The 72089-nt window shown below is 46.1% G+C and overlaps 1 protein-coding gene across 1 annotated transcript; it reads right to left on the minus strand.

The window, feature by feature from the left end:
• Positions 1-5466: 5466 nt before the first annotated feature.
• OVOL2 (ovo like zinc finger 2) lies at positions 5467-35218 on the minus strand. Its single transcript, XM_042930169.1, is given in 5 exon segments — positions 5467-6310; positions 20565-20754; positions 33918-34111; positions 34114-34143; positions 34811-35218. Coding segments are annotated over 5 exon segments (828 nt in total). The 5' UTR covers positions 34911-35218; the 3' UTR covers positions 5467-5996.
• Positions 35219-72089: the final 36871 nt, after the last annotated feature.

Genomic DNA, 72089 nt, shown 5'->3' on the forward strand with positions numbered 1-72089 from the left:
CTGGGAGGAAAGCCAGCAACTTCCATCACAAAGAGCTAAACCTCCTGATATAAACAAACAAGCAAACGCCTAGAAATTAGACAGAAAAGGGGGACAACAGCTCAGTAGAAACATGGCCATTCAAGGCAGTTCACAGAAAAAGGAACCACAAACGGCCCTTAACCATGTGCAAAAACGTTCAACCTCTTTCTCTCACGCATCACTTTACTCATGTAAAGTAAGACCCATCACATTGGCCCAAATCCTGAACCATGGTGACCTAGGACTGGCAGGCCGATGAGGAGAGGGCTGCTCTCACATGTCACCAGTGGGACTGCAGATTTTTTCGTGTCAATCAGTGTTACAGTGGATATGACTTAGCCCCGACAAGTACCTTTGTGGGAATTTATCCCATGGATAGGTTGGCACACATGTGAAATAACATACATATGAAATCACTCTCTGTAGCACCCTTCAAAGTAGCAAACCACTGGAAACAACAAAAATGCCCATCAGTAGGAGACAGGATGACCTACATTATGATATGTGCATACAACACAAGACTGGATGGCCGTAACAGAGAATGAGAACTTTGTTATAGGAGGAGCTACCAGATGCATTATTAAAAGGAAAATGCAAGGTTCTGAACAGGATGCATGATGCTATCTACTAATTCTAAAACATCTAGAGAATAATACTTGTATTCTTGTTTGCTTATATGTGAGTGAAGAAACTCAAGACATTTACAGAAGGGGAGCCTGGCTGGTTTAGTCAGAAGAGTGTGCAATTCTTGATCTTAGGGCTGTGAGTTTGGGCCCCATGTTGGGTGTAGGGAGTATTTAAATCAATAAAAACATTTTTAAAAAGTTACACAAGAAGCTAACAGTGGTTGATGATGACAGTAGAGAGGTGGGGTGCCTGGGTGGCTCAGCTGGTTAAGCATCTGACTTCGGCTCAGGTCACGGTCTCACAGTTTGTGAGTTCGAGCCCCGTGTTGAGCTCTGTGCTGACAGCTCAGAGCCTGGAGCCTGCTTCGGATTCTGTGTCTCCCTCTCCCTCTGCCCCTCCTCTGCTGCTCTCTCTCTCAAAAATAAATAAACATTACAAAAACGTGTTTTAAAAAATGATGGTAGAGAGCCTTGGCAGATGAAGCAGAGGTCTGGAGGGAAGACTGTATGCATTTTTTTCAAGTTTATTTATTTTTGAGAGAGACAGATACAGCGTGAGCAGGGAAGGGGCAGAAGAGAGAGAGAGAGAAAATCCCAAGCAGGCTCTGCACTGCCTGATGCCCACAGAGCCCAATGTGGGGCTCGAGCTTACAAAACCATGAGATCATGACCTGAGCCGAAACCAAAGCTGGACGCTTAACCGACTGAGCCACTAAGTGCCCCTCTGTGTGCGTTTTTTTTTTTTTTTTTCAACGTTTTTTTTTTGTTTTTTGTTTTTTTATTTATTTTTGGGACAGAGAGAGACAGAGCATGAACGGGGGAGGGGCAGAGAGAGAGAGGGAGACACAGAATCGGAAACAGGCTCCAGGCTCCGAGCCATCAGCCCAGAGCCTGACGCGGGGCTCGAACTCACGGACCGCGAGATCGTGACCTGGCTGAAGTCGGACGCTTAACCGACTGCGCCACCCAGGCGCCCCCTGTGTGCGTTTTAATATGTTTTTTATTTCTCCCCAAAACATGACATAATTTGCAATGAGTGATTCGCTCCTTTAGCTCCAGAAGAGTTCCCTTATCAAAAAGTAAATAGGGATGCCTGGGTGACTCAGTTAAGCATCCAACTTCGGCTTGGGTCATGATCTCACGGTTCATGATTTTGGGCCCTGCATCAGACTCTGTGCTGACAGCTCAGAGCCTGAAGCCTGCTTCGGATCCTGTGTCTCCTCTCTAACCTTCCCCCACTTGCACTCTCTCTCTCTCTCTCAAAACTAGATAATAAACATCAAAAAAACAATTTTTGCAGGGGGCACCTGGGTGGCTCAGTTGGTTGGGTGACCGACTTCAGCTCAGGTCATGATCTCACAGTTCATGAGTTCGAGCCCCAAGTCGGGCTCTGTGCTGACAGCTCAGAGCCTGGAGCCTGCTTCAGGTTCTGTGTCTCCCTCTCTCTCTGCCCCTCCCCTGCTCATGCTCTGTCTCAAAAATAAATAAAAACATTTAAAAAAATTTTTAAAAACCAATTTTTTTAAAAGTAATCCATGGAGAAATAGCCAGAACCTACGGACCGCAAAGTTTTTCACCGCTAATAATCCATTCCTGTGATTAAGCCCCCAGCTGCTGAGAGCATTGGCAGCTACACAGCCCAGTGGTCATGTCCTTTTCCCCCTCCCCACCAGAGATAACCCAAAACCAATGACTGGCGCCCCGCCTCAAGGTGGGATGGTGTCTATGGTGGCATTCACCCTCCAGAGTTCCCCTGGGATCAGGTTGAGGCTAGACTCTAGCCGAGCCCACATCTTCGCCTGGTTTCTTCTGTTGTAACTTGCTTCCATCTCCTCCTTACTGGTTTCTCCTGAGAGCCTCCTCCAGGGAAATCATTTAGCCCAGAATCCCTGTCTCAGGCTCTACTTCTAGAAACTTATCCAAACCACCCCCATTAATTGATAACAGATGCCTTTCTCCAAAAGGAACCACCAATAGGCACTTCTGACCAGCAGATGCATGAGTTTCCACACTGTACTGACCTAGTACCAACCCAAAGCAAGGACTGTTGGGGAGACTTTGTACAAGTGCATATGAGGTTTCCAGTGAGGGATATAAAATATGGACCATAACGCATGTAACTGCTATCCCACTATCCATGGGCCTAAGGTCCCGAGGCCCCCAGCCTGAGAACTAGTGCCCCCTAAATCGTGATCCTGGACACATTAGCTGGATTCCCCGACAACTGGCTGAGAGCGGGACACGCAGACAGGACTGGAAGGGGAAGGGGGCCAAAGGCCAAGGTGGATGTCAGCTGGCTTTGCCTGCCATAGCAGAGACTGTGAGACGTCCACCTCGTTCCATTCCCCAGTCCCAGCATATGAGGGCATATGGCCAAGAAGGTAATATGGCAAAATCCTCACCCCGGAACAGGAGTGGAAGGGCTCTGTGCCGTGTCCGGGCCAGCAGCTTCACATAGTAGGTGTGACCCTTCCATGCCTGTTCCAGACCCGGCACCACCCACCTCAGGTCTCCTCAGCATTCAGCTCTATGTGCTAGAGACTGCTTACGGCCAACCCCTGTAACCTGAGGGCTCTTCCTGATGTGGGAAACACACTTGGCCAGTGCACAGGGCAAATTGGAAGGGCCCAGAAATGAATGCCCCCGATGCCAGCACCCTCAACTAAATCCAGAGGGATGGGGAGTTCGTGGACAAACAGTTTCCTATGTTCTCGAGGGAGGCAGCACGGAGACGCATCTGTCCTGTTCGTTTCCTAGAGATCCCCACTAGGATTAAGCTCCAGGCGCCACCGCAGTAACTCCCTTTATTGGCTGTCTGCTCTTTCCTGTCACACTTCCCCACTCCCACTACAGATGCTTCCTGGGATCGCCTCCTAACCCATTGACTTGAATCTGAACCCTTGCCTAAGAATCTGCGGAGAAAGCAAACCAAGACAACCCTCCTAACAGCCCAAACCCACAGACACCCAGTTTCACCCAGGCATTATGTTAAAAACGTCCTAGGGCACAGCAGAGCAACAAAGGAAAGAAGTCGGGTCTCTGAGTGACGGCAAGAGGAAAACCATCTGCCAATCCAGGGCTGCTAAGTGAGAAATGATCTGCCTTCTTCCCTAAGCCCCAGAGTTTGTAGGGAATCTTTGTTACAGCAGCTGTGCCTGTCTTAGCTAGGACAACAACCTGCCCAACATCCATTTCCTCTCTGGTCATGGCACCCGCTCTGCTGCTGGGGAACCACTTTCCTATTCCCAGACCAGAGATATAGCTGACCTGCTCAGGGTGGACCCGAAAGCCAAATCGCACCAATCACAGACAAGAAGCACCAGCCCAAGATCTTTGGCTGAAAGACAAACCCTTCTTCTGGGCTGCTGCACTATGGGACAGAAATCCAGAGCACAGGGTGGCCATGGGGCCCCCACTTGAAGCTGCCTGAGAAAAAAGTCACCTGTGGGAAAACCAAATAAAAGAGAAAAAGATGAGTGAAGATAACATGATTTAAGCACCTGGATCCAGCCACCCCTGAAGCTGGACAACCCTAGACTTATCAGCCAATACACTCTCTTTTCTGTTCAAGTCATTAAGAAAAATTCTTTTATATTTTATTTATTTTTGACAGAGAGAGACAGAGCACAAGTGGGGGAGGGGCAGAGAGAGAAGGAGACACAGAATCTGAAGCAGGCTGCAGGCTCCCAGCTGTCAGCACAGAGCCCGACACGGGGCTCTCACTCACAAACTGAGAGATCTTGACCTGAGCCGAAGTCGGACGCTTAACCGACTGAGCCACCCAGGCGCCCCTGTTCAAGTCATTTTAAACTGAGTTTCTGTCACTTGCAACCCAGAGAATTCTGTTTAATAAAAATCTGCCCCAGGCGCCTGGCTGACTCAATCAGTAGAGCCTGCAGATCTTGATCTCGGGGTCATGAGTTTAAGCCCCATGTTGGCTTATTTGAAAATTTTAAAAATTTTTTTAAAAGTTTAAAAATAAATAAAAATCTATCCCTAAAAGAGAATGTCGTGTCAGCTAGTTCACAATTCTCCGTGCCACAGGCCAGCTGCCCCTAAATAACTAGTCATTTAGAGATTCCCTTATAGGAATACTCATTTTTGTTGTCAAAATTACCCAGATAAAAGCAAATCAAAAGCTCTCTAGACTCTCTCCTCTGTGTCAAGCATTAGGAAACACAACGTGATGTCAGCAATTGGTCCTGGAGCTCCCAGTGCTGGCAGCTCCAGGACTGGGGAGAATCTCTCTCTTGGCCGCCATGGTGCCCTGAGGGTTCGGGCCCTTCCTGCTAGCCCTCCAGTCACAGAAGGACCCTGGAAACCACCTTGCCAGCCCCCTCACCCCCATGGGCTGTTGCCTCTCTTCTGCCCTACCTAGGTCTCAGGTCGGCTTTATTGTTAACCTCCTGGGCCTCTGGGGCCAGGCCTCCCAGGTGAGGAGGTGCAGGTAGCCAAAGGTCACAGCACTCAGCAGTCACATGCCTCGAAAGAGACTGCTATGCCTCCCAAATGAGCAGGACGTGGGCCAGGCCAGCGAGCATTCCTCACAGTCCAGCGTTTTCCACTTCTCCCCCAGTGCCAGACTCAAGGGAGGGACAAGTGCCTACAGCCAGCAAGTCCCAGCCCCAGAAAGCCAGAGGCATCTCCACAGTAACACCACGGCCACAAAGAGTGACCAAAGCATCCGTTAAGTGCCCTGCCCCGACAACCCCAGGAGTCTCTGCCCATCAGCCCTGAGGCCCCCGTTCATCTGCTCTCCTACCCAGCACTCAAGATATGCTTCTTCAAGCCCACCCACCAATACAAAATCACCCACCCAAAGTAACCTGAAGTCAAATGTCCCACAATAAGCCCTAAACAGGGAGCTAGAACTCCATGCTCTCCTGCCTTGTTTTTATAAAGGAAGTGTCACAAGAACGTTTCATTCATTAAAATAATTCCTGTAAACTCTTTCAGAATAATAAAATTCCTTTTCCTTGCTTGAGTAGCATTTCAGGTGGAAGGACTTTTATTTCAAGGCACCATAAAATGATAGTCTAAGAACACCTCTGCCTCCACATGTGAAAATCGTTTAAAAAAAAAAAAAAAAACAGGAAAAAAGAAAAATACCGCACGGCGATCGTGGCCATCCACGAACTTTTGTTAATGTGACTGTTCAACAGGACGTGGGTTACAGGGGGCTGGACACCACTATCATCATTGACAACCTTGGAACAGATCCCCTGCCATGGCCCCGGGAGGGCAGAGGGATGAACTGAGCCCTGTGGGGCGGGGGACCCCCTCCAAAACCAAAAATCCCCTAAGCGTGGCAGCTCGAGCGTCTCTCCCCGCTCCTCCTCCTGCACCTCCTCACTTCTCCTCTTCTTCGCTCAGGGTGACATTCCCCTGGAGTGTGGACGTCAGCTTGGCTTGCAAAAGAGCCGCTAATTTTTTGGATGTCTTTTTGAGAAAGGCGCTGCCCGGGTGGGCACTGTTCACGTGCAGGTACAGGTCCTCCTGGGTGGGGCCCGTGTAGCCACAATCCTCACAGACGTAGAGCTTGTCCCGGCGTTGCTTGTAGGCGTACTGTTGCTGCACCCCGTGGATTTTCTTCAGGTGGGACTCCAAGGAGCAGCGCTGGGTGAAGGCTTTGTTGCAGATGTCACATTTGTAGGGGCGAATGCCTGCAAGGTCGATGGGCAGACACATCACCAGTTGGTCACGGCCAAGCCACAGCCTCCCAACCGCGAAGCCATTTAAAATCGTGATACACAACCCGACAGCAGAAAACCAAACCACCTGATTCAAAAACGGGCAGAGAAATTGAATAGACCTTTGCTAAAGAAGGCGTGCAAAGTACCAACAGGGACATGACAAGGTGCTCGATGCCATTGATCGGCGGGAAAATGTGAATCACGACTGCACTGAAATGATCACCTCACGCCTGTTAGAATGATTATCATCAAAGACAAGAGATAACAAGTGTCCTTGAGGATGTGGAGAAAAGGGAACATTCGTGCACTTTTGATGGAAATGTAAACGGGTACAGCCACTATGGAAACCAGTATGGAGGTTTCTCAAAAATTAAAAATAGCACTACCCTATGACCCAACAATCCCACTTCTAGGATATATATCCAAAGGAAATGAAAACAGGATCTCAAAGAGACACCTGCACACCTGTGGTCACTGCAGCATTATTCACAATGGCCAAGATATGCAAACAACCTAGGTGTCCATTAACGAATGAACGAATAAAAAAAGATGTGGTATATTTATACAATGGAATATTACACAGCCACGAGAAAGGAGATAGATGTTTGCAACATCGTGGATGAACCATGAGGGCATTATGTGAAATAAACCACATAGAGAAAGACAAATACTGCATGGTATCACTTTTATATGGAAAAGTCAAACACATAGGAACAGAGTCGAAAAATGGTTGCCAGGAGCTGAAGGGTAGGAGAAGTAGGAGAAAAAGGAAATCAGCATAGGGAGGGATTCAACATGAGGAAAACGATTCAGGCAAGACACAAAGTGTGTCCACAAAGGTTCACAACATCCACATGAGCAAACATAAAAAGGGATGCAAACTTGGCAAAGAAACACCACGTGGCTTTGGGAGGAAGAGCTTTAGTCTTCCCACTTGTATGCTTCAATGTTTTGATTTTATAGTGGGCAAAGTAAACCTTGTTTTTATTCTAGTTGCAGTTTTCCTGGAAACAGACCCTGTGACAAAGATTCCAGTAGCACCTGTAGGTGAGTGAAGAAGCGAGGGACAGGAAGGAGCCCTACAAGGTGGGGATAGCAAGGCAGTCACTGCTGTAGGCAGCCGGAGTCCAAGTGCACCAGGCAAGCTCAGGGAACAATGCAGAACCCTCACCTCTGAGTCACCCCCCCACCCCCCGCCCTCCTCCAGCAGCACTGTCTAGGGCCGCCTCTGGGTGGCACTGATTGTCCCTCCCTGTCCTGTGCCAGCAGGAACACCCTCAGGCAGAGTTGCAGGTGTGGGCAGTTGCTACGTGGATAGGTGTGCCCAGAAAAGGCAGGAGCCAGGGGCGTGGGCTGGACATGGGTGGCATCTGCTATAGGTATGAAAGCATTTCCAAATTGGATCTCACGCTGGCCTTAGAATCGGGCTAATCTTAGCGGGGCTCGCCTTCTAGATGGAGAGCTAACAGGTGCCATATACACCAGGGAGCTCAGCCTCATCAAAGCACAGGCCTTCCTATTTCCACCAAGAGCACTCATCCTGAATGTGAGGTTGGAATGTCACACAAGCAGCGGTAAGGGCGGGCCCCACTTAGGCTCTAAAGGAGGAGATCCTGGTTGTAAAGGAAGCACAGTGTAACATAACCTGGAAGCCCGGGAGAGGGCGCGCATCGTGCTAGGGGTACGTGGAACAAAGAGGGCGGCCACTACAGTCAGACAATCTTAGAGCCCAGAGGTTAGCAGAGCTATCTCCTACAGGAACCCCCAAAGCCTCAGATGCCAAATTTAAGGGTATGCCAAAAACTCATCAGTCAAGATAAAATAATATTTCGGGGCACCTGGGTGGCTCAGTCCATTAAGCGTCTGACTCTTGATTTCAGCTCAGGTCACGATCTCTCATTTGTGAGACTGAGCCTTGTGTGGGGCTCACGCTGAGCAAGAGCCTGCTTGGGATTCTCTCCCCCCCCGCTGCCCCCCCAGCCCCTCCGCCCTTCTCCTGCTCACACAGGTGCTTGCATGCGCTCTCTCTCTCAAAACAAATAAACATTTAAAAAAGGTAATATTTCAAAAACCAAAACACATTAAAAAAAAATCCATATGAACAAGTTATCAAAATCCTAAACAGGGACAAGACCCAACAATGCTGTACAGGACCCGGAGGCAAAAGGAAGATGTGAGCCCTATGTAGGTGTTTTTGTGTATTTTTTAACTGGTTATTCTTTTCCCCATAATGTTCTAATTGTTGAAGAAAAATACTAAAAAATTGAAAAGTAGCTGTAATTAAAACTCACGTTTTAAAATGTTTAACTATTTTTTTTAGACAAAAATGAAATTTATGATGATTTTACTATCCTGGCTTCAATGGAAGCAAACTTACCCAGAGATATTTTCAAAATCCACTTTTTTAGCTTCCCAATCATCGTGAGGATTTTCCCATGCTGGTGCTTACTGTTCAGCTTCACTCCTTTTCAACAGCACCATGGTGTGCTGTTGGACAGCTATACCCAAATGCTAGCTTTCCCAAGCCAGAGACAGACTGCCTTGTACAACAGGGTTCCAACGTGCGCTTCCCGGACCGACAGTCAAATCACATTACCTGAGAGCTTGCTGGAAATGCAGAGTCCCAGGACCTACCCCAGACTGAATTGAATGTGGAGCAGTGGTCCTCAAACCTAGGGGGCTTGTCACAACACAGATTCCTGGCCCCACCGCTGGTGTTTCTGGTTCTGGGGTAGGAACGCACTTCTAACGAGTTCCCAAGTGATGCTGAAGCTGCCTGTACTGGGATCTCTCAGGGAGTCACAGCTCCCAAGCCATGCCAAATTAGGCATGACCAAAACAGAAGCAGGAAGAAACAGAAAATTGCAAGCAGACTGAACACATAATCCAAAAACCCCCAACAAACCGAAGTCCAAGACCAGACAGCTTCCTAGGCAAATTCTACCAAATTAGGCGTCAGGACTGCACTTTGGGTGTCTGAAAGCTGCCCTCCCCCCAGTATTTTCTCTTCAAGGCTAAATGTCCCCACTTCTTTAATGGTGGCTTGTGGAGGGGGCTGAGAGAGCCCCTTCCTGTTCATGAAGTGCACAGATGATAAAGGAAGTTGAAATGGAAGTTGAAGGAAATTAAAGTAAGTTGAAATGGAAAAAAAAGTCTCCCCCACCCCCATCCAAGCACTTGAATGAACCAAATCCCTTTCATGAAGCATATCCTAGAACACTCCTGTGAAAAAACTGTGGGGTCAATGCAATGGTGAGCTGTTACTCCAGTCTCCTCAAGCAGAGTGCAGGCCTATGTTATATTCCACACATTCTAGAAAAACTGCCAGAAGTTAAGAAATTCCTTCATAATCCTTGGCATTTGGAACATAATAGGTGCTCAGTAAATAATTTTTCAACAAATGAAAGAACGAACCCCTACCATCATGGTGAAGGAGGAGTCACAGAGGTTACTTCCTCGGAGCTAGTCTTCTACAAATTTAAGGAATAGGGCTGTTTGGGGTTTCATGCTTGCGCCATAGAGGGCTTTGTGTTTCATCAGGCCTTCTGGGCCGGGACAGCAGCTGGCAGATCAAGCAGCCAACCTGATTTCAAACCTACAGCTCATCACAACAGAAATTCACCCAGAGACCAGTTACTCAACCCACTACTGTGTTAAAACATCCAAACTAAATATGTGGAAAGGGGAGCACACTTACCCCAGGCAAGCTCCTGGACCCCGGGGAAAGGACAGATTCTTCCAGTCCTGCTCTAGGAGGCCTGGCCCCAGCGGTGACCCAAAAAGGTGATCTGAAGCGGCTGCCGACCAGGGTTTCACCTGATCCCTGCCCCCTGGCAGAGGTGAGAGTGCCAGGAACCGGTCTCCTTGCCCTGCATCCAACAGGTCACCGAGCACCTTCCACGGGCAGAACACCCAGCAAGGTCTACACAGCAAAGGCTACAGACTGCAGAGTCCTACATCACCCAGATGACAGAGAAAACAGGGATGGCCGCTGTGGTGGAATTTTCCCAGGGAGGGTGGGACGTGAGCCTAGATCGGAGGACCGGTGACTCACAGACACGGAGATGGATGGAAGACAGCAGGTGCCGAAAGCTCTAGTTAGGGCAATTGTGACTTTTGCACACCTGCTCCTCCTCCCCTCTCTGCAAACACCACACTCATCCCTCACTCACTGACATTGTCATGCAGCAGCCCCTGGGTGACCCTTTTAAGGCTTGGGAACAAACCCCTTCCTCCTGGAGCCCCCCCGCCCCCCGTGAACTTGGTGCGGTGGGGGTGGCTGAGAGAGGAAGGTGGCCAGAGAGGACCCCTGGGCAAGGGGGACCGATGCTAAGTCCCCCCTGACTTTGGGGCCTCACCCACCTTAGTGCTCTGGAGCAAAGGCCAACCTTGTTCATGTCTGGAGTGAGATATCAGAACTAGAAAACACCATGCCTGCTCCAGACATCAGTAACTCACTAACACCCACACAGCAAGAGTCCAAGGCCACACATCTCCTACTCATTATGTGAGCCCATGAGAGATGGCCGAATCCCACCGAGCCTCAGTTTCTCCACCTATAAAATGGGGATAACATTCATACCCCCTTGTTAGGCTGCTCTGAGGATTAATCAAGACATCACATGCAAAGGGCCTGGTGCGTATTAACATATTAACATTAAGTACTCGGTAGGATACAGCTTCAAGAGTTTACAATACAGCTCAAGAGAACACAAATATGCTCTACTCATTAACTGGCTGGTGGGCACATATGTAGTATTTGTCTATACGCTGTACATATACACACACACACACGCTGTCTATATATATATATATATATATATATATATATATATATACATATACATATAGGTATATACACTTTTTCTATTTGCAAGCACTTGGGAATGTATTGTTATCTTACAGTCGTTTGAAAAAAAGGGGATGGGGTGGGGGGAGAGGGGAAAGTGGGTGATGGGCATTGAGGAGGGCACTTGTTGGGATGAGCACTGGGTGTTGCATGGAACCCAATTTGTCAATAAATTATACTTAAAAATAAAAAGAAAAGAAAAGAAAGAAAAATTTTTAAAAAGGGACAATTTTTTTTAAATGTGGGCATTAGGTGTCTGGTGCAGAAGAAGCGTGCAGAGAGACCTCCTTCACTGTCACTTTTTGAAGGTTGTGCTGTAAGGCTTCTACTACCTCATCCAAAAACTACTTCATTGGGTTATCCAAAATGGTTTCCTGTCTTCAAATTTCCTATTTATTTATTTGTTTGTTTTTGAGAGAGAAAGCAAGAGTAAGGGGCAGAGAAAGAGGAAGAGAAAGAGAAGGTCAAGCAGGTGCCATACTGTCAGCGCAGAGCTCGACACAGGGCTCGAACCCACAAATCATAAGATCATGACCTGAGCTGAAATCAAGAGTCAGATGCTTAACCAACTGAGCCATCCAGGTGCCCCAAATTTTCTATTCCTATTACTAAAATAAAGGTTCGCATCACACATCTCCAAAGAAAATTCTTTGCTACTGGTGCTTTCTGCTTGCTCTCCTTGCTGTAGCTAAGTGCTCCGTTATTGAACTTTATATAAACATGAACTTGTGGGAGTGGATATCTAGGGCAACCTCCTCTGGAGGCAGTGTGGTAATGACCACAAAATATTGTAACGTCGTCTACCCTTTGGCCCACATTAGGGAAACTATCTACAGAAAGACTCACACAGGTAGACAAAGGATGTACAAGAATATCGATGGCAGTCTGACATTTAAAAAAGAAAGGAAGAGAAAGAAAGAAAGAAAGAAATGAAGGAAGAGAGAAAAGAAACAAAGGAAGAAAAGGAAGGCAGGGAGGGAGGAAAGAAAAGAAAAGAAAAAAGAAGAAAGGAAAGGAAAGGAAAGGAAAGGAAAGGAAAGGAAAGGAAAGGGAGAAAGAGAAAAAGGGAAGGAAGAAAGGAAAGGAAAGAAACTTTGAGATGGTGTTTGTTGATGGTGCCTCCGTTTTTGAAATTATGTCAAAATCTCATATTTATTTTTTAACTTTATTTATTTATTTATTTTGAAAGAGACAGAGACAGCACGAGTGGGGGAGGGGGAGGGACAGAGAATCCCAAGCAGGCTCTGCACTGTCAGTGCAGGGCCCGACATGGGGCTCAAACACACAAACTATGAGCTCATGACCTGAGCTGAAATGAAGAATCAGACGCTTAACTGACTGAGCCACTTGGGCGCCCCTTCATCTTGTATTTAAAAATGCTCTGATAACTATTAAAGACAGTTAAGGTATGTCTACCTGTGCAGATATATGAAACAGTGTCCAAGATATATAGGGCATGAAAAAAGTTATGTGTGTTAAAAACTTGGAAGTGAAATGGTGGTTTGCTTTCAGGTGTGGAACTGGGGCTTGGAAGGGGGAGGAAGGCTGACTTTTTTCCTTTCATTTTTTGTTCCCTTTCGTATTACTTTTTTTTAGCTAAAATGTAAGTCAAAATAAAATAAAGCAGACATTCTGATGAACGAAAGAGGTGATCCCACAGGACAGCATTCAACTCCCTAGGGGTGGAGTTGACTTTATTCTTTTGCAGCCATCGGCCCCACTCCAAACTTCTCCCAATCTGCATTTTTCCCAACTAGTCAATCCTTCCCTGTAGGCTCCAAACAAAGACACCATTGTTTCCTCTTCTTCAATCAAGATGGGATTTGTTTGCCTTCCAGTCCCTCTCAATGTGGTCTGATTGGAAGATAAGGCCAGAGGGCGTCCCAAGGGGTGGGGCAGATACTGCAGCTTTGGCCAGTGCCCCCCTCCCCACTTCCCTGACCTCGAGAATCTAAATTCCTTTGCTCCTCTCCCTGGAACTCAGAAGCTTCCACAGGAACAACAGGTGCCTTGAACGGACTCCTTCATTCGAGTCATAAAGTTATAATCAACATGGGTTATACGCCATGGCACCCCCCCCCCCCCCCCACAAAGGCTGCACTGGAGACCCCACGGATGCCTGTGTCCTTTTCAAGCTGCTTATAGTGGCTCATACTTTCTGGTCTACATTGGCTGGAGACTTTTACAGAATGAGTAGCCATTTTCCAAACAAGAAAAATAGAATACTTTCAATAAAGGCTGTACTTGTCGGAAGAGCCTGGTGCACCTGTTGGGAGCAGTAAACAATGCCCAGACCGCACCTGACACGCCGTAGCCCTCAGTGTGGTTCTGCGTTCCCAGCAGGCTCCCAGGTGGTGCTGGTGCTGCCGGTTCAGGAGTAGTGAGGGTGGGCACTTGGTGCGGAGTCTGGCACATGCAAATACCGGCTATTATGTTTTATTCTAGAATACAGATCTCCCCCACCAAAAGCAAACCATTTCCTTCCATGGATGGCCATTCTTAGGAGGCATCCCAGCTGGCTCAACCTAAACACTTAAACAAATCCAAAAGAATCTTCTCTAAAAACAGGCCCATGATGTTTTTCACAGGCTGTGAACTAGATGTGCGTTCGTTTCTTTAAAGCTCATGGCTCCCTCTCTCCATTCTGACCATAATCTCCCATGCTGGCCTCAGTGGTCCTGTCAACCCCACTTAAATACCATGGTTTCCTCCACTATGTGCGTAGCGGATGCTGCTGGTCCCCTACGCTGACCCCCTTTTCTGAGCTAGTGCTTCATTCTCTATCTATCATGTGTGTGGATAGCTAACAGCTCCCGGCTGTCCCCTTCTCCAAGGAATGGGCACTGGGCAATTGACATCTGAGCCAAGGGGAAAGGCAGCCCTCAGCCAATGTCTGACATAAAAGTGCCCGCCACTGGCCTATAGTGCCATTCACACCCAGAACCCCCGTGGGACCGGGCTGAGGCCAGACTCCCCGTGAGACCACCTCTCTGCTTCCCCCTCCCTTCCAGGTTTCGTCTGACAGCCCTCCCTCAATAAATCATTTCATAAGAATCACCATCTCAGAATCTGCTTCTAGGGAACCCGACCCAGGACAATTTGGATTGAAAAACAGCCCCTTGTTTGCTGATCTACTTCCATGAAATGTTACACAGGTTTTTTGCACCAGTTTCTGTCTCCCAACCTTGAATCAGATGTCATTTGACTAACATCCCCCCTCCCCATCACACACACACACACACACACACACACACACACACACACACTCTGAGTTACTTTTTTCTTGGTGAAGTCATCCAAAAAAGACATCTTAATCTTTTCTTTCATCCACTTGGATATTAAGTAAGACATTTACAGGCTCTGGTTTCCCTGGGTCTCTTCCGAAATGTCTCCTGTTCTGAGTCTTTCCTTGGATGCCCTGTCCCTCTTAGCATGTGACAGGAGATGTGGGGGAGGATGGATTAATCCTGGTTCTCTATGCCACTCTCTTTGCCCGCCTCATCGATACTGTAGCTACAATTCTCAAAAGAAGGGTCCTGAGATCCCAGATACATCTTTAGTCATGACTGGGGGTGCAGGGGTGGCTCAGCCGGTTGAGTTGTCTGACTTTGGCTCAGATTATGATCTCGAGGTGAGTTCAAGCCCCACATCGGGCTGCTGTCAGCGGGGAGCCCACTTTGGATCCTATGTCCACCCCCACCCCCCCACCCCCGCCCCTCTCTGGCCTTGTGCTCTCTCAAAAATAAACGTTAAAAAAAAAGTTTAAAAAAATTAGTCATGACTGGTCTAATCAGCCTGTAAGCAAACATACCCTTCACTCAACTGCTGTCTGCTATACCTGTGTTAACACTGTCCACATCTTTGCTTCTGGTCTAAATACATTTACTTGTAACAGTCAATAGCAAAAATCCAACCTTCATCTCTCAAACAAGACCCGAAACTGCAGACTTCTGTTAAGATCTTTTGGAACCAGAGAGGTTGTTCACATGAACCTTAAAAATGTTTGAGGGGTGCCCGGGTGGCCCAGTCAGTCAAGCGCCAGACTTTGGCTCAGGGCATGATCTTGTGGTTCATGGGTTCAAGCCCCACGTCATTTAAAAAAAAAAAAATTTTTTTAATGTTTGAGAATCCCAAATTTTTGCTCTTTTTACTGATTCATGGATTAACCCTTTTGTAAAGAGCTCAAGAGATGGCAGGGTGGCCCCTCACACCAGGACCTTGGTCTGCTCCTCCAGGTCCTGGCATGGGGATGTCCCCACAGCCAAGACTCCTTTTTCAGTTTGCTACCACCTAATTTGTCAGTAAGCCCTTTCCTCCCTCCTCATTCTGGTCCATTATTACCTGGAGGCACATCTCCAGCAGCAAATAAACCAGGGCAGGAAAAACAGGTTCAAGACATTTTCATAATTCTATCTGTTGATCACTTTAAGACTCAAAATTAGGGGCGCCAGGGTGGCTCAGTCAGTTTGGTGTTTGCCTTCAGCTCAGGTCATGATCTCGCGGTTCACGAGTGCGAGCCCCGCGTTGGGCTGTGCTGATAGCTCAGAGCCTGAAGTCTGCTTCCGATTCTGTGTCTCCCTCGCTCTCTGCCCCTCCCCCATTCACACTCTGTCTCTCTCCCTCTCAAAAATAAATAAACATTAAAATTTAAAAAAAGGAAAAAAAAGAGTCAAAATTAGGATTTAAAAATTTTTAAGTCATTACCTGTAGATTCGACCTTATAGTCAGGGCTGTCCAACAGAAATTAAAATGCAAGCCACTTTGTAGCCTTAAAATGTCCAGTAGCCTCATTAAAAGCGGTAAAAAGAGAACAGGTGAAATTAATTCCAACGATATATTTCGCTTAACCCAACGTATTCAAGATATTCCCATTCCAACAGGGAATCAACATTAAAAACCGAGATGTTTTGCATTCTTATTTTGCATCAAGTCTTCAAAATCTGGTATCGGTTTTCCACTTATCGACACGTCTCAATCAGACCAGCCACATGTGGGGGGGGGTCTCACCCATTACATGTGGCCTGGGGCTGCTGTGCTTTTTACCTTCTAGATGCCCCCCTCCCAGAGGAGAAACCGTGAAGCTCTTTGGGAAGGCCCTGGGTGGAAGGCATTATTATTCACCAATGTCAGCAATTTTCAGCCCCTCCCGGGGTCACTAGAAATTTCACGTTTGAGGATCAAGAGACAGAGGAGCTCAAGAGTCGGAGACACAGGCCATCTTCTTTCTTGCTCACCGTGGGAATCTTGGCACCATTGAACACACACACACAGACTCCTCTGCGACCTGCTAAACCCCAGGCTGCAGTGTGCAGTTTCTGCCAGGCCCAGGTGTCCCTTTATCTCACCTTCCTGCAGAGCAAGCAGGCTTCCAGAAACCGAAACGGGGCAAGGCCGGTGAGGCCCCGGTCTTGGGGAGAAAATTGGGGACGGCAGCGGGAGGCAAAGGGGACAGACAAGGGGACTTACGGGAAATAGAGGACCATGAACTTCGGCACCAGCCGGTCTGGTTCCCAATTCCACCATCCATGGTTATCTGACCTCCCTGAACCTGGTCTCCTCATCTATTAAGTGGGCCTAATTGACTCCTTGGGGTTGTATGAAGTAATAGATAAATGCTGAGGGCCCAGCATGAAGGAAAGTGGCTACTTGTAGCTCGCTGCCATCTGAGGAAGCTGAGTCACCCTCTGTGGGGACTCCCAGTCTCTGCCGAGTCACCCTCCTTACTTGCGAGCCCTTTTTCTCCCTTAGAGGACATCGTCAACACCCCACCCCAAGCCCCCAGCCTACCACCAGGTCATCTCAGTTCCAGTAATGTCAGTGGCTTCCAGCATCTCTCTGTTGGAGGAGATTCCCCAGGAGACACCGGAGACCTTCAAGGGGCTGGGGGGGAGGAGCTGCCTAGGACCTGAGGGTCCCAGGATGGACCCCCATCAAGGAGGGATGGGAGTGACAGGATAAATCCCCCAGCTTTCTTGCCCCTGGAACAATTCTGTGGTACATTCTACGTGGTTCTTCAGAGGACCCCCAGTGGGGTTGAGCCCCAGGTGCGCACGGTGACACCCTGCTCAATAGCTTGCTCTTATTGGCTGTCTTCCCCTCCCCACCTCCCCTCCGTAACCCCTCACTATGCCCCCTGAGATCACCCCCAAAATAAACCGCTTACACCCAAATCCTTAGGTCAGGGTCTGCAACCCAAATTAAGACACTCGGCACCTGCAAGGCCCTTCCTCCCCGTCCAGCTGTGGAAATCTGGCTCATCCTTCAAGGTCAGCCAAAAGACACCTCCTCTGAGAAGCCTCCCTGATGCCCTGTCAATGCACGTTCCAGGCCTCCCCACTGGCATACCTATGCTACTTTTTCTTTTGTTTGACACCTCTTGTTTTTCTCATGTGACAGTCAGATGTCTGATTTCTCCCCAGGTTGGCTGAGCTCTCCATGAGCACAGAGGGGAGTCTAGGGCCTGTCCCACAGCAAGGTCTCAGGAAACCTCTGCCAATTATTTGAACTTTTGCTACTAATAATATTTAATATTTACTATGTGCTTACAATTATTGCCCTGAGACCTCACAATTATTATTTTAGGTTACAGGTCCCAAAATTATGCCCATTTTAGAGATGGACAAACTAAGGCCAAAAAAAAAAAAAAGATAAGTAATTTAGATACGGTTGCATAGTCAGCTAACTCAGATCTGTAGCTTTTAATCAGTACGTGACTGGGTGAATTTGCAAACTCTTCTCGGAGAAGCAGTCCCTGATATTTCCATTAATGGAGAGTCAACTCGGTCACAGATGAGGCAACCCCACTGGCTCACTGCTTACTCCAGCTGAAGGTACTCACAGCCAGCAACGCTCCCTGAGACTCTTCACTCTGTCTTAAAGGCCAGGGTCAGGGAGTGACCACAGCGCCCACCAGGCAAGTTTCAGAAGAACAAGACCGTGTCCTCAAGGACATCCTCAGACAGAGATGGAAAGCCGAGAAACAGTCCAGAGCAACCAGGGACAGAGGACTGAGTGAGTGGCCCCCAATCTCCTCCAGCCCCTCGGGTCGGCTGTCTACGAAGTCAGATTGGTAGCTACCCGATGAGTCCACCTATAGCCTTGGGTCCTCCACCCCCTGCAGGACTCCCCACATCCTACAGAATGCTCTGCCACCCCAGAGAACCCTCCGCCCACCCCAACCTAAGGTGCCAACCTGACCACACAGAGATCAAACTTGAACTGATTCACTGGTGCTAGGGACTAAAAAAAGAAGCCTTGTATCCAGCCCGGAAGAGTACACACCATCGGATTCCATTTCTATCATGCCCAAAACCAGGCCCGGTAATCAATGCTGCTACAAGTCACACTAGTGGTGCCTCGTGGAGGGAAGGCGATAGTGACAGAGGGAGGAGCAGGAATTCTGGGCACAGGGCGTATGGTAGCCCTCCTTACCCGGGGGTTCACTTTCAGTGATTTCAGGTACCCGTGGTCCACTGTGGTCCGGAAGTAGACGGTCCTCCTTCTGACATAACATCAGAAGGTCAGTAGTATCCTAACGCTACATCACAATGCCTAGGTCATTCACCTCACTTCATCTCATCACGTAGGCATCTTATCATCTCCCACATCACAAGAAGGGGGAGTACAGCACAATAAGAAACTTTGAGAAAGAGAGACGACATTCACTGAACTTTTATTACAGTATATGGCTATAACTGTTCTATTTTATTACCAGTTATTGTTGTTAATCTCTTATTGTGCCTACTATATAAATTAAATATTATCGTAGGTATGTATATATAGGAAAAAGCATAGAATATGTAGGGTTTGGTACCACGTGTGGTTTCAGGCATCCACTGAGGTCTTGGAACGTGTCCCCACGGATAAGGGGGTACTGCTGTATTCTGTTTCTTGGTCTGGGTGCTAGTTATATGGGTGTGTGTTCACTCTGTAAAAATTCCTGAACTCATCAAACTATATGCTTCTGATTTGTGTGCTTTCCTGGATGCAAAAATCCACTTCACTAAAGGTTTTTTAAAAGGAAAAGAGAAACTTTTGAGTATTCCAGCCCACTCTCTAAGGTGGGGGACACTCTTCCCAGGCCGGGCAAACAGCTCACAGCCAGCAATCTAAGAACAAAACAGTGTCATAGGAGCTATAAAAGAAATCTGAATACACAGGATCGGAGAAGGGTCCTGTGTGAGGACTGAGGAGGGAGGAGTAGACATTTTCCCATCCCACCAAGATGCCAGAGGAAACCCCAAACTCTGAAAGGGCTTGAGGATCAGGAGACTATATATAGTAAATTCTATGAGGCTATAGGGAGAATGGGTCATGACCAGGTTGGGGTTGAATGGTTAGGATGGGATGGGTTGAAATGAGATGAAATTAAAGAGGATGGAGATGGGATGGGGAGGGGTTGGGGGGTAAGGGGTGGGGCAGGGAGGGGGTGGGATGGGATGGGGATGGAATGGGGATGGAGACAGGACAGGTTGGGATGGGGAGGGGTGGGGTGGGCTGGGGTGGGCTGGGGTGGGCCAGGATGGGATGGGACCAGACCGGAATTTGAAAATGGAACCCGGATTGTAAAGAGCTTTATATGAAGCCCATCAAGATGAGGAGTTGGGATTTCATCTTGCCCAGAGTTGGAGAATTTTTAGCAGGGCAGGGGCACCCTTAGTATTGTCCTCAAGGGATCCTTCTGGCCGGTGTGGAACTATGGGCCTCAAGGAGAAGCCTAGAGGCCAGATGTTTCTAAATTAAACTAACAAGATTTTACCCAGTCAGATGGGCCAGAGGAGAGCCGAATGGGCACTCCCAGGATTCTCTGTGAATTGAGCTGGTGAGGACCTAGATCCATGCTCAAGTCGGGGAACTCCAGAAGGTCCAAGGGAAGGAAAACACTTGCCCGCTTCACAGAGGAGCTGAGCGTTTCCTCCTCTTTCTGAGCTCTCAGGACCTGATTCTGAGACAGCTCACACCCCAACAAAGGAGGAAAAGACACCACCAGTGGGACCACAAGAACCCATTCTAGCAGGCAGCCGGACGAGGGCTGAATGAACTATGCCCCCCGCGTTGCACCAGACGTCACAGCCCAGAACGCTTCCAGCCAGGGATCTGTCTTAAATGGCCCCAGAACTTGGACCATCATCACATCTCTTACAGAGGCAAACAGCCTCAGAAAAGGGGCTTGCCTGGCCCACCACAACTCAGCCGGCTGGTGGCACAACCAGGAGCTGGACCGAGATGCACTGGCCCCAGATGCCCCATCCTGCAGTCTTTCCAGAAATATGACACTGCTCCAAGCTCCCGATTTAGTTCTTTGGTGGAGAGGGAGCAGGAGCTCTGTCGGCCAGAATAGCGAAAGCAACCGCGAAGCACACGCCCCTTCCTCACCTGTATGCGTGCGGACGTGCCTCTTCAGGTCAAAGGTGTCGTTGAAGCCCTTGCCACAGAAGGTGCACAGGTGTCTCTTCACCTGGTTGTGGCACTTGAGGTGGCGGTTGAGCATGCGCTGCAGGCGGAAGCCCTTGCCACACAGCTCACAGCTGTGAACCGCCGGGTCGCTGCATGTGCCTGTGGTGAACTGGGACAGAGAGAGGGGGGGTGAGGGCCCCGGCGCAGGCGGGCACCCCCAGTGGGCTCAGCCCGGAGCCCACCTCCCCGTGTGGCCAGGCTGCGGCTCCTGACCCCTAAGAACTTCCAAGCGGGTTTTGGGGAAGGTGAAAGAGATCACTGGCTGCTCCTCCCAGCATTCATTCTCCCCTTCTTCCTGAGAACAGACTTCTTCTTTTTTTAAAAATTTTATTTTGAGAGACAAAGCACGAGCAGGGGAGGGGGTAGAGAAAGAGGGAGAGAGAGAACCCCAAGCAGGCTCCCCACTGTCAGCACAGAGCCCGATGTAGGGCTCAACCTCACAAAAGAGAGATCATGACCTGAGCCAAAATCAAGAGCCGGACACTTCACCGACTGAGCCATCCAGGTGCCCCCCACACACACACACTTCCCTTCACCTTAGAACAGACTTGTGTTCCCTGCCCCCAGCTAAGTGTCTATACTTGCCAGCCTGATAGCAAGTCATGGCCGCAGGATGGGCAGGCCAATGAAAAATACACTCCTCTCTGGGGGAAGATGGGGCCCTCTTCCTCCTTTTCTCCTTCCTGCTGGCTACACCTCCAACTGCCCCTTTGGACCATGACAGGGAAGCCAGTGCTGAGGATGGAAGAGCAGAAAGAAGGGAGTCCAGGTCCTGATGATGTCATGGAGCCCGCCGTAGAGTCCCCAAAGACAGCCACAATCCACTCCTTCCTCCCCACGCCTGCATGCTGCTCTATTCATCAAGAGACGGAAACCATTTCCTCTCCCCTGGGATGGAGGCAAGTTCTAGGTCTTAAGAGACTTTGCAGCTTCTATATGTTCCCTCGTGGAAGCCAGCTGCCATGTAAGATGTCCAAAGCCACCGTGCTGTGAGGAAGCCCAAGCAACCGGTGGCCAGTGGCCAGTGGTCCGGTGGCGTTGGACAGCAAGGCCACTCGGAGAGGCACTGATGTGCCAGATATGAATAAAGCCTCCCTGGACCTCCTGGCCCAGCCCATGGCAGCCACCGGCTAAGTGACTCTGGCCAGTGCTACCCACAGAACTGCCTGGCCATGCCCCAGCTCCTGATCCACCAAAGTATCAACAACTAAAATGATCATTTGGGGAAGGGACTTGGTCAGGATCCCACAGCTGCATTATCAGCAAAACAATAACCAAACCCCAGGCCCTGGGCTCCCAGTCTTGTGGTCCATCAACCATGCTGGCCGCCTCTAAGGAAGAAAATTGAATCTATAATTAAGTGGTGAAAAACACCAGATCTAATATATTCATCAAAGGTTTCTTAGTTACCAAACCAGATCATTTAGAAGCTTGATCCAATTGCTCTACTACTTATAAAAGGGCCTAATAACCTTATTTTCATACAAACATCATTAGCAGGAAGACTTGGTCCTTGCCTGGCTCCACACACCTCCCTAGCCTCCAACACCAACCACCCCTCCACCCAGGGTATTGCCCTCCACTAAGACCCAGCTCAACTGTTGGGTTGATGTAGCTAGCTTCTCTGCAGCTTCTGCCCAAAACTGGTTTCCTGTACCCCTAAGACCAAGGCCCTTAAACCCCAGCGTGCACACGGATCCCCTGGGGGGCTTGTTAAAACACAGGTTCTGATTCAGGAGGTGTGGTGGAGTCTAGACGCGGCATTTCTAACCAGCTCCCAGAAGATGCCACTGTGGCACAGACCATCCTTGAGACATGAGGCAGTTCAGTACTTGATTCCACTACTTCCAGAAGGTTCCATCATGCACAGATGTTTCATCATAGTTCATCTGGTTTCCTCGACTAAATGCCTTTGCAGAAGCCAGGAAGTGTTTGTGCACATTTCTGCCCCCCACACCCCAAGCTCAGACTCAGGCCTGTGCACAGCGTGTTGATGGGCAATGGCTCACAGGTGGCAAAATACAAAGAGACTTGTAGAAGGCACAAGACCCCAGAACAGGGTTTTTCGGTCAGCCTCCTTGTCTGCTTGGAGCTTAATTTGTCTCAGCTGACACTGGAGTGCCCTCTCTGCAACAGGCCCTGTGCTCAGAGCTGGAAGCAATACAGTCACCAGGATGACATCCCAAGAAGCTGCCAGTCTAGTAGGGAAGGAGATCAGTCAAAAGGCCCCTGATATCTGGGAAGCCCAAGGGCACAATGGACACCTCAGAGAGGCACCTACCCCAGACATAAACTGTGAGGGAAGGCACTTCCAGAGGAAATGAGCTCCTCAGCCAAAGATGAGGAGGAAGAGGAGGGCAATGGCAAAGAATATTCCAGAAGAGGGCAGTGGGAAAGAGAGAGACTGTGTGTGGTTCCACATGGCTAGCCTGAGCCATAGAGCTGTGGTAGCAGAGCAGGGCAGTGTCCTCCTTGGGGCTCTACCTCAAAAGGCAGAGGGGCCCCTGGAAGCTACAGTGGAGGACAGCCTCGGGGGTTGGGTTGTTGACCCAGTGGGTAACCATCCTGGGCCTCCAACTCCCACGTCCCACCTCTGCCCTGAATCCCCCAAAGAGGGTTGGGCCTGGCATTTGTCCTGAGGGAGACCCAGCTGAGCCCAAGACTTTCCTATTTCTGTCGCCAGGACAGGTCAGGTCTTCTCCTTGCCCAGAAGTCCCCATTTTGGTAATTTCAACCCTTGCAGGGATGTGAAAAGACTAAATATGGCCCAAGTCTTCGCAAACTGAATACCTGGAGCTCCTTGAGGCCATGTCTACACAGGAAAAAGGCCATTGAGAGCTAGCAAGTGCCTAATAAAGCAGAACATAGACAACTGACCCAGGTAATTTGATTAAGAATGTGCAGAAAGCTAGAACTGTCTTCCTGCAGAATGTTCTTAAGGACTTGCCAACTTATAGTCCAAACCCAAACTCCTGTTTACTTTCTATTACAGTCCCAGATGAAAACTTCAAATCACTGGCATTATTTTGCTTGAAAAGAATAAAATCTTGAAAGATAGAAAGGAGATTAGTGACATTTTGAGGGAGTGCAGGGCCAATGGATCATCTGAGCAAGCTACAGAATGCCTTTTAACACAGGAGAAAACATGATAATGGGGGAGGAGACTGAGGACTAACCGCCCTCCCCCAGTCCAAGGGGGAGTTTCCTTCTGGTTTTCTTGGAACAAAATAGAAATTCTCCAAATGTGCCTCAACAAAGGCAATTTTTTCACTTCTCCACCATCATATACATCCCCATTCCACATGATGGAAAACTGAGCCAGCACCCAGGGGTTCATTTGAGGGAATTTCCCTAAGGTGCACCCTCCAATCCCTGAAGCACTGTCTGCCACCTCTCTATACCTATGACCAATCCAGCACCCAGACATTAACAAATTCTATTTGAAGCCTTAAGAGAGCCTTGTTGAAAGATCTAAGATGAACTAATGGCAAAAGATCATGGCTGAAGAAGCCAGCTTCTGCCAGACTGTTTCACTTCTCAGAAAGGAAGGAATATTTGTAGGATAAATTCCTAAATGTGAAATTTATCCCACAGAGTGTATTTCACACATCAGGTACCCTGAAATTCCATCTGTAACGGCAAAAGGCCAGGAAATACCTATATGTCCGTCAAGAGGGACTTTTATTTTTTTTTTTTTTTTTTTTTTTTAATTTTTTTTTTCAACGTTTTTTATTTATTTTTGGGACAGAGAGAGACAGAGCATGAACGGGGGAGGGGCAGAGAGAGAGGGAGACACAGAATCGGAAACAGGCTCCAGGCTCCGAGCCATCAGCCCAGAGCCTGACGCGGGGCTCGAACTCACGGACCGCGAGATCGTGACCTGGCTGAAGTCGGACGCTTAACCGACTGCGCCACCCAGGCGCCCCAAGAGGGACTTTTAAAAGATGCTAGAACCATATAATCAAAACAGCTAGAAAAAGGAAAGAGTATCAGCTGCCAGACACATGAGTGAGCCCTCTGATGTCCAGCCCAGTCAAGCCCCCAGAAGACTCCAGGCGGCTGCCATCTGACCGCAACCGCAAGAGAAACCCCGGGCAAGAATGGCCCAGCTAAGCCCAGTCAATCCTCAGAACTCGAATTCAGAATAAATTAAACTACTAAATTTGGGGTAATTTGTGAAAGAGCAATGCGTAACTGGAACAGTAAGAGATGTAGCACATTCTCTCCAGAACATCAGATCTGCCACATTTCCTAATGTTCTCTCCCAGGATGGGCTGCAGGGTACAGACAACACATCTGATTCCTGGAATGACATCTCATGGGTTAGAGGGCCAGCAATCCCTCCCCAGGTCACACGTCAGCTCACTGGGCCATCTTTACAATGTTTACGCACGTTTTTTGTTTTTGTTTTTTTTAATGTTTATTCATTTTTGAAAGAGAGAGACAGAGAGAGCAGGGGAGGGGCAGAGAGGTATACACAGAATCCAAAGCAGGCTCCAGGTTCTGAGATGTCAGCACAGAGCCCGACGCAGGTCTTGAGCTCATGAACCTCGAGATCATGACCCGAGCTGAAGTCGGATGCTTAACCCAATGAGCCACCCAGGTGCCCCGTACACAGGTTTATACCTAACACTGAACCTCCTAAAAGTTCAAAATAAGGTTAACCAGTCTTACCTTGTTACTCTGCAAGTAGACCCAAACTAGTTACATCTTGGCTATCTTAGTTACAAAATGAGAGTGCAGTGAACAGACAAGAAATGCTGAGTATCAAATAAAAACCTAGACCGGCTGTCATCTATTTGCGAGATGTCATTTAATACCCCTGAGCCACAATTTCCCACGTGTAAAAATGATAAAATGGCAAGGCACCTGGCTGGCTCAGGTGGTAGAGTGTGCAAGTCTTGATCTCGGGGCTGTGAGTTTAAGCCCCGCATTCGTGTAGAGAGTTTTAAAAATGATAAAATGGTATTAGATGAGCCATCTTCAGAAGTATGAGGATCTGAGAGCACAGTTCTTTTCCTTTTTCTTAAGTTCAAGCCCTGATCCACCACTTACAGTCTGTGGGACGTAGGCAGGTAACTCCCCCTCTCTAAGCCTTAATTTCATAACCCGTAAAATGTGGACAATAACTATATTTGCCTCTCAGGATTATTAAGGAATCAAATAAGAAAAGCTACTTAAAAAGGACCTGATGGTCAATAACTTGTCACTCTTATAGACCAGTTCCAAAGTTCTGGGATCCTAAGTAAAAGGTAATTGGTCAAAATCCCTTGACTCTCCATTGGCCTTGTGAATTTTCTCTCTGATTGGGAAAAAGAAGAGAAGTGACCTTCAATGTGAGCTGCCAACTCCCAGTCCTTCCTCCACGACTCTGAAATCCAAAAATGCTCTGAAAACCAACATTCTCACATATCTCGTGTTAGCAGTAAAACCGGACCTGAGCAGACATGAAGCTGTGCAGACTTGATCCCATTGGGGGTCAATATTCATGTGTTTTGATATGGAAATTACTAACATGTTTAATTATAGGCTACTGCTCCAGACCTGCCAGGGTGGCATATGCACCATGCCACCTTCTGGAAAAGCTTGACAGTCTCACCCTTAATCCAAAAGCAACACTTTGCAAAAGGCTTACTAATGAAATGGGGAAGCTACCGTGGACAGTGGGAGAGGACATCAATCTGGACATTAATTCAGGGCAAGAAAGAGGAAGAGAGACTGAGTGGTTCTCCAACCCCATGGCTGGGCGCTTTCTTGCTTGCTGTCCTGTTTTCTGCAGGACCTTGGCTTTCATTTTAAAAAACACACAAGGTTCCCCTCTAGTTCTTCTTTAAAAAAAAAAAAAAAAAAAAAAAAAAAGTCTTTGCAGTAAAAACAAACTGATCATTGTATCAGGGCTGTGGAAAACTTCAGGAGTGTCGGGGGAGGTAAGGACTTAGGCTGGCCCCCAACCAACTTGAAAGCTGGCTAAGGTCACTTACCTGTCAAACTTCTAAACCAAAAAAAAAAAAAAAAGAAATGAAAATCCTTTATTGTCTGTTGATGCTTCCACCAGACAAGTCTATTAAAGTATTAATGGTCCTATTTCCTGTGGGAGAGTACTGCGTCCAGGCCACCTTGTGGGGGCCGTTTGGACAAGATTTCCAACTGACACATTTGCTATGCTTCAGCATTAACACATGCTAAGCACAGAGCGCCTGGCTGCCTCAGTTGGTAGAGCACGGGACTCCTCATTTTGGGGTGGTGAGTTCAAGCCCCATGTTGGGCATACAGATTACTCAAGAAACAAAACAAAACATGCTAAGCATATTGCCCAATTCCTTTGGGACAAAAAACTCCCTCCTGGTCCCTGTACCATTTCTTTAGACTTCACCGCTCTGCTATATGGTAGAATGGAGAACCTTCTCGAATGCGGAGATAATGAAGAGTATCCTTAGAATCCAGAAAAAACTGAGGTTCCAAGAGATCTAACCTGCTCTTGGTCACCTGACTTATCGGTGCGCACACTGAGATTCTGGATGTGGCCTGCTGTCTGCAAAACTTGTGCCTACACTTCCCCTGGACAGGCCCACGGGTCTGGGCATGATGTGGGGGAAAGGGAGGGGATGAATCCTATTGTTTGTCTCCTATCACAGCTTCCTGTCAGACCATCAATGCTAATGGCTATGGTGTCAAGGATACCTCCTACAATGCAATACAGCAACCCTAAAAAAATAAGGATCCTTGGGTTGAGCTTTGCTACTAAAAACTGTGATAAATTCAATGAACACACCTCCCGCCCCCCTCCCCCCAGGGCTTTACCTTTCTTTCCTTGCAAATGAGGGGACTGGACCACACAAGCTTTAAAGTTCCCTGTAGTGGATCCTTTGGATGGACACTCTTCTCAGCAACTATTTCTACTTTTTCTGGTGCGCCTTCCAGTACTGCAGAGGCTAAAAAGCTACAAACTGCATTTCCCAGACCCCTTTACAGCTACAGGTTCTAGATGTCACTGGGGTTCCACCAATGACCCACACTATCAAGAGGTTTGAATTTGGGCCTGAGTTAACTGGACAGAGGCAGGCACATGGCAATCACTCTATACTCTGCATCAGTCGGTAGCCATAGAGGCAGAAGGTGGACCTCCCTTGGTGGCCCAGTTCTGCAGTGTGGCTCTGGGAGTTCAATCCTGGTTCTTTGTCCATTTACTACCCTATCATTAACCATTCTCAGCTGAAGCTAACTACAGTGGTTTCTGTTGTCTGCAGCTAAACCCACTTCACCTATGTTCAAATTAAAAGCTGGTGCAATTAACACTTACATGGGTTCCCCCATTCCTTTTCCCCCTTTTAATTAATCTGGCCTTTTTTGAGCATCTAGTCCAGATATTTCCCCAGATTTACATTTTCTTCTCACCTATTTTCCTCCAAATGCTGTCATTTACATCTAGGGACTGTTGATTCCTTCTTCCCCGCCTATACTTCTGTCCTATGTTGACCTATGTCCTGCTATGAGTCAGGCATTACTGTACCAGGTGCTGGGTATACAAAAAGCCCAGGAGGAATGTTCCTTGCCTTTGGTGGGTCTAGAGTCAAGAAGAGGAGCCTGGTCAGCCAAATGTAAGGGACATGGTTAGTGAGTTACAATGGGGGTGGGGTGAGGGGCATCCAATTCTGTCTTATGAGATAACAGACAATAGGTAAGGAGTTAGGGACAGAGCTATGTTCTCTTCCAAAAGCAAATGGATGGGTTTTTTAAAACTACTGAAATCCGTGATTCACAACATATTTAAAAATAAACAAGTTGGCCATAGCTATAGAATTCTGGTGACCCAACCGGTTATCTTGAAAACTGGTAAATAAAGGGAATCTTATCTGGCCTTTCCTGAATGAACTGTCTCACTGGGAACCAAACAGCAGATGAGGCAAAGTGTATCTCTGTACAAGAATATCAACTAATAAACAAAGGACAGAATATCACATCCCCTAATAACCTACAATATTTAGACCCTGAATATCAACAACTGCTGACATCACAGAGAGACAACCAAATATTATGTGCTTTCCGGATGTTAATAGGTGCCCCCCACTGTGACAGACTATTTAGCTAAAACAAATACACCTGATCAGACACCTAAAGCAGTGTTGATAGAACTTTCTGCAATGAAAGAAATGTTCTAATTTGTACTGTCCGATACAGTAGCCACTGCTCACACATGGTTACTAAGCACCTGAAATGTGGCTTGTGCAACTGAGGAACTTAATATTTAATTTTACTTAGTTTAAATTTAAATTGTCACACGTGACTTTCGCTACTACACTGGACAGTGCAGCTGCAGAACCAACTACCCACATTTAAAAAAAAAAATTTGGGGGTGCCTGAGTGGCTTAGTCGGTTAAGCGGTCGACTTTCGGCTCAGGTCATGATCTCACAGTCCGTGAGTTCGAGCTCGGCGTCGGGCTCTGTGCTGACAGCTCAGAGCCTGGAGCCTGCTTCAGATTCTGTGTTTCCCTCTCTGCCCTTCCCCTGCTCTCTCTCTCTCAAAAATAAAGAAACATTAAAAATAATTTTTTTAATTAAAAAAATAAAATAATTTTTTAATTAAAAAAATAAAATAATTTTTTTAACGTTTATTCATTTCGGAGAGACAGAACACGAGTGGGAGAGTGGCAGAGTGAGGAAGACACAGAATCTGAAGCAGCTCCAGGATCTGTCAGCACAGAGCCCGACATGGGGCTCAAACCCACTAACAGTGGGATCATGACCTGAGCTGAAGTTGGATGCTTAACCAACTGAGCCACCCAGGCACTCCACCCAATTACCTATTTAGAGAAAATCTAGGAGACCGAGGAGCATTAGCCTCTGTGGTGATGCATTCCTCAAAATCCAGATTGTTAGAAACTCTCCAAGCAAATTACTCATCTCTTCAATAATTAACTTGTAAGGAAATGGACAAGAGATGGGGGGTGGGGGGGAATGTGTAAATTAAAAGAGACCTGAAAGACATGTCAGTCAATTACAATGTATAGACATTGTGTGGACGGGACTCAGCAAACTGGGAAAAAAAAAAAAAAAAAAAGTATGAATTTATGAGACAATTAGCAATGTGAACACCATTGTTAACATGGGTGTGATCGTGTACCTTGATCTTTATCTATCACAGGCACATTCTGAGTTATTTATGGTTGAAATAATAGGATAACTGAGATTTGCTTCAAAATCACGTGTCGGGCGTTAGGTGTGGGCTGGATGGGCAGGACCAGCCATAGAAGAACGGTTGTTGGGGTGGGGTAACGGGCCCTATGCCTCTGAAAGTCTCCACAAATGAAAAATGATGAGAAAAAAAAAAGGAAAAAGACTACTGCACCTTCACATATCTGGCACTACTTGAAGACTCAGACTACAGAGCCAGGTAAAAGACCAAAAATACTTTAGAAGGAATTCTACACTCAGTTCCTTTTGAAGTATCCTTGGAAGAGGCCAAAGGAAGGGAACAGAAGGGGAAAAGGAGGAGATTCATTTGCTATTCTATACTTGCACCTGGGTCCCACCACCCACTGAGACAGGAAGGAAAAACATCAGTCAATTGACTGATTTCACTTCAGAGTTACTTAGTTTCTGATAAACCTTCAAAGGAAGGGCAATGGTGATCAGGGTGTCTGGGGGTCTCTGCTCCACAGCTAGATTCCTGCAAATGGGCCCAGGACAAAAGAGACTTAAAGCCACCTAGACCTGTCACAACCGCCTTCTCAGATGCACATGATCTACCCCCCACCCCCCCCCACCCCCAAATCTGTTTGGAAAATTACTGAATCCTCAGCAGTAAAGAGACGATTTTGCAAACCGCACTGAGGCACACAGTCAGAAGGCAGACAGGCTGGGAAGAGCCATTTTCCTAACCAGCACCTAGGACTCCTTTCCAGATCCACTCACAAGCACAACCAGATTGGCAAATCCCTAGTACCCACTGGAGGCAACAAAATACTGGAAGTTAACGAAATCTGCCATCCATCACTATTAAACTAACTTCCTACTGGCAATTTATACATGCACAGAAGTGCTAGACATTCTGCAGCCCTTATTTCATCTAACCGTCACTTCTGAGAGGCTGATTCCATTGCTTTTCCATTTTACAGATGAGGGAAGTAAGACTCAGGACAGAGGGGCCCCTGAGTGGTTCAGTCAGTTGAGCATCTGACTTCAGCTCAGGTCATGATCTCATGGCTCATGAGTTAGAGCCTTGCTTCGGGGAGCCCTCCTTCTTTCTCTCTCCCTCTCTCCCTTGCTCACTTGCACCCTCTCTCTCTAATACAAAAGAAAAAAAAAAAAAAAGACTCGGGACAGATAATATATCTCTAAGACAGTTGGTAAGATGGACCCAACTGAGGTCTTCCTTCTCAAAACCCTTCCAGAGCCCTCCTCCGCCTGCCCAAGCGCACCCCCACCTCTTGGCTTGGCCCCTTCACCACCTCATCCTGTCCCAGTTTCTCACCTCCCACTTGATCTCTGACCCAGCAGGTCCATTCTCTATCTTCGGGCACCATAGCTTTGAGTCCTTTACTGACTCAAGTTTTGGGCTCAGCCATATGCCCCTAAAGCCTGACTCTCCCCCCCTTCCCCACCCTCAAATCCACACCAAGAAACCTTCCCTGCTCAGAATTACATCTTTGCACATGCTTTAGCATTCCCTTTGCTGTAACAGAGTTAATAATTAGTATTTGTGTCTCCCCACCAACCCAGACAATCCCAGCTAGAGTTAAAGGGCACCTACCACATTCCCCTCTTTACTCATTTATTTTCACCACTCTATGAGGTAGGTTTCATTATTATTCCCATTTCACAGACAAGGAAACAGAGGCCCAGAAAGATTAGCAACTTGCCTAAAGTCACACAGCTAAGAAGTGACAAAACCAGAGGCTGGGGGCTTAACTGTTTCGGTCAAATGATTCTAGAACACCAGGCTGGGAACATTTTTATCTCCTGGCTGCCTAGCACACAGAAGGCACTCCAAAAAATTAGATGGGATGTTGCCTCTCTCTGCAGGGCACTGGCTCAAACCTGCCCCTCCTCTACTCCTCTGAGCCAGCTGCTTAGTGAGTGTCTTGAAGTTACTCAAACTCAATCATTATGCTTCATGCATGGGCCTCATTCTTGAGTGGTATTTCTTTTCTTCTAGTTAAGAAACTAATTTTTTTTTTAATTTATTTTAGAGAGAGAGAGCCCACCAGCAGGGGAGAGGGGCAGAGAAAGAGAGAGAGAGAGAGAGAGAGAGAGAGAGAGAGAGAGAGAGAGTCTTAAGCAGGTTCCATGCTCAGCGTGGAGCCCGAGGAGGGGCTTAATCCCATGACCCTGGGATCATGACCTGAGCCAAAATCAAGAGGATGCTCAACCAACTGAGCCACCAGGCGCTTGGAGAACCTAATTCTTAAGAGTCCAGCATATTTTTCACAGAACAAGAGAATTACCCAATATGCTAAGTCACGGGCAATTTGGACAGTCATTTGAAAACGGCCAATACCACAGATGATAATTCTGGAGGCTTGGAGCATCTTAACACCAAGATATCTATTTTCCGATGGAAGCTGAAAGGGAAAAGGAATCTAAGCATCCTCAGTAAACAAATAAAACTTCTCCGGAAGCTATGCTAAGGTGGAGGAGCAAACTCACCACCCCGCAGCCCTTGGGGCGGTTTGTAGGCAAGATCACAGAAATAAGATTGTGGTTTATTTATTCCTTTAATCCAGGGCTACGATGGCGCTGTTTACCTGAGACAAGAGAGAGCTCCTAAAATGCTGGTTAAGGGACTAGACCTTTCTCCCCTGCCACTTTCTTCCCAGGGTAATCTGGGAAATTGGGGGACAGAGGGGCAAACGGACCACAGTCAATCCCAAAACAACGTTGCAATTGTCCTTCCAGCCCGGTGATAAATATGCAAGTGGGACACTTAGAATTTCCTGGAGGGCAGAGCTACCAGCCTCAGGCAAACTGTCCCCTCCCACTTAACCCCATCTGGCCCAGAAAAGCCTCAGGCCAGCTGACTTTGAACCTCAGCAGCACCACTTACCACCGAGCAGCACGCGGCACCGCAGTAACCTTTAAAGAGGTCTTTTCCCGAGGATTCCAGCTCCAGCCTCTAGCCTCAATTCATAACCAAATGCACCCTAGCCCGCCCCCAAGCTAAACCCCAGGAACCAGGAATATGCATAGGGAGGGATGGCCTCGCCCAGGAAAAGTAACCTAGTGTCACCCAATCCACAGCGAACACTGGAGTTCCTCCTCCCCATACCCCCATCCCGCCCCCCCCCCCCCCCCCCCGCCCTGGGAAGCTGGGCTGCAGGACCGCCTTGGAGCGCTCCAGAATTCTCGCCCACTAAGAGGGCCTGGAGCCCGCAGAGTCCCACCAAGCTCGGAAATGGGGTCATGTGATTCCTAAAACACCACTCCCTGGCTCCAGCTGACTGAGTCAGTGGAATGGGATTCCTTAATCTTGGGGGTAGCGGATACATTTGAGCAGGCGATCATGGAAGTTCTACCCAGAAAAGCCAGATGGGTGTCCTGATAAGATGTCGCCTACAATTCTAGAAGACTAGGGGGAGGGGGTTGCTGAAGGATGGTAAGGGAGGGTAACAAACACTCCAACCCACTGGGGGCGGGGCACTGAGGCAATTTTCAGGTGAACCCTTTTATCCATCAGTTTAATTAAAGAAGATTGGAGAGGTATGACAAATTTAAAGTGCCCAGCACAGGCCTCGAGTCTAACGGGCACTCCATAATTGTCACTGGGAATAGCTGTTATTGCGAGAGGGCCACTGTGTGCCAAACTGCCGCCTCGGTCTCCAGAACGCAAGCAAGTGTGTGGAACTCAGAATTCACATAGCGCTAGGAAATGCGCCCCAGAGAACGGAATTGCTGAGAGCCTGGGTCCCTCCTTTCTGAACCCGGGAACCCCGACGGCCTGGTGATTCTTCAGGCCCTGCACACACACTGGGCTGCTGGAGGGAGGAAGCTGGGCCTGGGTCTTTTAAGCAGTTCCAGAGGCCACCCCGGCAGACTGTGCCGGCTCCAAGGCTCAGCGGCGCAGGCCGCTGGCTACCCAGCAGGCGGGAGGACGCGCTGAGCCGCCCTGGCCGAGACCCAGAGGCAGGTGCAGGAACGGCGCGGCGGGCGCGCTCGGTGCCGGGGTGCACCGGTGCCCGGGTGCGCGGGCGGGAGCTGCAGGGAGGGGCGCGGGTTCCCGGAGCCCGACGCCAGGGCGTGGTGCAGGTGGCGGCGGGGGCAGAGTCGACACCATACCTTGATTTTCGACCTAGCGACTGGGCGCTGCATCGCCGCCAGGTGTCCACCCGGGCCCTCTGCGTCGCCAGGCTCGGGGATTTCGCGCTCGGGGGCGCGCGGGGACGAGCTGCTCTCGGCGCCTCCAGGCTCCCCCGCGCTGCTGCTGCTGCCGCCGCTGCTGCTGCTACTGCCGCCGTCGCTGCGGCAGTCCTCGGGGGGTCGTGGAGCAGACGGCCCAGGCCCACTGCGGAGGGAGGGGCGGCGCCCCGACACAGACACGCGGCGTCAGGCCCGGGAGTCCGCGGCAGTTTGACCTGCGGGCGGTGCCGCCGCCCCGCCCTGGACCTGGGCACCAGGCCAAGTGGGCAACACGCGGGGGTGGACGAGAGAGTCCCCGGCTCGGCCTCCCGAGCGAGCACGGGGTTGGGGGGGGGGGGGGGGCGGCTCCTCGGTCCCATTCCCGCGCCCACAAGGAACCGAGGGCCTCGGGCGGCTGGGGACACTACGCGCCAAGTTGCCTCTCCCTGGGATGAGGGGATAGGGGTCCGACTTCAACCTACCTAGCCCGAGGGGCTGACGGATCCTGGGGCGACTCTATGAAGGCATGGGACCGAGAGGAGCCCCTACTGGCCTTCAGTCTCCCCTCCTGGGCCACCTCGTCCCGCGCTGCAGCCAACGGTCCCGCCGCCGGGCAATTACAGGCGCCCATTAGGAGAAAGGGGGCGCAGGGCGTCGCGGGTTCCCCAGCCTCTCCCTCTCCGTCTTCACGCGCCTCAAGGACCTCCCCCCGCCCCGAAAGAGGGGGCATGGGGTGGGCAGTTCGGCCCCCGCCGTGAGCTGAGGGATCCCGGACACCCCTGCCCCCACCCCGGGAGTCCCGCGCCCAGGCCCGGCCCCCGCGCGGCGCTCACCTGGGATGTAGGTGTCTGCCCTTTCCTCATCCGGGAGCTCATCCCAGCTGCGGACAGAGACCCCCGGGCTCCTCCTCTTCACCAGGAAGACTTTGGGCATGGTGTGGCCCCCTCCCCGGCCGGCGGCCCCCTTCCTGCCGGCTGCTCCCCGATAGGGGCTGCGGCAGTGACTCGGTCCCCGGCTCCCGGCGGCCAGAGCCCACCTTCCCGCCTAGCCTGCCCTCTCCCTCCGCCCCCCGCCGCGCCGCGGCCCAGGCCTCTCCCCCGCACGCCCGGCGACTCCCAGCCTCCGGGCTCGGCGACACCTATGCCTTAAATCGCGGGTGAGACCACGCCGGGAAAAAAGTTTCATAAGGTGGAATAGAAGAGACACCAGGAAACTTGGGAGTGAGCATGCGCCCTGCAACATAACGGTGTCAACAAGCTCGCTACCTGTCCGACCGGTTCCGGCGGCCGGGGCTGCCTGTTCCAGCCCTTCCTTAGGCATGAATGTTTGCAAAAGAATTTAACGTCTGATTCTTTCCCCCCCTCCCCTTTTTAAAAAGGGAAGAACGTTTTTTGATCAGCCTCTCGCCCCATTCCCCATCACGAGCACCTCAGGGCAAACTCTTAGAGGTTAGCCCCCAGGTCCGCTTCCCGGGGCGTCCATCCTAAGAGCTGGAGCTTCCTGCGAGTTGCACACACCACCACCATCCCCCGCCCCCGGGTGGATTTGTCTCCGACAAGCAAGCAAGAAAATGGCTCAGTTCCTCCGGACTTTGTGGATGGTTTCCGCGGCTAGTTGAAATCCCGGCGGGCGGAAGGGGGAGGCGGCAGGGAGATTATCCAGGGCTCTGTTCTGGTAAAGAGGGCGACTTGGGGACTCAAGATCCCCATCATTTACAACAGTCCCCCCAAATAAGCACAGTAATAATATGACTTAAAGCTCGGCAGCTTTAGAACACGTCGTTATTACTGATCTGTGCCACACAATCTGGGGAAAACAAGTCAGCTTGCTCTGCTAAAGCAGCTTCCATCCCAAGACCTACCACCCCAAGAGCCTCATCAACCCAAATAAACACACAATGGAAACAAAAGCCGAGCGCCTGTTATGCAAACGCAGCTCCGAAACAAATCTCTTATCTTTGCCCACTCCCATTACAGTCTTCACCTAACTGCCCGCTCCCCGAAATCACAGGCTGGGAAATACCTTTCCCAGTAAATGAAGACGGGCTGCTACTGGGGAGGTGGCTGGAGAGCTTTGTATTTATTTTTGGTTTTGGTTTTTCCTCTAGGGCTTTATTCGCGGAGGGGGAGTTGGGAGAGAAGGAAGAGGAGTTGGTAAGAGAAAGATGCCAAGTTTCTAAGACCAGCAGTGCCGGCGTTTGGGGCGCGCGCTGTCCCTCTCACGGCCCCTGCTCGGGTGCGCCCGGGGACGCGCAGCACTGCCTCCACCGCTGCGGTGGGCGCACCCCTCCTGTGGGTGAGCAGACTCGTGCGGACTCGGGGGCTGCCGGGGCGCGTCTCGCCAGGAGCTCCCAGGCGCCCGCAGCTCGCCCATCCGCCAGACTCACCTGTCTGTAACCCGACCCGCTGCGCGCCCGGCCCACAGGGCCGAGGAATCGACACAGCGGTTTTCCCCGTCCTCTTCCGCCCTGGAATGGCCCTTGGGGACACAGCAGCCTGGTAACGGATTTCTCGGCTCGGCTGGAGTACTCTTTCCGCGCACGGAGAGGGGGCGCAGCTCTCCTGGGTCTGCGAAGGGAAGAGAAGCGCCATGCCTCGGGGTCTGCCCTTAAGAGGTCACCCTGTCTTGGCTCAAGCCTGTCTGGACTCCAGATTTTCTGAGAACAATCAACGAAGAATGAAAAAGACTTTGATCCGGTTAAGCCGGGTGTGGAGAAGGAAGACATTTCTATAGCGGCACAAGGAAACGAGGCTTCTTTTTAGTCTTTAAGGCTGATGGCGCAGCTTCTGGGAGACTCTGAGGATGTATTTTACCTACCAACAAACTGAAGATTTTTCGGAAAGAAGGAGCTTGGTGGAATGAAAGTAAAATAAAGTAAAACTGTGAAATCACAGAATCACCTCCCATCTCAATAAAAATCTTTAGAACTTCCCTTCGTTCAAAATTCCTGATTTCATGAAAAAGTCAGCCAGCCCCATTAACATTTTTTTTTCTCTTATTGGATTTCAAATCAATGAGTGCCTGAACCACTTTGTCCTTTATCTGAAAAGGCTGTAGAATGACAGACTAATAAGGCTAGGAACCTGGAGAAGCAGTGCAAGGTTTGGGGGATTCGGAATAAAAAATAAGAATAAGTACACTTGTGTTCGAAGATTGTTGGAGGCGCACTTGCTGGCTGGTTTGGGGGGATTCTAATGTGTTACCTTTCTCTTTTTCTTGATCGGACTCAGGGGTTTATCAATATGACTAACATTTTCGAGCAGTCCGTTTTGCTTTTGTTGACTCTTCTTTATTTTAAGGTTAGTTTTCTAAGTAGCTTTCTACGGAGCTGATAAAGCAAGCATCCCCCCAACATAGGATAAGAAATAAACTCAATTCTTTAAAAATCTCAAAGCTAGGCGTTGAAAGAGACAGAAGCAGTGATCCGGCCCACTCCCCGCCCCCACCGCTCCACTGGCTGGGGGAGGGGGGTGGCTGTGCGTAGTGTCCTTAGTAGGTTTGTATCCAGCCCTGCTTGAATACTTAGCAGTGCTGGGAGCTCACTTTTTCAAAAAGCAGGCTATTCTCTGGTTAGACGACGATGCTGTTGGAAAGCTTTCCTTCTGCTTTATGGAAAGTCTGTTTCCTTGTACTTTCACCTCCCCTCTGCACTCTGCACTCTGCCCTCTAAAGCTGCTGAGACTAGTTCTGTGCCCCCTCCCCCTGGTAGTTCTTCAAATGCAAGAAAACAAGCATGAGTGTTCTCACTTAAGACTTCCTTTCTACAGTAATATGTAGTCAGGTTGAAAATAGACAGGTACAGACCTGTTCAGTGGCATCCTGAGAGCATGAGGAGAGGTTAGGATGTTGGGGAAATATTCCTAAAAAAAAAAAAAAAAATTTTTTTTTAAACTTTTTGTTGAGGAATAACATAGTGTTAGAAAAAAATGCACAAATCATAAGTACACAGCTTGATACATTTTTACAAACTGAATTCACCTGTGGAGCCAGCACCCCAGGACAAGACCAAGCTGCCTGCTCTGATCACTCCATTTCACACTAGACCAGCTTTTTTGTGGGCACAAGACAGAAAAAAAGAAATATAAGATAGGAAATCTATAATTCCTTTATAGAATTATAAAGGAAAAAGCAAAACAATCACCATTTATAGTCAGTATGATTATCTATGTGGAGAACGGAAGAAACTACAGATAAATGATTGGAATTAATAAAAGTTTAGGAAGGTTGTTTTATAGGAAATCTTTGTGTGTCAATTGCATTTCTAAATGTCAATAGCATTTAGAAAAATTAAAAATCTGATGAAAAAAATGACCTACAACCGAAACACAAAGTGCCTTGAAATAAAATTTTTTTAATATTGTGGAAGATCTTTGTGGGTAATATTAGAAAAATTTTGATTGGAAGACATTAATCAATGGAAAGATTTTTCATAGTAATAGACTAGGAGACTCCGAATGAAAAAGAGGTTAAAAATCCCTAAATTCATCTGTAGACTGAATACAGTTCTTATGTACCTGAAAAAAAATATCCTTTTGTGAGATCTGACAAATTTATTCTAAAGTTTATATGAAAGAATAACTAAAACATTATTGTGAAGGCAAGGTGTGTAGATTCACTCTATCAGATATCATTAGTAATCGTGTGGCGCTGGTACACGGAGACCACTAGTACAGAGGGGAGAGCCCTGAAACAGACCCACACGCATGTGGACTTTGATTTATGACAGAGGGCATCACAGCTCAGCGGGGAAAGATGTGCTATTCAAATATGGAATGGGAATGACTGGTAATCCATTTGGGGAAAAATAAGGAAAACTGAGTAATACACACACATATCATCAATTTCCAGTGGGTTAAACCTTTAAAAGCGTATGTGTATGTATATGCATAGATAGATAATGGAGAATATCTTTATGACCATAAGATAGGGCAGAATTTTATTTATTTATTTATGTTTATTTGTGTGTTTGCTATTTATTTATCTTATTGAAGTATAGTTGACACACAATGGAGCAGAATTTCTTAAGGGACAAAAAATAAACCATACAAGAACATATTTGATAAACCCGACTGCAGAAAAATTAAGAATGACTTTATCAAAAGACCTGGTAAGGGGAATGATAAACTAAATCACACATTGTGAGAACTTTTGGAACATATTTATCTTATAAATGATTAGAATCTAGGCTATGTAAAGAACTCAAATGTCAGAAGTAACATAAGTTTTAAAAAACGACAAAAGACATGAACAGGCATTTCCCAGAAGAGAAAACGTGAATGGCCCATCAACATATAAAAAGATGCTCAGTCTCATTAGTAAACAGGAAAATGCAAATTAAAATGACAATGAAATACTACTTCATGTTTACCAGACTGGCAAAATTAAAAGGTTTGACAATACTACTAAGTGTTGCTTTAGATATAGAACAATAAGACTGTTTATGCATTGCTAATAGGTATATAGATTCATTCAAACATTTTGGAAAAGAGTTTGACTTTATCTGGTAAAATTAAACATACACATATTCAATGAACCAGAAATCCCATTCCATTTTTTATTTTTTCATTTTAAATTTATTTTTAATTGTTAAAAAAAAATTTTAAGTAATCTCTACACTCATCGTGGGCCTCAAAATTCCCAACCCCAAGATCAAGAGACACATGTTCTATGCACTGAGCCAGCCAGGTGCCCCCCACCCTCTGCCCCCCCCCACCAAGGTTTTAAATGTAGAAAAAGTCTTGCACTTTTGCACCAAGAATCACAGACAAGAATATTCATAGTAACGTCATTAATCATATTCAAAAATATAAAAACCTGAACACAACTAGAATGTACATCAATAACTGATGTTTTGTGATAAAATGCATCTAGTGGAAATGAATGGCCCACAGCCACACATATTAACAATGGTAAATCTCAAAAACATATTGTTGAATGAAAAAAAGCAAGTTACAGAAGAATTGTAATATGATTCAAATGATTATTAAAAATTAATCAAAGTAAACAATATCTTGCTTAGGAATACAAACCCACATGTTAAAACCATTAAGCACCAACCAACCATCTGGAAGAATCTCTAGAGAGCTATGCTAAATTAAAAAAAGCAATCCCAAGGTAATGTATTATCTGATTCCATTCATATAACATTCTTGAAATGAGAAAATCATGAAAATGGGGATAAAATTAGTGGTCGTCAGGAGTTGATTTCTAAAAGGACAACACAAAGGACGCTTGTAGTGATGGAAGTGTTCAGGATCTGTGGTAGATGATACCCAAGCTTACACATGTGATAAAGTTGTATAGAACTAAACACACACACGCGTGCGCACACACACACACACACACGAGTACAAGTAAAACTGGATCTGAGAAAGACCTGTGGATTGTCTCAATTTCAATATCCTGCTAGTGATACTGTGCCCTAGTTCTATAAAATTTATGCCTGGGGGAAACTGAATGAAAGGTACACAATTGCATGTAAATCTACATGATCTCAATGTAAAAAGTTCAATTTCAAAACAATCAAAAGTTGTGAAGAGAGGGGCACCTGGGTGACTCAGTTGGTTAAGTGGTGGACTTCGGCTCAGGTCATGATCTCATGGTTTGTGAGTTCGAGCCCATCGGGCTCTGTGCTGACAGCTCAGAATCTGGACCCTGCTTCCGATTCTGTGTCTCCCTCTCTCTCTGCCCCTCCCCTGCTCACGCTCTGTCTCTCTCTGTCTCAAAAATAAACTTTTTTAAAAATTTTTTTTAGTGTTTATTTACTTTTGAGAGAGAGAGCACGCGCGAGTGAGTGAGCATGGGTGGGGAGGGGCAGAGAGAGAGAGGGATACACAGAATCCAAAGCAGGATCCAGGTTCTGAGCTGTCAGCACAGAGCCGGATGTGGGGGTCGAACCCACAAACCGTGATATCATGACCTGACCTGAAGTCAGATGCTTATCCAATTGAGCCATCCAGGCACCCCAAAAATAAATAAACTTTTTAAAAAATTTGCGAAGAGAGTAGATCTTAAAAATTCTCATCATAAGGGAAAAAATTATAATTATGTGTGGGGATGAATGTTAACTGAACTTATTGTGGTGGTCATTTTGCAATATGTACATGTATCAAGTCATTACATTATATACCTGAAACTAATAACTGTCACATGTCAATTATATCTCAACTTAAACACTAGGCAAAGCAAGAAAATGATACAAAAGTCAGAATAGTTGTAATCACCTGGAATGGGTAGGGAGGGACAAATGGGGGCAGGGATTCCAAAGTACTAATAATGCTGTATTTCTTAACCTGGAGGATAAGAATAATTGTTATTATTTAACCATGTACCCGTATTATAATCACTCTTGTCTGTGTGATATATTTCACAATAATTTTTAAAAGAGAAAACCAGGGGCGCCTGTCTGGCTCAGTCAGTAGAGCATGCAACTCTCAATCTCAGGGTCATGAGTTCAAGCCCCAAGTTGGACGTGGAGCCTACTTTAAAAATAAATAAATAAAAATAAAAGAAAAAACCAATTAACTTGTGGAGTGGACATGCACCACGCATGAGGAAACCCGTTGTTCATCTTAATTTTGGGGTAGTTTTATGTTATGAGTCTCTCTTCCTCACAAGGGAGCCAGAAAATAGTTTTCCCAGACTCCCTTGTTATATACGGTGCAAGAAGGTGACCCAAGTTCTACAACTAGGATACACGCACAGACTCCATTTAGGAAGGAGGCCCTGGTCAGGTCCTGGTAGCCGTGTCCTGTGCTCAGGGAGGGTGGTAGGCCGAGGTGCCCTGGGCCAGAGATGGCAGCGACAGAGCTACTGGAGAAGCCAGGAACTACAGTTTGAGCACCATTTCCGGCTTCTTCCTTATGAGACTGACTCTATGGTTCCCCCGGAGGTTCCACGAACCGCCTAACATCCTTTAATGAATTGCTTTTCTGATTCAACTAGCTACAGTGGGTTCTGTTGCCACATCTTGGCTCATCTATTCTGCAATTGGCGTTGTCCTGAAGACAGCATTAAGATCTTCAGTTGTCTTTATCAAGGACAAGATTATGGTGCCTCATCATCCCCACTTTACTGTAATTCAGAATGAAAACAACGCTAACCCACAAAATACGTGTGCTTATTTTATTTTATTTTATTTTATTTTATTTTATTATTATTTTTTTTTTACCTGTGCTTATATTAAATGTCTTCCTTCTAGAATAATTTGCAAGGTTTTGGGTAAACTCACTGAAGAAAAATCCTTATCTCTCTTTCCTTAGTCCCCTGTCTTTCATACCCCCTGCTTTTCTGGAGCCCTAAATATGTGCCTCATCTACCTCTAGTCCCGCCCTGTCCAAAGCAAGTACCACTGGTTGGTCACATGCGGCCACTGAGCACTTGAAAAGGTAGCTGATGTGAACTGAGATGTGCTATACGTGTAAAACACACACCAGGTTTTGCAAACTTACTACAAAAAGACTAATATATTTCATTAATAGTTTTGTATACTGATTTACATGTTGAAACGATAATATTTTGGATGTACTGGCTTAAATAAAATATAGTAATAATATCAGCTTCTGTGTGTTTTCTTGTTCATTTGGGTTTTTTTGTTTTGTTTTTACTTTTTTATGTGGCTACTAGAAAATTTAACATACCGTCTGTGGTTCGCATTTTATTTCTGTTGGACAGGGCTGGTCTACATTGTAATGACTGGCATAAGCAGTCTGTGTTGTTCTGAAAGGTGGTCCTTAGTCATCCCCACGTTTTCTTGGTCAGCATTGTGATTTGGAGGATGACAAGAAGTCAACAACAACTTGGCTTCGAAACCTGGCTCTGCCACTGACAAGCTCTAAGGTTATGGCAAAATCATTTAAATTCTTTGAGTCTCAGTGTCTTCATCCCTAAAATGGGATAATAATGTGTCTCTTACCTAACCTCACAAGGTTATTATGAGAATCAAATGGGATCATATTTGTGAATGTGCTTGTAGGAAGTATTTTTCTATTGTTCAAATAACAATGGCCAATGTTAGTCAAATGCGTTCTCTGATCTGGACACTGGGTAATGTGCCCCAGACATACTGTTTCACTAAGCAATCCTTTGTGAGAGAGAAAGACTCGTTTTATACCCATCTCTCACAAGAGAGAAAGCAAAGGTTTAGAAAAGTCAGGAACCCCTGTTCTTAAGCCTGTTATTAGGGATGCACCCGGGTGCCAAGAATGTGCATCCTGAGCTAAACAGAAAACAGCAGTGAGTCCAAGAGGGCATTCAGTCAGCACCGTGTGCCATGTGGGAGACCCCCTCACCTGCGGGTTACTCAGTTTGTAAACACACCGAGAACTTTCCACAAAAAAAAAAAAAAAAAGACCTCAGTGTGTCTTCCACACTAACGAGCTCTCTCTGCTCCTGGGCATATCTAGGGTCTACCTGCGGAGGACACCTGGCGTTTTCACCTGCCCCCCCCCCCCCCCCCCCCCCCCCCCCCCCCCGGCATCTATGCTGCCTTCCTCCAGTAACTGAACTGTGTAGTTTTGAGCAGGCTGACTCCACCCCCTCTGGGGGAGGCCGGCATCTAACCTGGCTAATTAGAGCCTTTGCCTTGGCCACAGTGATTGCCTCAAGGGCAGGCATATGAGATCCAAACTGAGATTCCGTTCCCCTGAGGTTGAGAGAGAATAGGAGCGAGCCTGGGACAGCCGGCCACTTTTCGCCACCAGCAGCAGCCTGAAGTTGAAGCCAACAGAGAAAGCAAAGCAAGGAGAATGGGAGAGCAGTACTGAGTGCTCATGACAGTCCTGGATCTATCCCTGGCTGGATGCCCCCCCCGCCCCGGCTCTCTTTTTAAAGTTTCTTTATTTATTTTTGAGAGAGAGAGAGAGAGAGAGAGCATAAGCAGGGGAGGGGCAGAGAGAGAGAGAGAGAGAGAAAGGCAGACACAGAATCCCAGCCCCACACAGGGCTCGATTTCACAAACTGTACGATCCTGACCTGAGCTGAAGTCAGTCACTTAACCAACTGAGCCACCCAGGCGTCCCTCCCTCTCTCTCTTGTGCTTAAGCCCATTGGAATTGTGCTTTCTTACTTACTGCCAAGAGTGTCAACTAAACACCTATTAAAATGACACTGGCTCACTTCGCTGCTGTCCCGTGACTCATGGAAAAGGCAACGTGTCCTTTCCTGATGAACTGCAAGCCGGTTGTCCAAAAGCCACCAGACCACAGTTACTTTTCAGCTTACTCCTGTGAGACAGAGGGCATGGTTATGCGAATTAAGGGCATACTTGTGAAACAACAAATCTCTATCATTTGGGGTACCACAAAAATATAAAGGTAAATAGATAGATGGCTTGGGAGTGAGTTGGCTATCTTTATAAAAGTTACCGATCTAATGTTCTTAAGATGCATACAGGAATACCTGAATCCATACCCACAAACCAGGGTGGGAGACAATGTCCCATGATTGTATTGTCTTTATTTTGACTCAAGGGCCCATCCCAATGTAGTGGATTTGCCACAAATGCTCTATAAAACCGTGCTCTAACCTCAGAGCTATGGAGTCACCCCACCCCTCTAGATGCCGTCCCTACGGGAAGGATCTTTTCAGCTCTCTGGATCCTGGGCCTCTATCCACCTCTCTGGCCTAAGACACCCCTTTTCTCCCTCCATGCTCCACACTTCTCTGTTCCTCCCTCATGACTTTAGGCTTTCTTTAAAGACTCCAAGAGAGGTGCCTTCAAAAGACTTCACTTTTGCAACACAGACCTCCCTAAAGACAAGAAAGCATGCAGGAACATTTACCTGACTGGCATGAATGGAGAAAACGTTACTGCTAGAAGAAAACACAAATTAATATCTTAGGAATTTTCCCGTTACCAATAATGAATTCATCATTGTTGCCTATCAACCATGTGCAAGACTCTGGGACCATTTGAGGTGGCTCCCTGGTCTATGGTAAGCGTTAACTTGGAAGTCCCAAGTGAGAAAGTTATTCTCACTTTTGATCTCTCTGACAAGGTCCAGGAGAAGGTCTTAGCTTGGTGCTAATAGGTTTTTCACACATCTGTAACACTGGCCAGATTCCTTTTAATGCAAGCCGACTCCAGACCTGGATATAATAAGGAGTATTATAATAAGAATATAATAAGGAGTATTAATCTAGATTGTCCAAGAATCAGATATCAAGCAGAGATTAAAAGCACAAGACTCTTATTAAGGGGTACGCCTATGAGAGAAGATGGAGAGGGGCCTGCGAGGAGTTTGGCTGGGGAGGGGGAAGGGTCAGACTGGGTGGACGTCTGGCCTCAGCGAAGGAGAGACAGAAGGGGGGGTGGAGATTGGGTGGAAGTGTTGTACAGAGACTGCCAGGCAGATCTAAGGAAGGTTCAGCAAGGCCTTCGGGGACTCCTCAGTCAAAGTCATCTGTCAGAGGAGTTCCATGTCTTCAGGGAGCGGGCCTGCCTCCGTATCCCTGCTGTGAGCAAGCCACGGGAAGCGTGGCCTTGCCCCTGGGGAGGTGATGGATTTCAGAGCACAGCACTCAGACCCAGGGCTGACCACTTCCCAGCAGTTGGAGATGTGAGTGGCACATTCTCGTGGCCACCATACAATGTCACGAGTGTGGCATCCATAGAGCTAAATTCCTATGGCTTGGGGGCAATGCTGGTCTGAAGGAAGGTGGCCTTTCAAGTGGGGGAGGCTGCCACAGTGATGTTCCCTCCTCTTCCTCCTCTCTCTCTCCCACTGTACCAGGCTGGAAAATGCCCTTTAAACCTAAAGAAATTGATGCCCTAGTCCCTGGAAGCCAGAATGTGATGTTATTGGGAAAAAGAGACTTTGCAGATATAATTAAGTTAAGGACATTGAGATAAGATTATTATCCTCGGTTTTATCTGGGGTGGGGACCTAAATGCCATCACAAGCGTCCCTATAAGAGAGAGACAAGGATGTCACACAGACAGAGGCAGAGGTCATGGGACCAAAGAGGCAGGGATGGGAGTTATGCGGCCACAGTTGAGGGATACCAGTGGCCACCAGACCCTGCAAGAGGGCTAAAGTCTCTTGGGTGGGGGATGGGGGCTTGGCCCTGCCAACAGTTTGATTTCAGCCCAAGGAGACTGATTTCAGACTTCTGACCTCTAGAACAGTGAAAGAATAAATTTCTGTTGTTTAAAGCCACCAAATGTGTGGTAACTTGCTACAGCAGCCCGAGGAAACGGATATATCCACCTTCCCCTCCCTCCTTCTTTTCTCTCTTCCTTCTGTGCTTCCTCTTCATTTTGATTCTCTTTAACCACTTTCTGTGTTTCTTTTTTTCCTACTCTTTTTACTGAATCAGCAAAAGTACTTTCACTTGCTAAGTAATGTCCCTTACATTCCTGTTTTTCAGAAAACTCTGGTCCTGAATGTTTCTTCCGCTTTGTTTTCTCTTCTGATTTCCCTCACTTGTCCCAAGTAGGCCTTCTGCCATTAAAACTTTCCCCAAACCTGTAACTCAAGATCACATTTGTTTCCCCAACCTGTGTTAGGTGATGAGGGCCCAAATTGTGGTTCCTAACCTCAGAGGGTCACAATCTAGAAAAAGAAGACAAAAATATAAATTTTAAAAATTTTTATTTATTTATTTATTTATTTATTTATTTATTTATTTATTTTGAGAGAGAGAGAAGGCGCGTGAGCAGGGGAGGGACAGAGGGAGGAAGAGAGAGAGAATCCCAAGCAGGCTCCATACTATCAACACAGAGCCAGACAGGGGACTTGAACTCACAAACTGTGAGATCATAACCTGAGCCACAGTCAAGACTGGGAAGCTTAACTGACTGAGCTACCCAGGAGCCCCCAGAAATGTCAATTTAAGAGTCCTAACATCTTTTAAGTGCTTTGATAAAAGTCTGTACTTTTACAGTATTGTTGGGCAGAGGATGTGGTTATTAATTCTGTCGCGGGGCAAGGAGTAAGGGTCCTCCCGTAGAGGAGGTGACATGGAGTCCTGACTTCCCAATCCATGAAGGCCACCATCCATCAAACATCATTTCATATCTACTACCCACCACATACTGAACAATGACCCACACACATAAATGTGAGTGACATAATATGTCACAGTTGTTGTCTACTAAATATCCATTCCGCACTTTTTCCTTGATAACGGACCTCTAACATTATGCAGCACAGTAATGTACTGAGCTCCATTCTCTCTCCTAGCCCCCCATTCAGCTAGTTATGGGCACGTGACATACTTTCATCCAAAGAGTCCTAAACAGAGCTCTGCTTCAATTTGATGTCTGGAGGTGTGGCAGCCATCTTGTGACCATGAGGATACCAGCACGATGATGAAAGCCCAGATGCCGATGTTGGCAGAGCAGGAAGAAAGGGCATGGCCTTTGAAGGCAACCTTGAACAGCTGAAGCAATATCTACAACTGTTCCTTTTAATATCTTTTATAACAAGAGAAAAATATCTATTGTTTAAGCCACTATCGTTTCTTGCAGCCAAAGGAATACCTAGCACATTAATATTTTGAGAAATTCTGATTTAGAAAATGTTAGAGGGAGTCACCTGGGTGGCTCAGTTGGTTGAGCATCTGACCGTTGGTTTCGGCTCAGATCATGATCTCATGGTTTGTGAGATTGGGCCCCGTGTCTGGCTCTGTGCTGACAGCACAGAGCCTGCTTGGGATTCTCTCTCATTCTCTCTCTCTCTCTCTCTCTCTATCTCTATCTCTGCCCCTCCCCGCTCGCTCTCTCTCTGTCTCTCAAAAATAGGGAAATAGACTTGAAGAAAAAAAAAAAAAGAAAATGATAGGGGGTAGGAAGAAAGAGTGGGGAAGACAGAGAGAGTGCTTTTACAACAGAGAATAGGGTTTATTTCACATCTGAATGACTCTGAGATTTTTCTCCCTGGCACTTCACTAAGGCCTTCCTTTGGAATCCTGGCAGGCTCTGTGAGAGCTTTGACCAATAGAATATGGTAGAAGTGATAGGCCAGTTTCAAGGCTATAAGGGAGCAGAAGTTTCTGCTTCCTGTCTTGTTGAATGCTCACTCTGGGGCAAGCTGGCTGCCATGTAAAAAGTTCAAGTTTCCTGAGAAAAAACCCAAGCTAGCACATGGAGAGAGGGATAAATACCTGACCAGCCCCAGCTGCTCCAGCACCCCCAGTTTAGGGCCAGGTATGTAAAGGAAGGCAACCCAAGCCTTGGGCATCATCTAACTGCGACCACTTGAGGGACCCCAAGAAACAGCCACCCAGCTGAGACCACCAATCCTCAGAACTATAGGAGATAATAAACAGTGTTTCAAATTCCTCTGTTTTGGGGTGGATTGTTACACAGCATTTAGAACCTAGGAAACGTATAATTATTATTATCATGATTTTAGAGGTGGGGAGGTGGACAATAAAAGGGGCTCTCCAGAAGAAATCAAGCCAAGATGTGGCCAGCCTGGATGTGAGCCCTTGTTTTCTGACTCCATTCATCCTGGTTTAGAGAGAGTTGGAAAAGGAGGATGTGGCCCAGTGTCAAGGGAGTGCAGGTCCTGCGGACCTTGGCCTGAGCGGGTCTGGGGAAGGAACACAGACAGATGGAGGAATGCATGCCTAGAGGCATGAGCAGAAAGTAAGGATGTGAAAAAACAGCAGAGATGATTCCTTCAAGATACTTGGCTATGAAAGGAAGGAGAGATGCAGGTGTATATCTAGAAAGACTATAGGAAGGGTTATTATTCTTATTAATTTTGGAGGTAATCTCTACACCCAATGTGGGGCTCGAACCCATGACCCTGAGATCAAGAGTCCCATGCTCTATGAATTGAGCCAGCCAGGCAAACTTAGGGAGGATTGTTTTTATTTAAACTTTTAATTATGGAAAATTTTAAATATACATAAAGCAGAAAGAATAGTATAATGAAGCCCCAAGTACCCATCACCAGCGACACTACAAATGGTAGTGAGATTATTTTAAATACATCCCAAATATATAATTGCACCGGTTAATATTTCAGTATGTACTCCTAAAATATAAACACCTAACACAGAAAACCAAAGTATCATTATTGATGTGTTTTTTTACATCCCTTTTATATTTCCTTCCCATCTCTTTTTTCCTAATTTGTTCAAGAAAGCAAGTTGTTTACTTGGTAGAATTTTCTGCAGTCTAGATTTTACTGATTCTATCTTCTTGGTGCTGACATGTCCTGTAGATTGGTTGTTGGATCTAGAAGCCTGATCGGACTCAGTGTTCATTTTTTGGCAAGGATATATCAGGTGTGACTGAGTTCTTCCAGCAAGAGACACAAAATATCTTGTCCTTTTTTTGTGTGGTTTTAGCAGCCATTAACAAGCATTGCTTATATGAGCGTTATTTCATTGGTGACGTTGGGATTGTTGATGCTCTAACTGTATCATTCTTTTCTTTACAAGCTGGCATGTTCTATAAAGAGAAACTTGACCTTGTCAACAATTTATCTCTGAGATGGAATTTGTAGAAAACTAAGATAAATGTTTTACTCTGTGAGGGTCATTTTTACATTTAAGGACACATGTGAGAGTCCTTTAAGCTTCACGGCTGTTCTTGTCCATGGTCCTGCACGAGACACTCCACAGTCCTGCACTATAATCACTCCAGCCTCAATCCCCTTGATGTTTTGGGCCTCTCCCGTTTGGTCCTACCTATCTGGAAAAAGCCCACCCTGAAAGACCTGTATCACCCACCCTCTCTGAGCCTGTTGCTGAACTGTTGAGTGTTGCTGACAAAAAAAAAAAAAAAAAAAAATCACAAACTAAGGGCCGCTGGTTTCACAAACCTCGAGCACCCTCCACACCCCCCTACAACCCAACCATGTCTCTCTGAGAACACATCATTGACCCTTAAGATGTGACTAGTGAGTCTGAGGAACTACATTTCTATTTTTATTTAATTTCACCTAACTTAAATATAAATTGTCTCATGTGACCAGCAGCTACTATATTGTGCAGTGTAGATTATAGGACATTCCCTGATTACAGAAACTTCTATTAGGCCAGTCTAGGAAAGTTGACTTCCCATCCCCCAAGGTGTCTGGTTCATACCTTCTCCCTTTGTCTCAAATCTCCTCTAACATTGACTTGTACTGTCCCTTCATTCTTCCCTGAGAATACAGAATATTAGAAGTTTCCAGATAAAGTCTTCATCCTTCTTGACGATAAACAAGCTTTCTCAATCTCCCACTACTAATCTTCAAAATCTATGCACACTTGCTTCCTTGGGGTAAATGTTCAGTCTCCTAACAGAGGCCAAAGCCCCCATGATGCTCCAAATCCAGCCCCGTTTTGAGTTGCCAAGGACTCTGTCTTCATTTGTCCCTTCCCGTTCCACACCATCTGTCTTCCCAACTCTATTGGGTCACTCCCACTAGCAAGCAAATATGCTGTTATCTTTAATCTTTAGAAGTCCCCCTTTATCCCCACTCCCTGCCAGTTCTCTCGTGCCCATTTATAGCCAAGAACAGTTCATTCTGACAGTGGTCCTCAGGCTAGTGGCATCCACATCACCCGGAAATTTGTTAGAATGCAGATTCTCAGGTACCGTCCTAGACCTACTGAGCTGGAAACTCTGGGCCCAGAAATGTTGGTCTTATAAGCCTTACAGGTGTTTGCCTGATTTCAAGAACCCAACATGTGTTCAACAATGAGTAACTACACTTTTTCACTTGGTGTTCACTCTTCCTCCCATGGAACCCACTCCAGCCTGGCTTCTGTTCTCAACTCTTCCTCAGAGCTTGGTCCTGGCCTCTTTCACCTTTTCTTTCCCAAGGAAATCTCACTCATTTCTTAATGTTATGAGTGCAACCTAGAGCTCCACATTTCCCGGGATTCAATTATTTGGTAACTCCATGTGAATGTCTCCAAAATATCCCAGGAGGTCTTAAAAACATCTTGATGTTCCCCCTCAATCTCTCCTTCCCCATGTCCCCACCCCAGTCTTCCCCATCTCAATAAATGGCATTCCTTTAGCATCCCCAGCCAGAAATCTCCAAGTTGTCCTTGATTCTTCCTTTCTTTCACTGCCCCTCCACATCCTTAATCAACTGAGCCACCCAGGTGCCCACCCTCCACATCCTTATGTGCTCTGTGTTGTGTAACACACTGATAAGTTCTGGGGAGGAGGACGTGGGCCTCTTTGGGGAGAGGATTATTCTGACTCCTACACCATTTTCTAGGAGGTGAGGCATCACTCTTCACTCCTCAAGTGCGACTTCCTTCCAAAGGGGACAGGATAGAGAAGAGGAAGTTTATAGTGGAGAAACCTGACAAACACTGTCTCAACCAGGTGGTCAAGATCAACGTCAACAGTGATAAGTCATGTGGGTAATGTGCACTGTTGATGAGATGTGGTGAGAATGGCACTTTACTTCTGTTATCTTTCTCCCCAAACCCTGTAACTCCTGTCTACTCAAGAGAAAAGTCTCAGGTAAATTCCAATGAGGAACATTCTACAAAATACCTGTTTATACCCCTCAAAACTGACAATGTCATCAAAAACAAAGAAAGTCATGGGGCACCTGGATGTCTCTGTCAGTCAAGTGTCTGACTTGTGATCTCAGCTCAGGTGTTGATCTCAGGGTTGTGAGTTCAAGTGTGAGTTGGGCTCCACACTGGGCATGGAGGCTACTTAAACACACACACACACACACACACACACACACACACCAAAGAAAGTCTGAGAAACTGTCATTCTCAAGAGAAGTTTAAGGAGACAGGAAGACAAAATGTAATGTGGTGTCCTGGATAGATCCTGGAACAGAAAAAAAGAGCATTAGGTAAAAACCAAGGAGATCCAAATAAATCAGGTACTATAGTTAATAATAATGTGTCAGGGGCACCTGGGTGGCTCAGTCAGTTAAGCGTCCGACTTTGGCTCAGGTCATGATCTCACAGTTCATGAGTTTGAGCCCCGCGTCAGGTTCTGTGCTTCTGTACAGAGCCTTGATCCTGCTTCAGATTCTGTGTCTCCTTCTGTCTCTGCTCCTCCCCTGCTCGCACTCTGTCTCTCTCTCTCTCAAAAATAAATAAATATTTTTTTAAAATAATTAAAATTTAAGCCCCCACTTTATTTTTATTTTTTTAATTAATTTTTTTTTTTTTTTTTTGAGACAGAGAGAGCACCTGTGGGCATGAGCCAGGGAGGGGCAGAGAAAGACGGGGACAGAAGATCCAAAGCTGAAAGCAGAGAGCCCGATGCAGGGCTCAATTTCGTGAACTGTGAGATCATGACCTGAGTCAAAGTCAGAAGCTTAACCAACAGAATCACCCAGGCATCCCTAAGCCCCATTTTAAAGATACATACTGTTTCCTTCCAAATCAATTATAAACTCCTTATAAAAGAACACACCTAAAATAAATTTTTTCAAAGTTTAAAATACCTCTTAGAAATGACTTAGAGCCGGGGCGCATGGGTGGCTCAGTCAGTTAAGTGTTCAACTTCGGCTCAGGTCATGATCTGACAGTTCGTAGGTTCGAGCCCCGCTCAAGCTCTGTGCTGACAGCTCAGAGCCTGGAGCCTTCTTCGGATTCTGTGTCTCCCTCCCGCTCTGCCCCTCCCCTGCTCGCACTCTGTCTCTCTGTCTCTCTCTCTCTCTCTCAAAAATAAATAAAACATTAAAAAGAAAAAAGAAATGACTTAGAGCCAAACAATTTACCAGTGATATCCTCCAAGTGTCCAAGTTATGAGAATCAACTAATTCCCATGAAAAACAAATTACTGTATAAAAAGAAGAAAAGCAAAGAAAGAAAAAGGGAAGAAAAGACATTTTTCTAATGCCCCCCACTCCCCAAAAGATCAGAAGAGCCAGACACCATGGACAAAGTAAGCAGATCATAGTAAAGTATTTTTTGAAAAATAAGAAAAAAACCCACCATAGTTAAGAAATCTAGATAAAGAAGTATAAGTCCTTTTTACAGTTACAAAAGTAACTATTGGAAGAACTTAAGATCATGAAAGAAGGGGGGGGGCAAGCAGGTACTGTAAAGATGCTGAATTGTCTTATTTGTGTTGGGGAACTGGTAGCTGTTGCCTATTTTGAAACATCAACCAACTGAAGGGTGAGAATTGTGGCCGGCATCTGTGGGGGATTTCTGAGGGTCCGGCATTCATCCACTCCAGTTCCAGGAGCAGTTCTGAGTTCTGTTTGGATGTCCACACTTCTCAATCCTGGTCCATGTGCTTTAGGTGGAGATGTCTCAAACTTGGCTCATCTGCTCCTGTCAACTGAGTCAGCCACGCCATTTTGGGAGCTTTAGCTTGTGGCCCAGAATGCAGTGCCTGCCTTCAAACCTTTTCTTTCTTTCACAGGGCAGTTCCTGTGACATAGGGTCTGTTTAATGTACTCCCTTATTTCTACGGTATGGGCTTGATGTTCTCTTTCATTCATCAGAAGGAAGAATGTGTGTTGCCCCGGGGGTCCAGAGACGGACCCAACACCTGCTGTGGGAAAGGATCCCTGGCATGGGGCGAGGGAAGGTTGGAGGACATTCGTTATCCTGGCATCATGCGGCAGACGCTGCTGGCAGGTCACAGACATCCCCTTGGCATTCACCTCTACACTTTGTGGCTGCTTGCTGCAAATGCCTCCAAATTCTCTGCCTGAGGGCTTTTGTGGAGGGAGGAGGAGTGTGTAAGAGCAAGCTTGGCTGGGGTGCAGGGCAAGCTGAAATTTCTGGAGAATTAATGTCCTAGCAGCAGCTTAATAAACATGCTAGAGGAGGAGTTGGTGGGTAACTATTCAGTCTCCTTGCCCCTCTGTTGGGATAACTTTGAGGCAGGCTCTGTACTGTATTCGAGTCCCCCAGTGGGACTGGGCTTCAGCTGCCCGCGGAAGAAACTTGCTTGATAGCATGTCCCTTGTTTATTGGCTCTCTTCTCGTTCTTCTCATGCTTCCCTACTCCTCTGGGATCATCTCCCAAATAAACTACTTGCCTTTGAATACTCAGCTCAGGGTCAGATTCCGGGGGAACACCAACTAAGATACATCCAATCTCACTGTCTCGGGGACACCACCTGGGGTTTGATTTCCTTGAAACACTCCCCCGCCCCACTCGCTCTCTCTGTCTTTGTCTCTGTCTCTCTGTCTGTCTCTCTCTCTCTCTCTCTGTCTCTCTCCGTTTCCCTAGTGGCCCCACTCCAGCTCCAGCAAGGAACAGATGGGTCAGATCTAGCCAATCAGCTTTGATCTTTCACTAGCCACAGAGGACAGCATGTGACCCATTCCAAGCCAATGAGATGCAAGGAGACTTTCTTTTCACTGACTTTGAGCCTGGGAGGATTGTGAAGTTCAATGTAATGTGTTAATTTGACTGGGCCAGGGGTGCCCAAAGGGCTGGTAAAATATTATTTTTGGATGTGTCTGTGAGGGGGTTTCTGGACGAGATTAGCATTGGATTCAGCAGACTGAGAGATCTGCCCTCACCACTGAAGGCAGCATCATCCAACCCAGGGGGGAGGGGGAGCCCGAATAGAACAGAAAGACTATACTAGGGCATTAGTACCTGCATACACAGAGACATGGGTGGGGATTGTTCTCTGCTTACATAGGAGGAAAAACTTGAACAGACTGCTCTGGTCCCTGAGGGGCCAGGCACCCCCAGCCCAGAGGGCAGCCTAGAGGAAGGAGGATGGCCAGTATGTTCAGCTAGAGCTCCTCTCTCCAGACTCCCCCAGCTCAGAAGAAAACAAGCTGCCAGCAGCTCCTGATGAATACTACATACAACCTAAACCCAGGTAGCATTAAAGGCAGCAGATTTCTACTTTCCTTCCAGGGATATCTGAGCCCAAACAGACAAATCAGGATTTACATGAAAGCGGTCTGTACCCTGAAGGGTGACTTCAGGGAAACTGGAAGCCTTTTCTTACTCCAAAAACATCCATCCACCGACTGGCCCATGTCAATATGGGGACACAGTACTTCCCCCCACCCCCTGACCTCCCAACCACCACCACCAAATATTGTGCCAAGTCAAAATCCAGATGCCTTTGGGACAGTCAGCTCTATTAGCTATTATCAGATTTTAATACTTAAGGGAGATTTATTATAGCATTTCACAGATTTTGTAAGAGGGCAGGTAGGAGGTAAGATGAGGAACCTGGAGGGAAGGGCTCAGTCACAGAGGATAAAGGACTCAGAGGGTGCCTAGTGTAGACTTTAGACAGATCACAGGGAAGACAGAGACTCAGGGAACATTCTCTTCCTCCAAAGTAAAAAAAAATAATAATAAAAAAAAATAATAATAATAACTTTGCCCTGCATTCACCTAATACTCTAAGCATTTACCTGATTCTCTAAGACACACCTTGAGTCAAATCAAGCCATGCCCATTCATTTACAGGTGGCCTGTGACTGCTTGGGCTACAATGGCACAGCTGAATCACTGTCGTGGAGACTGGAGACTGTATGGCCTGCAGAACTTAAAATATTTACTATCTGGCCTTTTATAGATAAAGTTCGCTGACTCCTCTAAGCCAGAGGTTCTCAAACTTGAGTGTGTGTTAGAATCCCCCACAGGATTTGCTAGCAAACCCACAGCGAGGAGCCACAGGCCAGAGTCTCTGAGTCATTATTCCATCTGGGGGAGGGCCCAAGAATTTGCTTTTTTTTAAAGTTTATTTCTTTTGAGAGAGAGAGAGAAGAGCACGAGCAGGGGAGGGGCAGAGAGAGGGAGAGAGTCCCAAGCAGGCTCTGAACTGCCAGCTCAGAGTCCGATGGGGGCATGAACTCACTAACCATGAGATCATGACCTGAACTGAAACCAAGAGTCGAAGCTTAACTGAGTGAGCCACTCGGGCGCCCCAAGAATTTGCATTTCTAACAAGCTCCCAGTGCTGCTGCTGCTCTGCGCCCCTCTTTGAGAACCACTGCTCTAACCTCCCTACCTTGACACTTAATATAATGCCATTTCTTTCACTGCCTCATTCTACAGTTATGCCCACAAAGGCCCAGGCTACACAGCCATTCTGATTGCAGCCCATTGGGTCCTTCCACCAACCCCAATTCCCTGTTGCTTGTGGGTGCATGATGACAGCTGCACTATGAAACATTTGGTAAGAGACAGAGGCTTTGCTGTGGTAATAGAGACCCCCAAATATAGAAGCTTAAATAAGGAATGTGTCTGCTTGTCTCATGTCAACATTCCCGCGGACCCAGGATGACGGGGTGATTCTGGGTCACGTGGTCATTCAGAGACCTGCTTTCTCTCCACTTTGTGGCTCTGCCATCCCCCAGGATGTTATCCTTCTCTGCTTAGTCAGAGACCAGAAGGTTGCTCATATCATTCACTTCTGCCTACCTGCCACTGGCCCAATATGGGAGGCCAGACAATGCTCCCCTTGTCGGGCAGGGCTATCTGGGGAGATGGAGGGGATCCGAGACGAGGAGCTGCCCCAGGGCACTGCCCTATTGTCCAGTGACTTAAGAAAACAAAGGCGTAGTACTCGCCTACATGTATGTTCTGGGCACAAGTATGCTACATGTATGTGCTGGGCACTAGAGGTGTGTCCAGGTTGGTGGTGTCCTTGCTTTAGGATCCAGGTTCAAGGAGAAGCATGACGTTTTGCAAATTTTGTTTTTTAAAAATAATTTTTTAAAGATTAAAAGAAATTTTAATGTTTATTCATTTTTGAGAGACAGAGCGTGGTTGGGGGCAGAGAGAGAGATACAGAATCTAAAGCAGGCTCCAAGCTCCAAGCTGTCATCACAGAGCCTGATGTGGGGCTTGAACCCACGGACTGCGACATCATGACCTGAGCTGAAGTCAGATGCTTAACCGACTGAGCACCCAGGAGCCCCTAAGATTTTTATTTTTAAGCAATATCTCCAACCAACGTGGGGCTCAAACTCACAAGCCTGCGATCAAGAGCCACATGCTCCACTGACTGGGCCAGCCAAGCGACCCTCAAAATAATATTTTTGAAACACAGCATGCATAAAGAAGAGTGTGCAAGTCCAAAAAAGTGCACTGGAAGCCACCCCCCCCCCATGCTCCATCAAGTTACCACCTCCCTGTCAAGAGTAACTGCCATCATGTCTAAGCCTTAGATTACCTTTGCCTGTGTTTGAACTTTATATACCAAGTGTTGCTGGAGATGTGGAACAGCCAAGACTCTCATACACTGTATATCATATTGTACAGACCCTTCCATGTCCAATTCTGACAGCTAACATTTTGTTTGTGAGATTTATCCAGTGACTGCATACAGCAAACAAGCAATACAGGTTTATTGCATGGTTGTTGGTTTGTTTATTTATTTACTTGTTTACTTGCACTGCTGGGTAATATTCCATTGATGAATGCTTTATCCATTCTACCATTGACGGACACTATGTTCCGGTATTTGACTATTACTAATTGTGCTTCTCTGCACACTCTAATGCATGTCTCTTGATAAATATATATTGCCTTTCTCTTGAATATTTACATTGGCATTGCTCAGTCCTGGGGACAGAGTAGGTGCATGCTCAGCCTTGGTACTTATTGCCAGGGACTTCTTCATATAGTTGTGCCTGTTCCCACACCCACTGGCAGTGTGGGAATTCTGGTTGCTCTATATCCACACCAACACTTACAACTTCAAGCACTGAGTCTGATCCAGTTGGACTTTGCCGGAACGTACACAGACAGACCAACATTCACTTTCAAAGGCCACAGGATGCTAGGAGAGACACACATGCAGTAGATGACAAGTATGACACATCATCCAGCGTTCTCATTCCCGGGACTAGGACGCTCAAATTGGCAGCCCAACAAATGTTACAGCCTAGTAGGCAATCTGGAGATTTCATATAAAAATATGGCTTTTTTCCTTCTGGAAAAAAAATGGATGATCCAGCAATACAAGGTCCGTGCTCTCTCATGACTGTAATTGGCTGCAGTTGAATGCTGGTGGCTTCCAATGCAAAGTGCCCACCATTCCCTATGCCTGCCATGATGGACCCTTTTCATTCATTTACCTTAGCTTCCTGACCACAGTAATTAATTGAGTTTCTTTTTTGTTTTTTGTTTTTTTTTTAACATTTATTTATTTTTGAGACAGAGACAGAGCATGAACAGGGGAGGGTCAGAGAAAGAGGGAGACACAGGATCTGAAATAGGCTCCAGGCTCTGAGCTGTCAACACAGAGCCCGACGGGGGGCTCAAACCCACGGACCGCGAGATCATGACCTGAGCCGAAGTTGGACGCTTAACCGACTGAGCCACCCAGGCACCCCTAATTGAGTTTCAACACATGTAGTGAACTCCCCAGCTTCCCTCCTAGCTCTGATCAAGGCATCCCACATGACCAACCAAAGCATGTTATACCCTTTGTAGGATATGAGGAATGTATCAGAAATATCTTCTCTGCACCCCAAATATCTCCACTATTACAGCTTTTACCTTGTATTAAGAATGTTCTCTTCCCACAGGCATATCTTAAATAGAAGAAAAATTACCAGGAACAATGAAACTGTAAATTGCCCTTTTGATGGTGAATACTTCCTGTTTCAGGTATTTTTTTTTTGCTGTGTAACAAACCATCCCCAAAACTTAGTGGCTCAAAACAACATTTCACGTGAACGTGATTTCATGGGCCAGTACTTGATCAGAGCACGGTGGGAAGAGCCCATCTCTGTTCTGTGATATCTGGGGCCTCAGCTGGATTAGCTCATGGCTGAGGTCTTGTTGACACAATCCAGCTGGGGTTGTATGTCTAGGGCTTCAGGCCTTGCTGTTGACTGGGTCCTTCCATCCTCTACTGTGTGTCCTCTCTGTGAAGTTATCTTGGCTTTTCTTACAGCATGGTAGTGTCAAGAGAGTTGGACTTCTTTTCGCAGTCTGGCTTCCCTTAGGGAGCAAACGTGGAAGTTGTTGGACCTTTTTCAAGCTTAGGCCTGGAATTACGTCATGTCTGCCATGTTCTGTTGGTCAAAGCAAGTTCCAAGATCAGTCCTGATTCAAGGGGAGCAGAAATAGACTCTGTCCCTCAGTTGGGAAAATCACAAAGAATCGGTGGCCACCTTTAACATACCCCACTTCCCTTACCTGCCTCTGCTTCTTCGTCCTCCCTCATCCCTCTCTGCCACTCTGCTTTCCACACACACACACACACACACACACACACACACAAATATGGGATCTTCCAGTCACAATGCCAGGTATAGGAGCACAGAGATAACACATAGTCCCTGACCTCAAGAAGCTTACTGTCTAATGAGCAAGATAAACCACAAACCAATAATGTTAACAGAGTGAAAAATACAATGATATGTGTATGTATATGGTCTTTAAAAGAAAGGCTAGGGGTGCCTGGGTAGCCCAGTTGGTTAAGTGTCCTACTCTTGATTTTGGCTCAGGTCACAATCTCACAGTGCATGAGTTCAAGTACTGCATTGGGCTCCACGCTGACAGTGTGGAGCCTGCTTGGGATTCTCTCTCTTTCCCCCCCTCTCTCTGCCCCTCTCCAGCTTGTATTCACTTTCTCTCTCTCTCTCAAAAATAAATAAATAGGGGTGCCTGGGTGTCTCAGTCAGTTGAGCGTCCGACTTCTGTGCTGACAGCTCAGAGCCTAGAGCCTGCTTCAGATTCTGTGTCTCCCTCTCTCTCTGACCCTCCCCCGTTCATGCTCTGTCTCTCTCTCTGTCTCAAAAATAAATAAACGTTAAAAAATTAAAAAAAATTTTAAATAAATAAATAAATTTTTAAAAAAGGAGCAAAGATTTAAAAAATAAATAAAAGAGAAGCCAATATATTATTCATATTTGAAACACATCTAATTAAGGAGCCTGGATCAGAACCTCCCTCAACACTAATTGAACCAAAGAATTAATGAATGTTATTAACACCTGAGCAACAAATGAGTTTATCTGACCACTTCCTATGAAGAGAAATAACTAGAGGGATGTCTTGAAAAGTTTAATGAAATTGACTGTCCAATTATTAATTTGCCAAGTGATAAAAATCTCAGGATTTAAAATTTCCCATTGTTTCACATAAAATACTAATTTATGTTTGCAGAATTGTTGAAGCACCCCAGGAACCTGAAAATTCTCAGGAGGTACTGTTTGGAAATGACTGGAGTGAGCATTCCAAGATCACTGGGACACACTGTCGGGGAAGCAAGCAGAAGGAGGGACCTGCACAGGCAGAAGGGCAGGTGAGACAGTCAAGGGTAATTTCATTTAGCTCCTAGTTCTGCCTGCAGACCTGTAACTTAATTGGCACTTGTCACATCGAGGCTAAGGTTGCTTGAGAAAACAAACAAACACTTGTTTGTTTAAGCTACCACTTATCGGGTGTTTTGTCCCTCTCGGTCAAATGTCAAGTGTTGAGTTTTTTTTTAAAACTCAACAGATACACAGAAAGTGGAGCCTTTGGGGGCAGAGGATAGAGAAATAGATGCTGCAAAGCTGTCTTGGGGCAGGTTCCCTAGAAGTAGAGCTGAAAAAGTAGAGCTGTGAAGGTGCTTTACTGGGGTGGGGGGGCAGAGGGGGTGCTCACAGGAAAACCTTGTAAGGAAGTAAGGAGTACAGGACCTGGCGGGAGGAAAAGCCAAACACGGATGTAGTTTCAGGTGAAGCCAGCCTCAGCTTGATCCCATGGGGAGCTCTGAAGTATAAATCGCAACACTCTGAATCTGTCCGCCTTGAGGCAAGGGAACTGGGTTCTTGCACCCCATAATAGCCAACCATTGGCTGGGACCACCCCAGTGTGTGTGTGTGTGTGTGTGTGTGTGTTTGGGGCTGGGGCTGGGGGATAAAAACCATGAGGCAGCTCTAATGGCCCAAGGGCAAGTGTTAAATAAAGTTGCAGGTGTGAGCCATTAGCAATAGCACCTGCAGCAGCTATGGGACAGTAAAGGGGATCCCGGAGGATCCAAGCAAGGTACCAACAGCATCTGCTCCAGAAGATGACTAATTCTTCCCATGATTTATGACAAACTTTAAAATATAATTACATACACACCTATAAGAAGGGCTAAAAGCTGACATGCGCACTGACCAGAATGTTTCCCAAATGCTGGCGAAGACAGGGAACGCTTGGAACTCTCTTATGTTGCTGGCCCGATCACTTTGGGAACAATATTTGGCTGTCCTTAAACACAGGAGGAAACTGTAATCAAGCAGCTCTCCTACAAACAAATCCAATAGAAGTGAGCGCTTATGCCCATCAAAAGGCATGTAATCATGTCAACAATAAAAAGGAATGTCGATGGCTATCAAAGGAATTATCCTAGTGAAAGAAGCCAGCCTCCAATGGTTACATACTACATAATTCCATCTATATGACATCCTCAAAAAGATAAAACTATAGTCATGGAGAGTAGATTAGTGGTTGTCAGAGATTAGGGGTGAGGGGATAGGGAGTTCTTTGGGATGATGGGACTGTATCCTGATTGGTGACTGTATATATCTATATACATGTTAAAACCCATAAAATGACACCCCCTAAATTCAATAAATAGATTGAATTTTCCAAAAAAAAAGCATATGGACGAGAGTGTTCATAGCACTTTATTTATGACAGCTAAACTGAGAGCCTCCCAATGGATATGTAAATTGCGATATGTTCCAACGACAAAATACTACCCAGGGCAGAAAAAGAACAAACTAGTGGTACGTGCAATCGCATGGATGAATCTCACATAGTATTAAGTGAAAGTGGACAGACACAAAAGAGAATACAACGTATGATCCCATTTATATAATGCTCACCAACAAGCAAAATGAACCTAAGTTGATGCCAGTCAGGATGGTGACTGGAAGGGGATACATGGGAGGGATCTGGGGTGCTAACAATGTGTTCCGTCTTGACCTGGGGGTGACTCCACGAACTTATTTGTAAAAGGTCATTAAGCTATATACTTAAGACTTGTACTTTTACTTGTATATATGTATTTATGTATGTATGTATGTATGTATGTATGTATTTATTGAGAGTTCGTGTGTTTGCGAGCTCACGGGAGTAGGGGAAGGGAAGAGGGAAAAGGAGAGAGAGAATCTTAAGCAGGCTGTATGCCCAGTGCGGAGCCCAATCCCACAACCATGAGCTGAGCCAAAATCAGGAGTTGGAGGCTCAACTGACTGAGCCACCCAGGTGCCCAGTATATGTGTTTTTAAATGCTTAAGAGGTTTAGATTATTTTCATCTGGTTTGTCCGTGTGTAGCTGGTGGTATACAGAGTGCTAAGCTTCACTGTTGGTTGCTGGTTGCCAGCTTTTTTTTTTTTTTTTTAAAGCTCTAACACCCAACATGGGGCTCAAACTCACGACCCCAAGATCAACAGTTACACACTCTACCGACTGAGCCAGCCAGGCACCCTTGAGAATGGGCTTCTAATCTCCACTTAACAAATATGGACAGGGACACAGCTGAGTGAAAACGCTGTCCCTGCCCTCAATAAATATTTGCCGTTGATAGCAAAGCGGGAATGATGATATTTGGAATCCCCCAAATTCAGGATTACATTTTGTCCCTGCTTGGTGAAAACACAGCTGCATGAGAACAAATGACCATCTTCCACAAGACGAAAAAGGTTTTTTACCTACCTATAATAGCACCCCAGGGGTGGGAGGGGATTAGACTGTGCTTACTACAGACCACTTCTAAAGGAAAAACTTGCCATGGACTGTAATAAAGCACAGATCAGAATTCATACCAGAATGATCTCAGGAGCAGAGGTTTTTGTGTGCCATTTAGCTTCTAATAGAGCTTCCTGGAAACATACTGTTCTTTCTCTTTGTCCTCATGTTAGTTTGATTTATGCTTGTTTTGTCTTATGCCTTCACGTTCCTCACAAAAAGTTCCCAAATAAAAATGTGAAAAAGAAAAAAAAGACCCAACAATTGCATTACCAGGTATTTATCCAAGGGACACAGGTATGCTGTTTCGAAGGGACACATGCACCCCAATGTTTATAGCAGCACTATTGACAATAGTCAAAGTATGGAAAGAGCCCAAATGTCCATCGATGGATAAAGAAGATGTGGTATACACACACACACACACACACACACACACACACACACACAATTGAGTATTACTTGGCAACCAAAAAGAATGAAATCTTGCCATTTGCAATTACATGGATGGAACTAGAGGGTATTATGTTAAGTGAAATTAGTCAGAGAAAGACAAATATCATATGACTTCACTCATATGAGGACTTTAAGATACAAAACAGACGAACACAAGAGAAGGGAAGCAAAAATAATATAAAAACAGGGAGGGGGACAATACATAAGAGACTCTTTTTTTAATGTTTATTATTTTTGAGAGAGAGACAGAGAGAGAGAGAACAAGCAGGGAGGGGTCAGCGAGAGAGGGAGACACAGAATCGGAAGCAGGCTCCAGGCTCTGAGCTGTCAGCACAGAGCCTGACACAGGGCTTGAACTCACAGACCGTGAGATCATGACCTGAGCTGAAGTCGGCCACCCAACCCACTGAGCCACCCAGGTGCCCCTATTAGAGACTCCTAAATATGGAGAACAAACAGAGGGTGGCTTGAGGGGTTGCGGGAAGGGGGATGGGCTAAGTGGGTAAGGGGCATTAAGGAATCTACCCCTGAAATCATTGTTGCACTGTATGCTAACTTACTTGGATGTAAATTAAAAAAATAATAATAATAACATAAAAAAATGTAAAAAAAATACTAAACCTCAACTCCTTTATTTGAGGAGGTTATTTACATATGTTAGGTTTGAACGATGTTCTGATATGATTTTTACACTTATTTTCCCCAACCTCCCAAGTACTTCCAAACCCAGCCTATCCTTAAAATCCAAAAAGTCATTTCAAACAGAAATAACCTGAGACAACTGTATTTTTTGACAACTATATTTTCTAAATGATTTAAAAAGCACAATATTTATGAGATCAGTTATTATTGGAAAAGGAGAGATGTTGCATGCATTTTCCAAATGTTAACTCATTTATTCCACAAAGATCTGTTCATCATCTTTTTCAATTTATTTTGCTTTTGCACTGTAATAAATGATAACACTGTCAAAGATAAATACGACCCAGATTTTGCCTCCAGGAATTTTTTTTTTTTTTCAGAGAGAGAGAGAGAGGGGCATGCAAGATGAGGAGAGGGGCAGAGAGGCAGAGGCAGAGAGGAAAGGGACAGAGGGAGAGAGAATCTTAAGCAGCCTGACACGGGGCTCCATCCCACAACCCTGAGATCATGACCTGAGCTGAAATCAAGAGTCAGACACTCAACCAACTGAGCCACCCAGGGGCCCCTGCCTCCAGGAACTTAAAAGATGACATCTGTGAAGAGATCTATAGGTGTGGTAAATTAAATAGTAATAATAGTACAAGAACTATACAAACTACACAGAACTATGTAAGAATCTTTTAAGACTCCTACAAGAACATCAAAAATAGAAGTGACACTGGTAGATACAGGATGATTAAAAATGATTGCAGGGGGTGTATTATGCTGCCTTTTTGGTAGAAAGGAGGGAAAACATTTGTATTTGCTTACATATATTTACTCTGGAAAGATTAATGAAAAAATTAAGACGGAGGTTATCTTGGGACAGAAGGAGAACTGAGCAAATGGGAAGAAAAGCTTTCACTGAGGGCCATCTTATAGTTGGAAATCTTGTGAAATGAACAAATGTGTTTTAAAATGTACTCAGAATTTATTTTAATCAGTTATGGTAGGACACTGGACATGGCAATGATTTTCATAAAGGAAGAAATTTGTACTTGTAGTCCCCTAGAAACAGGAAGTACAGGGGCACCTGGGTGGCTCAGTCAGTTAAGCATCTGACTTCAGCTCAGGTCATGAACTCACAGTTTGTGAGTTTGAGCCCCGTGCCAGGCTGACAGCCCAGAGCCTGGAGCTGCTTTGAATTCTGTGTTTCCAGCTCTCTCTGCCCCTCCCCCGCTCATTGTCTCTTTCTCTCTCTCTCTCTCTCAAAAATTATAAACACTAAAAAGGATTTTTAAAAAAGAAACAGGAAGTACAGTGTGCAAGGGAAGCACTAGGGAAATCAACAGAGTGGGCAAGAAGCATAATAGGAGAAATGATTAAGTATTAATGTGAGAGTATTTGCTCCTTCTTGGGATAGCTGTCTGACTTATGGCTCCACCTTCTCTGATACCCAAGATGCCCCCCAGTGGTCAGGTCTTCAAGATGACACGATGGTGTCCGGCCATGGCTGATTGGTCTAGAGTAGGCTCAAGACGGAACAATGAGATTCTCTCTTCTGAAATCTGAAGAGATTTCAGATACTTGAAAATACCAGACAAAAAGATTTCCGGAGCAGAGTTTCTTCAAGGACAATAACAATTATTTTCCATACCTGACTGTCCAGTATGGTAGCCACTAGCCATATGTGGCTATTAAGGAGTTAAAATGTGGTTAGTCTGAACTGAGATGTACTGTAAGTGTAAATTACACACCAGATTTTGAAGACTTAGTACAAAGCAAAATGCAAAATATCTCATTAATAAATTTTTATATTATTGCATGCTGAAAGGATACTATTTTGGATATACTGTGTCAAATAAAATATATAAAAATTAATTTCATCTGTTTTTGTACTAAAAAATGTAAAATGACATCTGTGACTTATGTTCTATCTCCTAGACAGCACTCTAGACAAAAAGAGATCTGTGAACGTTTGGTGAAAGTTTTTTTCTTTTTTCTTTTTATTTATTCAGTGAAAAATTTCTTCCATCTTCCCTTCTCACGTCTTGGTCATTCAACTCTTCAATAATTTGAAAACCTCATATGCTTCATATATGTATATGTATAAGCTAGCTGGAGTTCATTTCTATTTCTTACCACAAAAGTAAATCATATGATGTTGCAAGCATTCAGAAAAGGATTAACCCAATCAGAGAGGAAAGACCATAAATTATACATGTGAATTGAACACATGTCTTTATCCCCACTCATCCCTGAGTCCACTAAAATAACCACATGAGGATTAAAATGAAATGAAAACAAAACAAAACAAAATAAAAATAGCAAACCCTATTAAGACACAGAGAACAGAAGACGTGATAACATGCAGACAAGAGATGTCAACACAGTTTTGAAAGACAGATAAGCAAGCAACATCAGAACACTGGAAAAGCCCACAAATTAGAGGCACAAGAGATTGCTGAAGATAGGGGTGTATTAGTCATCCACTGCTGAGTAACAAATTACCCCAAAAGCTTAGTGGCTTAAAACAAATAGAACAATTTATCATTTCTCATGGTTCCCTTGGGTCAGGAATCCACACAGCACACTACAAGGACAGCTTGTCTCTGCTCCACAGTGTCTGGGATTTAGACAAAAGACTCAAAGGTGAGGGCTGGAGTCACCTGAGGGTTCATTCATAGGTAGTTAATGCTGGCTGTTGGCTGGGACCTTAGCTAGGGTAGCTGGGCAGAATACCTGCAAGTGGCTTGTCCATGGGGCCTGGGCTTCTTCAATCTGGGTTCTGTGGCAAGCATCCCGAGAGAGAAGGCAAGTCCAGGGTAAATTCATATTACTTTCTATAACCTAGCTTGGAAACCACAGAATATTACTTTTGCTGCATTCTGTTGTTGGTCAAGGCAGTTACAAAGATCCACCCAGACTCAAGTGGAGGGAACATAGACCCCCACCTCTCAATGGAAGTGTGTCAACATTAGTTTGTAAAAAGTGTTTGTGGAGTGAGATTGGTGGGCCCATTTGGGAAAATATAATTTGCCACAGGGATAAGAGGTGGGGCATATTACGTGGATATCTATATAAGGAAGGAGTAGTAGAACTGTAGGCCTCTCTCCTGCCCCATGCTGTCTACCATCTTGTTTTGCCCAGTCCCTGAATAAAGAACCTCAACCAGAGAACCTTTCCACTTGGGGACACCAGGCACAGATAAGGCTTTAGTGGAAACAGTGGAATTGAACAGAAGTCTACCTCCTAATGGGGGATTTCTGGCATCATTCTCCTGCTAGGATCCTAGGATGTTGACTACCAGACCTATTACCTCAGAGTTGGGACATTAGAAGATTCTTTTTTGTAGAAATTCTCAATCTAAGAGAAAAGACCTGTAGATATAAACATTCAGGGTTCCCCAATGAAGTAAAGAATGAGATACTATAAAAAACGATTGCTTATAAATGAAAAAGGGAGCTTCCAGTTCAAAAATGATGGAGTCAACATGTCTTCTTTCTGATGTGAAATACTCAAAATCAACAAGGAAACCAAGAAACAAAAATGCAAACTCATTGTCAGGAAAGCTTAGACTGTTCTGAAGCCTTAAACCAAAATATGGAGTCAGAGCAGCCAAAGTGCAGAAAAAATATGGATAAGGGATATTTGCAACTGCAGAGATTAGAAAATAATCAGCCTAGAACACTTTTCCAAAACAAGTGTTGCATCCTAAGACCCTAAAACAAGTAACCTCCTGTTGCAACAGCAGGAAAGGGTTGTTAGGCTGTTGGTGGCATCTCCCCTGAACCCTTCAGGTAGAAGTCTTGAGACACAATCCTCCTCAGGCCTTTTATTCCCATCATTGGGATCAGGAGGGGACCCAGAGTTCTTAGCTCTCCTCTTCTCCAAGGATAAGGATCAGGAGAGATCCCCAGACCCCCATTCCTATCTATACCCAACACTCATCCCTGCTTTTACAACCTGCTTTGAATCTAGGACTTACATCATTACACCTTTCACTCGTGTGTAAGGAGCCCTGGAGGCCGAGCTCATCTCTCATCACCCATACACACCTGTCCCAGAAAAACTGCCCATTCTTTGTTCTGTCCTCTTCCCCATCACTGCCACTCATCAAACCTCTCTTCTACTGCGCCACAACAAAATCCCCTGTATCCTTAACTTCTCTCAACAGCAACCCTCTTCCTGCTCTACCAGAAGTCTGATTTTCCCCTGAGGACCTGTGTATCCCCTCTGTCCCTCCCAGGGGTGGCTTTTTTTTTTTTTTTCCCACACCAGGCAGGAGGTAAGATAGGTGTTCTCCTTGCTCCTCATTGCTGCTTCCAGATCATTCTTCTTCTTTCCTCCCCAAATCTCAGCTTTAAATATCATCTATCAGCTTGTATCACCCAGTACACCAACTGTGGCTGTCACCTACTCCCTGGGGACATTCCTCACCCCTTATTTCTTGACAATCTTAGCTCTTGGCTCAAAATCACTCTCTCTAAAACTTTTAACTCTGGGTGACTTCAATATACATGTAGGTGATCTTTCCAACCTCTGGCCTTTCACTTTCCTGAACTTCTCCAATGAGTTTGACCTTTATCTTACCTCAGCCACTCATTTCTATGGTCACACCCTAGACCAGAGCTACTTAGTGTGGTCCATGGGCAAGTGCTAGTGGAACTCTTATTAGTGGCCCACATGAGGTAAGCACAGAAATTGTAGAGGAAGCATTTAGAGACTTTCATAGCAATTTGACATTGCTGTGGCATCCAATCACATGATCAGTGTTTTTTTGGTCAGTGTATTTTATATCTTTAAAATATGTTTCCATTTTTTCCAGCTCTGTGTGTGTGTGTGTGTGTGTGTGTGTGTGTGTGCAGTTTGTGACAGATTGGGTGAGGGAGAAGAAAGAAAAACACTTACTCCATCACTGCAGCTGGCTAGCTGGCTTGAGATGCCCTGCCTACCCCTTGTCATTGCCAATAACTGCTTCTGTGACATAATCTCCCTTTTCAGGCGTTCCACTTCTGACTACCATCCCTTATTGTATCTCCAACAATGAATCGTTTGACCCACCAGAACCCCCACTCCATTAATCTGGTCACTTTCCCCCCATCTCTCTTACCTTTTGTTCCATCCCCAGCCAGCTTACTTTCCATTACCGGTAGTGATCATCACCCCTCCCCCCCCCCCCCCCCCCCCCCCGCCTTGCTTATCCCTTTTTCTCTTCACATACTCACTTGGCAAAACCTCAAAACTGATTAAATCCACCTCTCCACTTGTTCTGGCTTCGCGCCTGTGTAGCTGAACAAGCTAAAGAAAAACACTTGAAATGCACATCAAGAGCTTTAGTTGGACCCCCAATGCTGCCCAGGATTCATATTATGCTTTCTTTGTCCATTCACTCCCTGTATCTTCCTAGATGGTTATTGCACACCCTTCTCCTTTGTTCTCGAACAGTCAATACCTCCTCTATCTTCACTCTCAACTGATGACCTTGCTTCCTACTGCAAGAATCTTAGAATCTTAGCCTGTAGCTTCCACATCTCCCACAGCCCCATCTATCCACTTTTACCATCGGCACTCATACCCTGCTACCACTGATGCTGCAATCACTATTCATGCTCTTATCTAAAGCCAATCCCTCTTCCTCAACATTATTTCCCATCCTCTTTTGTGCATTCAAAGAAATCCCTCCAGTGATTCTCCCCTTCCCTCCCCACACCATCAATATATCCCTCCCTGCTGGATCATTCTTATCTGGAGACAAGGATGCTGTTGCTGCTCACACCTTAAAAAATGAAACAAAACAAAAATTCTCTTAAGTTTACTTTCACCATCATCTACCACCCTACGTTATTACTTTGCAGCCAAACTCCTCTGAAGGGTTGTCTGTGTTACTATCTTTGTTTTTGTTTGTTTTTGTTTTTTGTGGGGTTTTTTTTGTTTTTTGTTTTTTGTTGTCGTTGTCGTCATCATTGTCTGTATTCTCTCTGAAATCCGCTCCACTCTGGCGTTAGTGCCCCCAGAGAAAACCCCTGAAGTAGTTCTTTTCATGATCACCAGTAACCTCCACATGGAGAAATCCAGTCTTAGCCCTCCTCCTTCTTAAATTAGTAGCATTTGACACCATTGATCACTGTTCCACTAAACCAGATCTTGGGACATCTGGCTTCTTGGTTTTCTTTCTGTTCACTGGCTATTCTCTCTCAGTTGCCTTTGCTGGTTCTTTATCTTCAACTACCTCATGCTGGAGTATCTGAGGACTCTTTCCTCAGTCTCCTCTATTTACACTTATTTCCTTGGTGATATCACACAGTCATATGACCTCAAATTCCAGGTATATGAAAACCTCAAAATGTATAAATCGGAACAGACTTCAATGTTGGATATCAGACCTGTGTATTCAAATGCTTGCTCAACATCTCTATTTAGATGTCTAGTACACACCTCACACTTACCATGTACAAATTGAACCATTGATCTTTGCCTACAAGGTCCTGTATCCACAGGCTTTCTCATCTCAGTAGATGGTGAACTCATCCTTCCAATTGCTCTAGCCAAAAACTCTGGAGTCATCCTTAATGGTTTCCTTCTCTTAAACCCTACAGTTAACCCATAGCAAATCTGGTTGATTCCATCTTGAAAATACATCTAGAATTTACCTACTTCTCGTCATTGCCACTGCTTCCATCCAGGAGCAAGCCACCACCCCTTGTTGTCAGGATTAATGAAATAGTCCTATGACTGGCCTTTTGCTTCTACCCTTATCCTCTACAGTCTATTATCTGCCCAGCTGCTAGAGTGATGCTTTTCAGTGGTAATTCAGATTGTTCCAGTTCTCTACAATGACATCCATTCCATTCAGAGTAAAAGCCAAAATCCTTCCTGTGTTCTACAGGGCAATAAACGATGTGGCCCTGTCATTACCTTCCTGACCCTCTCTTATCATTCTCTACCCTGATCACTCCACCCTAGCCACACTGCCCTCTTTGTTATGCTCCAAACAGGTCAGGCATGGCTGCTTCTCAGAGCCTTTGCACCTACTATTCCCTCTGACTGGAACATTCTTCTCCCAGAGGCCCACAGAGCTCCTCTCTCAGCTCCTTCCCATCTTTGATCAATATCACATTGTCAGTAAGGCCAACGCTGGTCATCATATTTGTAATTGTAATCAGACTTTCTCTCCCCACTGGCACTCCTAATCCTCCCATCCTGCCCGGCTTTCCTTATCACTTTCCAATACACGATACAAGTTATCAACGTAAATTTGTATTATCTGTTTTCTCCACAAGAATCCCTTAAGGTTAGATATTGGTTTGTTTATATACATATATTCCAAGTACCTAAAACCACACCTGACCCTTGATAGGTACCAAATAAATATCTGTTGTAAATTTAGACTCATAGATACAGGAAACAAAACATTGATTACAGGGGGTGGGTGGGCAGCAAAATAGGTGAGAGGGATTAAGAAGGAAAAACTTTCAGTTATCAAATAAATGTCATAGGATGTAATGCACAGAATGGGAAATATAGTCAATAATATTGTAATAACTTTGCAAGGTGACAGATGGTAACTGGAGTCGTCGTGGGGATTCTTTAATAATGTATAAAAATATCAACATACACCTGAAACTAATAGGATATTGTATCTCAGTTGTACTTCAATAAAAAAAATATATATTTGTTGAACAAAGGAGTGAATGAATGAAGAATGAAAACAGGGCTGAATGAGAAATCACCAGAGAATTCTTATTTGGAGACTCAATCTATCAGCGAAGCTGGGGAGAATCAGGGGACGAAAAGAGATTCCTGACTGTGAGCAGTCATTCTTGTTTGGTTGAGGAGAGGTAAAGGCTAAATTCACTAACCATGAACTTTATATCATGAGGACAATTCTTGAGGTCCTGTATTATGTTCTGACCCTTCTTCCATGCATTTCTCCTGCAAATAGCACCACAGAGAACTCACTTCATTCAAAGATTAATAATAATGATGAAAATAATGATAATAATTATAGAAGAAGAAATGGTAAAGGATCTATGCGAATACCCACAAGAGAAACAAAAGGAGAAAAATAACGGGAAAAAAAATGGTAGAGGAAGAGCTCTCACCAGAAACAATGTTGCCCAGGAGTAGATACAAACTTGACCATACATATTTCCATGACTTATAACACCCAACAAAGCAAGTTCAAGAACATAAATGAGAGCTACATGCGATTAAGTAAGCTATAATGAGACAACAAAAGGAAAGGAAGGGAGTGACAGGGGTAAAACGGTGAACTAGAAAGCACGTCTTACTTCAGGAATCTTGTCCATTCACAGAAACAGTCAGAAAACAACCAAAACGTCTCTGAATAAACATTGTAGGAGCTCTAGAAACCAACAAAAGGTTTTCAGCAACCAAATAAACACTCAGTCAAGGAAAAAACACCTTCTAAGGGGTGCTTGGGTGGCTCAGTGGGCTAAGTGGTGAACTCTTG

Source organism: Panthera leo, chromosome A3 (genome assembly GCF_018350215.1).
Source record: "Panthera leo isolate Ple1 chromosome A3, P.leo_Ple1_pat1.1, whole genome shotgun sequence".
In the NCBI taxonomy this organism is placed as follows: Eukaryota; Metazoa; Chordata; class Mammalia; order Carnivora; family Felidae; genus Panthera; species Panthera leo.